The 60,124-nt window shown below is 39.0% G+C and overlaps 4 protein-coding genes across 4 annotated transcripts in view; 1 reads left to right on the forward strand and 3 right to left on the reverse strand.

Annotated features, from left to right (window-relative positions):
• LOC311251553 (tripartite motif-containing protein 2-like) overlaps positions 1-5,306 on the forward strand; it is a 16,838-nt gene extending 11,532 nt beyond the window's left edge. The window contains exons 12-14 of the mRNA XM_084344026.1: positions 353-423; positions 538-678; positions 773-5,306. Of these exons, the coding sequence (XP_084200152.1) occupies positions 353-423; positions 538-678; positions 773-925 (365 nt within the window). The 3' untranslated portion in view covers positions 926-5,306. The remainder of the gene's footprint in view (positions 1-352; positions 424-537; positions 679-772) is intronic.
• A 15,605-nt stretch (positions 5,307-20,911) lies between these two features.
• LOC311251829 (uncharacterized protein) lies at positions 20,912-39,985 on the reverse strand. Its single transcript, XM_084344474.1, has 14 exons — positions 39,902-39,985; positions 39,147-39,216; positions 38,217-38,440; positions 37,908-38,020; positions 37,419-37,620; positions 36,721-36,789; positions 36,492-36,628; positions 35,127-35,881; positions 26,783-27,003; positions 26,429-26,541; positions 25,272-25,473; positions 24,838-24,906; positions 23,966-24,102; positions 20,912-22,110 (listed from the first exon to the last, which is right to left on the reverse strand). Exons 2-14 carry the CDS (start codon positions 39,175-39,177, stop codon positions 21,294-21,296), a joined length of 3,090 nt encoding a protein of 1,029 aa, XP_084200600.1. The 5' UTR covers positions 39,178-39,216; positions 39,902-39,985; the 3' UTR covers positions 20,912-21,293.
• Positions 39,986-42,287: 2,302 nt separating this feature from the next.
• On the reverse strand, positions 42,288-45,763 carry LOC311251830 (L-amino-acid oxidase-like; the record flags this gene model as incomplete). Its single annotated transcript, XM_084344475.1, has 7 exons — positions 42,288-43,124; positions 43,533-43,669; positions 44,059-44,127; positions 44,392-44,593; positions 44,772-44,884; positions 45,059-45,282; positions 45,733-45,763. 7 exons carry the CDS (start codon positions 45,761-45,763, stop codon positions 42,317-42,319), a joined length of 1,584 nt encoding a protein of 527 aa, XP_084200601.1. The 3' UTR covers positions 42,288-42,316.
• Positions 45,764-49,436: 3,673 nt separating this feature from the next.
• Positions 49,437-54,887, reverse strand: LOC311251512 (uncharacterized protein). Its single transcript, XM_084343971.1, has 10 exons — positions 54,792-54,887; positions 54,532-54,576; positions 53,990-54,259; positions 53,665-53,907; positions 53,182-53,322; positions 52,581-52,637; positions 52,075-52,137; positions 51,226-51,288; positions 50,997-51,097; positions 49,437-49,811 (listed from the first exon to the last, which is right to left on the reverse strand). Exons 1-10 carry the CDS (start codon positions 54,820-54,822, stop codon positions 49,803-49,805), a joined length of 1,023 nt encoding a protein of 340 aa, XP_084200097.1. The 5' UTR covers positions 54,823-54,887; the 3' UTR covers positions 49,437-49,802.
• Positions 54,888-60,124: the final 5,237 nt, after the last annotated feature.

Consider the following 60,124-nt stretch of genomic DNA (forward strand, 5'->3'; position numbering starts at 1 on the left):
TAAGACTGAAAAACATTCCAGTCTGAAATGTTTTTAGACTAAATTATAATCGTCCATTTAGTGCAAAGACTGGAAGTAGTTAAAGTGGATGATGAAGTGTCAGTTTAGATATAAACACTGAAAGCAGTTGAGGTGTCCACAATATGTTTTATCTTTTTCAAGCAACAATTATATCTTAGATCAGGCGGGACTCGCCATCCAGAAGCTTATTCTGGCCCAATCTGTCCACTGCCAGTGCTTTTCTTTTAGAAAGAGATGTTATGTGGACACAGGCCCTGAAGTGCTGAAAGCAAATGAAGTTTTGACTGAAGCCCTGATTACACAACCTGTTTTTGTTCTTTCTGTCCTGAAGGGCCACACTTTGCAGCAGTGAACAAAAACAATGAGATCATTGTGACAGACTTCCATAACCACTCTGTCAAGGTGAGGCCTCACTGACTGAACATTACTTGTATACATATTTTTCCATGTTCAAGGTGAACAGCTAGATATTCAATTTCTTGCTCATGGACCTTTTTCTTTCACTGTCATGGTCAGGTTTTCACCCCTGAGGGAGAGCTGGTGTTGAAATTTGGCTCTAACGGTGAGGGGAACGGCCAGTTCAATGCTCCCACTGGCGTAGCTGTGGACATTAATGGGAACATCATCGTAGCTGACTGGGGCAACAGCAGAATACAGGTACTGCAGCATCAACCTGTCAGAAGCCTCTTATTGGGAGTGATTTTGCAGTCATCGTAATACTTACTTACCATAATTGTTCCAACATTTCCAGGTGTTTGACGGCAGTGGATCCTTCCTCTCCTACATCAACACATCAGCGGACCCTCTGTACGGACCCCAAGGTCTGGCTCTGACCTCAGATGGACATGTGGTAGTGGCTGACTCTGGCAACCACTGCTTTAAAGTCTACCGCTACCTACAATGATGGGTGCTTGGACGGAGAAATGAAGCAGAGGCAGGAGAGACGGACAGAGGAAGCAGATGTGGTGGAAAAATGTGATGCACGATGTCAAACTCTAGGAATGATTGCATGAACCGCAGCCTGTAACAATGGAAGGAGGGATGGAGGATTAAGGTGAAGAGGAGGAAGCAAAGAAAAAGGATTTGCTGTCATTACATCATTAAACCACATTGAAAATCTGTTCATCAAGTTTTGACACCTTTGATGGTTTTGATAATGTAATCATCAAAAGTTAACCCACGGATATAAAGAAAGGTAGGACAAACACCGGTCTTGAACAGAAAGATGTTGGATTCAAGACTTTGCTACCCAAATTTGAGAAATATCGCATAATGGAACACCGAGTGATGCAAGGATGGAGTAAAAAAAAGAAGTTATGCAACGACTAATTCATGATGTCAATTTCCAGAAGTCCCTCTTTCTTCGAGTTTGGCATTAGTAGAAGAATGGATTAAATAAGGCTTTAAAAAAAAGGAAAGGAAGAACAAGTTAAGGTTGCAATGGCAAGAAGGTCTTCAGAAACCACTGCTTCCTAAACCCACAATGGAGTGAATGGTGGATCAAGGGATCAAAGAAGTATTAAAGGCATGGATGAATGCATAAAGGATGGATTGAAAGATTAAACGTTTTCTAATGTTCTGCCTTCTCTTATTGTATGTAATTGACAACATAATGGCCAGTGAGCTAAAAGAGGTCTACGTCTTGGTTTGACACCATTTGCTACTCCAGGTCATTATCACAGACTTCCCTTATGGCTTCTGTACCTTAGTTTACATTGGTACACAAAGATCCACTCTAACAATTGGAAGCTAACAGTAGCTACCAACTCTTGGAGCATCTTTGTGTGCCTGTGAGCAAAGCACGTAACTTAAAACTGGTCCAGCGGCAGAGAACTGTGGTTGTAAACGTGTAAATCTGTAAATATAAAGCAAGCTTGAAAAAGGGCAACCTCACCAAGCCCAATTTCCATTGACTGTTCACTCAACGACGGTCATGAATCACATATTGAACTAAGACATGGGCCACTTTTAGCCTGTTGTCCATTGTTTGTACATTAGGATTGTCTGAATATGGAATGTTTCTTATTTTCTTGCCATATGCTAGTATTCTTTACAAGTCTTAGGCAATAGATTCATTAGTAGAAACGGTTGCTTGATTCTTATTCTGATTGAATGATTGATCGATTTGGTTGATTGACACGGTAGCTTTGACGAGCAGCATTGTCTATCTATGCTTGGTTTGAGTGCTCATATATTTTTCCTCAGAAATCTGTTGCAAGGAGAAAAAAAGTCTATAAATCTATCCTATATATTTGTGATAATACCTTTAATAATATCATGTAAAATGCTCAGTCATTAACATATTTGGAATCAATAACATTTTTACCTGGTTGTTTCTGCTCGGCATTATTTTTGCTTCCCCAAGAGTGTTCCACCAAGTCCCAAGGCCTTACTGTGCTGTGATTGGCTGGTAGTACTGTGGTATGACTGGCTTGAACTCCTTGCGTCCTTGTGTTTAGATGCTACCTGTGAGCACAAATGTGACGTTCACCCAGAAGACCAGGATTTGTGTCCTTATTATTTTCAGGGTTTTTAAAAACCAGTCGCAGTTAGGTAAGGCATAAAACTACTTGGCTAGGTTTAGGAAATACAAGTACTTGCTTTGGTTTAGGTAACAAAACTAGTGAATTTTTGGGAAAAATCATGATATGGGTCAATATAGATTATTTAACAATTTTAACCACTTGTTTCGAAGGGCTTCGTGGCATCACAAAAACAAGTTGGGTCTATAAGTACTAGCCATAAGAGGCATCTGTAAAACTCTTGACAGGACACTTTGAACTGAAAACAAGGACAATTATGACTCTTTCTTTTATATATTTTGGTTCATTGAGGTTGTATAGTTTCCTCAAACTGAGAAAAGCAGGAAAGACTGTTACAACATCACAGTGGAAAGTTTGTGGTCCAAATTTGAACTTGCGGGTCTAGTTGGGGGAAGAAAACCCTGAAACCATAACCTTGAAGCTAGAGCACCATAGTTCAGTGTTAAGCTCTTCCTATCCATCTTATTGTTAGCCCCTGTGATGCCTTACATGAATTATATGTGTGACTTTCCTGTCACTGTCACTACCAGCTTTTTTTCATGGTAACAGGATGCTAATCCTCTTTTGTTAGCACGATTGGTATGGTGTATTATTCATTCATACAGAGCTAACTTAGGTGATTGAGTGACTACTACTCGCACTTTTGTTATTTGCTTAGCCCACTTAGCTAACGCTTCTACAGCCTTGAAAGTGCGTCAGTTATTATGACACATTGTCACTTATGCTAGTTCCGCAGAGCACCGGAAACATCACCCACAATCGCTTCCCCAGGAAGCTCTGGGGTAAATCTATGGTACCAGCCAATCACAGCAGTCAGGCAAGACTAGGTCAAACAGTCTTGTGGGAAAAAAAGAAAATGCTTCCGCCATTGTCTCGGTAACAAAAAACAAGGTGCCCGGGGGAGGGGCATGCTAGAATGTTTCAACTCATTCCGTCATAATGCCAAGGATTCTAGGATGCTGTAAGAATTCCAAGAAGTGCTGTCGCCGGCTTGTACAATTCCACATGTTCTGTCATCACCCATCGGACAATACCTCATTGTTCTAGAAGCATGCCTCTGTATTATGTGATTGTTGACATCAAACGTACCACTTCAAAGTTTTACAAACAGTTCACCCACTCCGAAGAAGATTTTCAGCGAGGTTGAGTACTGCAAAGGACATGAGACAAATGAGACGTCGCAAAGCATTTACAAATTACTTTTGGAAAAGCGCTATGTGTAAGTGGTGATAGTGATACAAAGCATTTACATCCATTATTAAACAGAAAAGGATTTAAATGACGTCAGAATTCAGTTGGTCGCTTTAATCTTTAATATTAATAAACAGAAAACATTGTTGTTGACTAACACATGCTTGTGGTAGAGGAAGTGGTGTCCTTTCAATTATTAACATGATGTTGTCTGTCAGTCTATTTATTGAAGCAGGAAGGGAGAAAGTCAATATCATGAATATATTATGTTTCAAAACTGAACTTTAAGTCAGTTATTTTATTTATTTATTTATTTATTTATTTATCTATCTATTTATTTATTTATTTATTTCATCATTTTCAATCTTTCTATATTGCCATTTGATTGTGTTCCACCATGTGCATTGAAATTCTTAAGTGCCCATTATATTTCTTCTTTTTGTACATTTCGCCTGTTATGTTGACTCAAACTATGATTGTTGGTATTTGATACATTTTATATTGACTGTTGTGAGTGGACAAATCAGCATTTAACATTCATTCGATTATTTTTTGTTAGATGAAAGTTTTCATGGGGGAAAAATAATCACGTCAGCCAGTCAGCAAAATTAGCTTGTTAGCATTGCATTTCTAATTGAAACCAATGGACACTTTTAGCACAAAGCTAATATGTTGGCTGTAGCTAAGAATACAGCACAGTGAACAAGTGGTCAGAAGGTATATTTTGAAGTTCTACTACTGTTTTCTTTCTTTTTTGTAACAAATGGTTCAACTAATTTTAAGCTAACTTAAAGGTTTTTTTGTTATTTGTAGCCATTGGTTTCAATGATGAATGCTGACAATGCTTGCAATCTCTGTTACACATAGCAAAGACAAAATAGGTTTTTAAAATCAATGTGATAAGTGCATGTTCAATACAAATAGCAGTTCAAAATGTCTAAGTCCCAAACAGGAGTTCATTTTTTCCCCCTAACTGTGTCTGAATCTCGAATTTTGCTCATTGACTCTGAGCTGGGATAAAAGGTTTGGATTGGTTGGCATTATTGATTGTTTGAACAAAACCAGGTTGTGTTTCTTAAAGTAATCTGGGCCTTGTTTGCTGAACATTCAGCCTTAATGTCAGTAATACATATGAATGTTGTTTCAAAGATGATATGATGGAATTGCCTTCTCAGTAATCTTTGAAATTTATTGCAAATGTAACAAATAGCTATTTGTTAAATTAATGCAATAGGACTTTAAACAAATAGCTCATTTGTAGACTACATATCCATTTGAGGGAATATGATGTATGGAATTTATTTCATCAATTGGTGAAAAAAAGTAGAAATTCCTTAATCAATAATGGGCTTGGGTGTGTACCATTGCTTTTTCCTCAAATGGATATGTAGTGCTTTGAAACACAGCTGATCAGTTTCTTACAGTGTCACTTGCCTGCTCTTTCTCTCTCTCTGTATTTACTATCTGTCATGTCTGTTCACTGGTATGGACTGTCTCTTTAATATTCACACACGCTCAACACTGAAATAAAGCATTGATTCCTAAATGGCAGCCATTGGTTGTGGTTTGGCTTTGTGAGCGGTCTGAAAGATGTTTAGCTGACATTCACATCCTGACATCAGTTGCTTTGGAAATTGCCAAATTTGTTAAACACCATCTCAAGCAAAGTGCCATTTGAAAAACTGGCTGGTCAGCATGTTCACAGTCTTTGGTCTCCATTGCTGTTGTACAGTCTAATGTCAGTGGGCACAAATGTACCACAGCTCATCATGGACAGGGTGATGAGGGTTATCTGACGTAGAACATGCAAATAACATGTTTATTTTCCACAAACATATACATGAGACACACCTATATCAACTATATGTTCTGACAGGACAGCTCTGTATGGCAATCTGTGGGCAGAAACAAAGAGACACGGCTTCATCAATACAGAGGAAACAGAGTTAAGGAAAACTCTATTGACAAGGTTGGTTGGTATTTATACACAAATAGATATAAATTGTAACTATTTCTAAAATTCTGAATATGGTATTATTATAACTTGAGGGTCGACACCAATGAATATTTACTTTTTAACCAAAAGGGTGACAGCAAGTGAGTTCAATTTGGTCGCTTTATTATATGAAAATACTGATTTATTTATTGTGTGGTGCATTTATGTATATCTATACCATGGTTGTGAAATTGGATTCTGACCGCAAGGCGTGCATTATTTTCAGATAACAGCTGACTGATGTATTAAAAACTAACCTTAAAAGCTAAAAAGCTGCTGGTTCCAGTGTTTGGAAGACATGGCTTATCATGCTTGCTAGAGAAGCAAAATATACCATCAATCAACTGTTGCCAGTTAAACAGCACACAATCTGCATACAGATCAATAGCAAATTGAAATAACACAATTCATTACATTAATTGCACCAATCCCTCAGGAGCAGAATCGATAAGTGCGTCTCTCCATTAAGACAGATGATGTGCATATTTAAGCATGAAGCACAGCAGCTTTTCTTAACAGGATCTGTCATGATTTAATTTTAATTACACATCCACCAGGTCACAGAGAGTGCAGTTCTGTACAGTGAAATAATTTGGAGTAAAGCAGCTGTCCTCCTAAATCCTGAGCTCCATCAGAGCTGTCTGAAAAAAAGATAAAAAAGCTAAAATTTTAATTTTGTTTCCTCTGGAGAGCTTCTTCTGTCCTGTCAAGTTTATCTACAGCTTTTAGTTTTGCTGTTTAAATGTGTCATTTAGAGCGGGCTAGAAACATTTGCATGAAAAATTGTATAAACTACATATTATTGGATTTACAATCTGATTGGTGACATGATGCATAAATCATCTGGAGCCTGGGGTGTTAGAGGCTCAGGAGAAAGGAGAAGAAAGAGAGACTAGGTCACTTATCTGCACCATTACTCATTGGCTGCTGTAGGTTCTAGGGCAGGCATAAAAGCTCCTACCTGGCCGAACGAGGTACCATCTCAAGATCTGTAGTGTTTAAGCAGAAAATGCGTTTTCTATATTTAATTTGAGATGATCAAAATTAGATAAATGTGAATTTAAAATGTTGTTTTCTGATTACTTTATAAAGGTTAAATAATGTTAACCTTTTGTAAATTTAAGGAGGTTTGGTAAAGTACAAATCACCCTTTACTTACACCTACACAAATACATGGCAGTAACGTTTTTTTTTAATGCTCCTGAATTATTAGTCTTTTCACAAATAAAAATAGATGATTGAGTTTTCTAGTCAACACCAGCATCTACACACGGTCAAACGGACACAACGCAGGTGTTCTGATTTGACTAAGTAGCAGATGGTTTACAGGTTATTTGAATCCTGTCAAACACAGAGACTAAATGAAGCCTGAGCAACACCGGTCACTCGTGCTTATGGGTCTTATCACTTCTGGGAACATTTCCAAATAATGTATTCTCCATTGGGTCAGTCGAGAGCCTTCATGTTATCACCTTCAGTATCAGTCCATGCATTTGCATACTCATCGTTAAACTGTGCTTTAGCTGCCCAAGCATTGCTGCAGCTCTTTTCGGACAGGTGTGCTTCTTTTTAACTTTTTTTTACCTGTACTTTTTAGAATATTAAGCTTTTTATTACAACGTTTTACCAAAGAGAATGAATTGGCGAGAATGAATCTGGCCAGAACCTTTACAATGACAACAACTACTATTACTACCTTTTATACTACTACTGCCTGTACGAGTAGTGATTAGCAGTAAGTATACAGTATTTTCAAACATTATACATTTACTTGGTTGACTGGATGATTGATTACAATATGTGTAACAAGTAGAACAAAAAAGAATTGAGCACGTAGTGGCTCATGTAAATCTCTGTCTCTGTGGATAGACATGTATATTTAAATGCATTAGCATTATTGACATTATGCTTCAATGAGGCTGGGATGATCCATTAAATGTGCCTTGCTGTTCTGCAGCTGACCCTGAGTCCTGACCTCTCATACATGAGTGATGATTATTGTTTTTCCACTTTGAAGAAAATATGCAGTCCTGCTTCCAACCACACTTTAAATATTCATGAAACACTGAGAGATGCACTGATAGAGTATCGGGACTCCAAGCCCCCACACAACAACGCTGCCACAGGAGAGGGAAGCTCAGGAGCCGACACTTCTAGGTAAGGTGGAAGTTTTTAACCATTTTATCGTTTTTCATTTTATAAGACATTTGTAGAAAAAGCAGCAAAGGTATGAAGTTCAAGAAATGTTATTTTTGTTGGTGATGAAAATGTAAAGTGTTTATTATTTGTTAATAGCATTTTAAAGGCACAGTGATACATTAATGTGTAACTTCAAAGGGAACAAGAAAATGAATAATGTTAGTTCAGACAAGTTTGAAATTGTAAAATCATCTATTAGCAACTTATTAATATTTTGTCGACAGAGAATCAGATAACATCATCTAGTATGCAAGCAGATTAGAGTAGATAAGATTCGATTAGATTAGCTTCATTGTCCGCCTCAATTTCCCTTCTCCCAAAGTGCAACAACAGTACAAAGCCTACACATTTAACAACATACAAATATATGTGAATACATGCGGAAAACCCATGTGATTTTTCTGATGTTTTTGCACAGTTGATTTCATGTGTCTTTTTCTTTCATTCTGTGAATCTTATTTTCCCTCCATCTCTGTGTCACAGCTCTACACACATCTGCCGTTTGACAATGTCAGTCAACTACTCATCTATGACTAATGACTCCCTTCCCTCCAACTTCTCCCTCCATGTCCCTCAATGCCCCTTTGGTGCAGACATATACACTACCTACACCTTAACAAACGTCCTCTTCCTCCTCCCTCTCTCTGTCCTTGTCCTCAATCTGGGATTCCAGCGATGGAAACAACAGCGTACTGTTTCCTCACCAGCGGTCACAAGTTTCTCTGACTTTTTCACCTACAACATGGCTGTGATGGAGCTGATTGGAGTATTTGGGTGTATCGTAAACATTTGCAGCAAATACATCCGTCTCGATTGGTTGCCGGGGATGGGGACCGTCATGTTAGTTTTCCCCTGGAATGGACAGATGTGCTTTCCCATCCTGACCTGTGTGGATCGCTACGTGGCTGTTGTTTACCCGATCACCTACCGGCGACTCAAACAAGTGGCCGGTGTCTGCATCAGAAATATCAGCACTGGTCTCGTTTGGCTGCAGTGCTTTGCAGGGCTGTGTTTTCTGTACTTGACATTAGACCAAAATGATTCTAAACTTATACCAAGTATCTGGTTAATGCCCATTTTTTTAATTGCTGTAACTTTTTGTAGCCTTTCCATTCTCTGCGTTCTGATTCGCCCACGGCCGGGGGAGGCGGGCAGGAATGGGGCACGAGTTGACCAATCAAAGCGAAGAGCTTTCCACATAATCATAATCATAATGGGAGTGCTGTGGTTGAGGTTTGGAGGGACTCTGGTTTGCGATGTTGTGTTTATCTCACCTGGAGTGAGCTCCAGTGTTTTGTGTGTGGTGTGGGCGGCTAAAATGTGGATCAATATGCCCAGCAGTCTGGTGTTACCTCTGCTGTTTCTACACAGAGCAGGAAAACTACCAGGCTGTAAACACAAGACTGAGTCAGGATGAGGATCGGGCCAGGTTAGAGTATGAGAAGTTAATGTAGATTATTTGAGATAAGAGTGAATTACACTACACTAGTGGGCTTATTTGTTACAAGTTAACAAAACAGGGGAGTTGAAGGAAAAGATTGTGTAGCGACACGTGGTGGCTAACAGCCAAAATCATGATGTACACAAAGCATGTGCCTTAAATGTCACTTAACACTAAAGAGACAACATGTGTTCTGTTACTCACATGAAATAAACAATGTTTCTGTGGTTTGTGATCTGCTAATATCAATGATGTAAGGCTGCCTGACTGGGGAATTATCACCACCGACTTTATCTTACTGTGCACAATTCCTAAAATGAGTTTCAACTTTGCTTTTGACAATTTCATGATAATTCAGTAAACATCTGTGTTACATTTGGATGGAAAATTGTTTTTATTGTTAGTTGCCACTAACAGTTTTGCATAAAATGCCTTGATCAAGGAACCATTCAAAGACACTTTAGCGGTGTAGGTTAAAATGTTGGAGAATTACCATCCCCCTTCTTGTCAATGGACAAAGCTCCAAAGTCCATTTATATTAAATGTGTTAATTTTTTTGTCAAGGTAACAGTTTGATGAAATAATTGATGTGAGGGGATTTAATTGTGACCTCCCAAAACATGTAAACCACATCAAGAACTCATTGAGACTGAATTGTCAGGACGCTCTACTCAACTTAATGCTCTTGTTCCCTGAATTTACTTTAATCTGAAATCTGTATATGTACATGTTTTCTGTGACTGTGATTTTGGTATGAACAACTTTTTTTTATATTATTTAACTATGCTGGTAAAAATTCTGGGTGTAATATACTGCCAAATAAAAGACCAACGTCTCTTTGTTAATCTTTATCTAAATGTTAATGTGCCTTTTAAGGAACATTTGTGATTTTCAGACCAGTTCCTTTTATTGAAACTAGAATGGATGCTAAGGATGGATGTTAAGTTGCAGTTTAAACTGATGCTGACATTTTATTATCTTTTCTATGTTTTTTTAAGTTGTACAAATGGTTTATGCTTTGTGTTTTCAAAAAAATGTGTGCATATACCTCATTTTATCAGTTTGATTTAGTGGCTTTCATAATCACATTCTGTTTCCAAAAGCACAGGTTTGCAATATCATGTATTATAATGTTATAATGTTATACTGTTCAGAAATAAAAGCACTTTTAGCATTCATTCCCAGAGACTGAGATGAAGAGTCGTCTTTATCAGTGTTGTAAAACAACATCAGTCGAAACTATGGGTCGACTGATTATAAGAATCAGTTTTCTTTTAATTTGATTGCCATTAAACAATTAATTTAAAAATGCACAACCTCGGCTCTGATGCAGCAGGTAATCTGTAAAAGAACTGGTAACTAAAGTTAAGTACATAAATGTAGTAGAGTAAAACGTAGTTGCTTCCAAAATGTAGTGGAGTGGAAGTATAACGTAGCAGAAGATTGGAAATACTGTTACTGGGTCCCCGAAGAGACGGAAGACAACATAAGTGTCAACAATCCACAAATATTCCAAATAAATCACAGTTTGAGATGTTTTGTTAGGAAGGACATTCATTCAATGTGTTTATTAGGCCTCAAATAAACATATAATGCATCTTGGTGAGACACCTTAATAGAAGTTTTGTGTATTTACAACAAAAGTCCACAGGGTACCTTTAATGTCTGACTTAGTCGTGACAGTGATCTTGTGATTCTTTCAAAATAAAATTGAGAGCAACTATGTCAGTCACCAAGTAGCTAAAGTAGCACACAATTAGCCCACAAAGTCATGAACGAACCATTTAACTCAGGTGTGTTTTGGACACAACTATCTACAGGTACAGTTATGGCTGCAGTGACTCATTTAACTCAGAGAGCGGTGCTCAAACACCCAGTGGTGGACAGTAACGGAGTAAATTTACTTGAGTACTGTACTTAAGTACATATCCAGAGGATTTGTACTTTACTTGAGTATTAGATTTCTTTGGTACTTATTACTCTTACTTGAATACATTTCCAAGACAAATATTTTTACTTTTACTCGAGTTAATTTCTAGGAAGGCTGAAAAGTACTCGCTACTTTCAGGTCTGCTCTTTTTTTATTTATTTATTTTTTTTCTAAAATACTATTGGACACAAGCTGTTTGTCAAAGAAGGGAACCTATAACAGTGCACGTTCTCCACTGGGATCTACGTAAAAGCGGAAATACGTCATCCCTCCCCATAAGGATACCACCAAAGTAGCCACGCTCTCAACTGCGTTTGTCAACACAAAACCGCGAACTGTGATCCCATTCATTAGGGCCCGAGCAGGGAACCTGCAAGGACCCTATTGTTTTTGTAGTGATCATTTTTTGTCCCAAATGATCGCATTTTTCACTGCCTGAACATACCCCAAAACTCTCCAAACTTGGAATATATGTCCCACCTGGCGAAAATTTTTATAATCTGTTGTCGTTGTGAATTTCCATCAATAGGTGGCGCTATAATCAAGGAAAGTGTGTTTTGGCTCATAACAAAAAAAAACATATATCCATGCGTTCCCTGAATTCTGTTGAATCTCGTGATATAGGCCATGCTAATTTGCAAGACTTGTTTTTTACGTTTTATATCTCTAAATATTTTTTTTAAATTTTTATTATTTTCTATTAAATTTTACATGTAAATATTAGCATGTTAGCTCAATAGCTTCCAGGTCATGTGATCAATTGACTCAAAATCATGTTGGGATCATGTAACTACACTGGCTGCATGAGATACGCCTCTTGTTTTTACATTTTACATCTCTAAGTATTTGTTATTAATTTTTATTAATTTTTACATGTAAATATTAGCATGTTAGCTCAATAGCTTCCAGGTCATGTGATCAATTGACTCAAAATCATGTTGGGATCATGTAACTACACTGGCTGCATGAGATACACCTCTTGTTTTTACATTTTACATCCGTTCATAATTTTTATTAATTTTTATTAGCAAATATTAGCATGTTAGCTCAATAGCTTCCAGGTCATGAGATCAATTGACTCAAAATCATGTTGGGATCATGTAACTACACTGGCTGCATGAGATACGCCTCTTGTTTTTACATTTTACATCTGTTCATATTTTTTATTAATTTTTATATGTAAATCTTAGCATGTTAGCTCAATAGCTCCCAGGTCATGCGATCAATTGACTCAAAATCATGTTGGGATCATGTAACTACACTGGCTGCATGAGTCATGGGTCCCCAGATTTGGCCCGTAGCTCGTTACACATGAGTACGATACTACAACTGCCCTACAACTGATAGCTCAGTAGCGCCCCCTAACGCCCCCTTATGGCTTTTCCCATTAAGTTTTTTTTCATTTCTACGCCTCGTACTTTATTTCATTAGTCCTACAGATTTAACGCCACAGACTTCACACTCGCTAAATATCATCTTCAGACCTTGATGATGACACCTTGTCAAAAGCTTTTGCCTCCGATATACATATGTATCATGACCAGATGCACAAAATACCCCTCGGCACCGAAACCCTCAGTCCAACAGGAAGTCGGCCACTTTGGTTCCCAGTGGCCATTTTGTCTTGAAGCCCCGCCTCCTACATGCACATACACTAACACATTTCGGCACGCATAAGTATCGTGACCAAACGCACAAAAAAGCCTCTTGGACCCACAACCTCAGTCCAATGGGAAGTTTGCCATTTTGGTTCAAAGTTGAGATGTTGCCGCCATTTCCACCCATTTCCATGGCTCGTACTTTAATTAACTTGCCCTACAGATTTAACGCCACAGACTTCACAGTCACTAAGACTCATCCTCATACCTTGATGATGAAGAGTTGTAAAAAGCTTTAGCCTACGTTATTCCTGGTGGGCATGACAGTCTGAGCTTTCAATGCTTGGCCACTGTAAGAGCCATGTCAATGTGTTGTGTGTGTTGGACACAAACTGTCCACTAGGTGGCTACGTTGTGTTGTGGGTCAGCCTGATGTCAATCAATCAGACGTCATTTATATCGCACATTTAATACAAATACAATGTAGCACAAAGAGCTTCACACAATAAAAGCAAGCACAACAAAACAGAAGTGAAACCAAAAGACACACACACACACACACACACACACACACACACACACACACACACTTTCTCTCACACATAACACATACATGCATTTCTGACAGAAGCTTACTGAGGCGCTATCTTTCGCTCAGCTATGTGCTGTGACGACAAACATCATCCAGTTTACATGACATTCACAGGCTGTTTTCTCCAAATCACACATTACAACATGACATATAATTGATGGGTGAGCTCTAGGGCCACATAGTGGACAAACTTGCCCTCTGCGTCTGCCCTCCGACGGCGCCCTCGTCCGACGTACGTGGGGGGGCGAGGGCCCGTTCATCGCTGCTTGCAGCTTTATTTTATTTGTTTTTATAGGTGTTTCTGCAGGCTTTATGTCACATTGTGGTTCTTACAGCAAGCACATCAGTGCAGGTGGTTTCAAAGAGTTAATTCTCAGAAACAAAAGTTAAAAGGTCCTTAAATTCATTTAGAAAAAATTATAGTGACTCAAAATAAGAAATTTACTCTTACTCTTACTTTCACTTAAAGTAAATTTAAAAGCAAGTACTTTTTTACTCTTACTCGAGTAACATGTCGACTGAGCTACTTTTACTTGTAACGGAGTAAATTTTGACCAGTAGTATTTGTACTCTTACTCAAGTACTGGGGTCCAGTACTCTGTCCATCTCTGCAAACACCTCGAACAATGACCGTTAAACAGGGTTTTTATAGAACAATTGTTTGTATTCACAGTCATTATGAGTCATCTTTATATGCCAATGAAATAAGCATGATATCAGACTTTTAAACTTACATTTAAGAAGCCAGGATAATCCATTAAACCTGCCTTAGTGCCTTTGAGCTAGGCTCTGGTTCATTGTCAGTGCAGCTGACCCGTGTCCTGACCTCTCTGGAAGATTAATGTGAATGATGTAAATGACCGACGGCTACTATTTTTCCATATCAAATGAAGAAAATGCAGCGCTGCCTCCAACCACACTTTACATATGCGTGTGTGCGCGCGCGCACACACACACACACACACAGGTGCACTTATATTTGGACCATGAGCCGAACACAACAGTCGATGCCTTTGACTCAGGAGAAGGACGATCAGGAACTAACAACTTTGGTGAGGTAATCTTCTTATCATGGATTTACTAATTAATGTTTTATGTGTTTGTGTAGTAAAAGTGACAACAGTAGGTAACACTATGTGAAGGTCTGTTTATGTTTTGAAAAGGGCCACTTTGTAAGAACAGTTGATCTTTCATTCTCCTTCCCAACTCTTTAAACAATGATGCCTTGGGATGGACGAAGACCCGACCTGCAATCCCAGCGCATCAGTATTTGACCCGTTGGGAATGAGACTCAAAAATCAACTTTTCTTACAAAGAGGACAAGCTGATACATGAATACGTGTTACATCACAGCAAAGGAGAGATAAAGTAAACACACTTTAACCAAAGCTGAAACTTGCTAATTTCATGAACTAAATGAAAAACAGGCTCAGTAGGTATCACACAAAGATATAAAACACAGTCCAGCTCCCGTCAGGATGAACTGTACTCAACTATTTACTTTTTAAATATAAACATTTTAATGTGTTCAATACTTTGATCTATGACCTCATACCTAAAAAAGTAATAACAATCTTATAATGTGAATCAGTAAATGTGTGCATGCTAACGTGTTAAAGTAATGGTGGTGAACTTAGTAAACATTATATATGCTTAAGATCACCTTGTTGGCATTGATACTGTGAGCACGTCAGCATGGCTGTAGACTCAAACAACTGACAACAGGAATTTTTATGTTTCTCTCCTCTACAGGCGTCTGCTGTTTGAAAATGTCAGTCAACCACTCATCCTCCACTAATGACTCCCTTCCCTCTCAGTTCTACTCCAACTTCTCCCTCTATGTCCCTCAATGCCCTGACTTCTCTCTTCGTGCAGCCATATACGTTACCTTCACCTTTACAGACGTCCTCTTCCTCCTCCCTCTCTCTGTGCTTGTCCTCAATCTGGGATTCCAGCGATGGAAACAACAGCGTACTGTTTCCTCACCAGCGGTCATGAGTTTCTCTGACTTTTTCACCTACAACATGGCTGTGATGGACCTGATGGGAGTATTTGGGTGTATCATGAACATTTGCAGCAAATACGTCCATCTCTATTGGTTTGTGGAGATGGCATCCATCATAGGAACTTTCCCCTGGAATGGACAGATGTGCTTTCCCATCCTGACCTGTGCAGATCGCTACGTGGCTGTTGTTTACCCGATCACCTACCGGCGACTGAAACAAGTGGCTGGTGTCTGCATCAGAAATATCAGCACTGGTCTCGTTTGGCTGCAGTGCTTTGTAGGGGTTGCATTTTATTTACTGTCCAAAAAAAATCCTGTATTCTTCCTTACAACAGTTGTCTACCTGATGGCCATTTTTTTAATTGCTGTAACTTTCTGTAGCCTTTCCATTCTCTGCGTTCTGATTCGCCCACGGCCGGGGGAGGCAGGCAGGAATGGGGCACGAGTTGGCCAATCAAAGCGAAGAGCTTTCCGCATAATCATAATCATAATGGGAGTGCTGTGGTTGAGGTTCGGAGGGACTCTGGTTTGCGATGTTGTGTTACTCTCACCAGGAGTGAACGCTGGTGTTTGGTGTATGATGGGGGCAGCTCAAATGTTGTTGAGCCTGCCCAGCAGTCTGGTGTTACCTCTGCTGTTTCTGCACAGAGCAGGAAAACTACCAGGCTGCAAACACAAGACTGAATCAGGATGAGGATCGGGTCAGATTATTTGAGATATAAAGTAGATTGTCGTTTTTATTACAAAGGAAGAAAAAAGTGGAGTTTAGGAAACACAGGAAACAGATATAGTAAATGCCTTAAATGTTACTCATAGCTGGAGAAATATGTGATCTGTGTGATTGATGATAAGAATACTGTTTCTCAAAATAATACATGATATAAACATTGTTTTCACTGTTTGAGATACGCTCATTGCAATGGTTTAAGGGCACATCATTGGCATAAAGGTTATCTCTTTGGGCCCAATTCCTAATATTTGTATAATGTAGCACTTGGAAACCTGCATGAAAGTGTAACTGTTGCCAAAATGCAACCTCAACTTATTTTGTGAATGAACATGAGTCAAACCTTCGTGTAAAAGCATAATTACGACGAAAAAGCCACTTTTAAGATTCACCATAGTTTCGTTTCCGGGTCAAACTCATTTTCAATGGCCGTGCACGGGGCAACTTTTCGGTAGCATCAAAATCGCTGTTTTTAAAACACTAAGAAGACTTGACACAACATGAAACTTTGCTCATCACCAGGGTCTCTACACATGAACACGAGCATTGAGAACATTGTTTGTGTGGGTTACATGCTGGCATTCGACATCCCAAAATGCAGACATACCGCCATTCCGACATGTCAGCATTCCGACATGCGAACGTCCCGGCATTCCGACAAATTTTCACCGTAATCCGCAACCTGTAACCCTAACCCTTTTAATAGATGTCGGAATGGCAAGACGTTTAAAAAAGAAATAAATACCACTATTCCAACCTTAGGAGGCAAAAAATGTTGGAATGATGGGACGTTTCATTAAAGGTTTAAGTGTTGCCAAGTGCTGCGTAACATGAAGGAGAAAGCTCCATGTTACATCGGAATCGGGGATCGACGCATCTCGACTGGCACGACGGCTAAAGCTACTGCTAACGTGAGTTGTTCAAAAACCTCCTTTTTAGCAAACTTTGTGTACACAAACGATGTTCTCAATGCTCATGTTCATGTGAAGAGACCCTGGTGATGCTATGAGCAAAGTTTCATGTTGTGTCAAGTCTTCTTAGTGTTTTAAAAATAGTGATTTTGATGCTACCGAAAAGTTGCCCCGTGCACGGCCATTGAAAATGAGTTTGACCCGGAAACGAAACTACGGTGAATCTTAAAAGTGGCTTTTTCATCGTAATTATGCTTTTACACAAAGGTTTGACTCATGTTCATTCACAAAATGTGTGAGACAAAAGTTTGAAAAAAAATAAATACAAAAATGTAACACCTTTAAGATGTTCATGAAGGTTCTCAGTCATCCAGGTCATCGTAAATCTAGGTGCTGTATCGTAGGCAACTGGACGTGTTTCAGTTTCTTGAAGACGTTTCACCTCTCACCCAAGAGGCTTCTTCAGTTCTAACTAACTGGAGGAGAGCTGCAGGCTTTTAAAGTCGGTGTGGGAGGGTCCTTACAGAGTCGTTAAGGACACGCGTGAGCTCTGAGTTTCAGAGTCGTTGGGCCACTTGTGGGTCGTTGATCCGATGGGCCTCTATGTGGGTTTCTGAGACTAGGTGCCTGCGATACAGCACCTAGAATTACCTTTAAGATGTGATCCATTGTCCAAAATCCAAAAACCCTAAAAACTAAAATCCAAAAAGCAAGCTACAAAACTAGACAGGGCCAGATGATGCTTTGATCTAAAGGCTCTCTGTGTCAGTGACCTCTGACCTCCAGGATGGAGGATGTCAGGAAAGACAAGGAAACAATCCAACCTCCATCTCAGTCGTAATTTCACTGCATTCCTCTCTAAGTTAGATCTCTCTGGTTCTCTCCTTTTATTTACATTTAGGGCATTTAGCAGATGCTTTTGTCCAAAGCGATGTACAATGAGTACATTTGTCACAAGAAAAAATACATAAGTGCTATGATTTAAGTACTAAGGGTGTGTGGTCTTACCAGTGTTCGGAGGTAGATGGGTGCAGTTCCGTTGACGGCCATTGTCAGCACCATCGTCTAGAATCGGATGCGGGCCGCAACAGGAAGCAAGTGGAGGTCACATGGGAGACCTTGTGCGCTGTATTTACTGGATACCTCATGCTATCTAATACATGTTGGTAATAACTTCTACCATAATGATATAAGGAAATGCCAGAACCACATGAGTGTATTTGCTATTAACCAGTAAAATAATTTAGTTATGATTTGAGTGATGTTATCGTGTATTGTTTTAGATACTCCACTGATGTATGATTCTTAGCTACAGATGATAAGATGAATTGTTATTCTGTGTTATTTGATTAGTTTATATCACGAGTTCTCTGTATTTCCACTGGTTCTCATGATATGTCCTTTGACGATGGAATGAGTGAGTTTCCAGATTTGGCTCTTCATCCTTTCTTGGGCTCCATGTCTTATGAAGCCTCTCTCGTTGGCTGTGCAGCCTTCAGGAACTTTTTGGGCATGGGCTGTTTTTAACTATAACCCGACGATCTTTGAACACGCTTCGCCATGGACATCACTGTCGGGGAAGTTTGCCTCATCATCAGCACATCCATTACCACCTCTCATGTGTTCTGTCTGAGAGCTGATAAAGAGCTAATTCTAAAATGATGTATGTTTATTGGTCTTAACTGTGAGGTTTTTTTTTTGAGAACATTATCATTTAATTCATTCATTCTGCCGGCAATAGCTTGTTAACTAATTCAACCGTTAATGAAGTCATCCATTCTTATATGTATATACTGTATGTTTAGTGGTCCTTATTCAACCCTGACTCAATAGTTCAATAAATATCTTGATTTAAGTTTTTTATATTTGTGTTTTCCTTTATGACGGAGATTGAGGTCAATGCAATTACAATTTCCAACTATCAGTTATAAGATTTATTCATTTTATGTGATCATTTGCCTCCTAATTAATTCATCAATCGGTTAGTTAATCAATGACGTGTGGTTGATATTTCATATAAGTAGTATGTTCGCTAACATTTTAAAAATAAAATGTATTCTCTGACAGTGTTGTTGCCACAAACTGCCTGCACATAGCCCAGAGAAGATAAAATGTTCCAGACGTTTGTCGCAGAGACTTCCATTCTGCATGACAATATTTCATTTGAATAAACATCAGTCTTCAGGTCATTTGAATCCTGTCAGACGAGACGGGCAGAAATAAATAATAAGTACTGGTGTTGGCACACCTTAACACCACAAGTGACTCAAATGATTAATGAGTGGAGCTTAATTTAAAAGAAATATACATTAACTGTAAATGTATCAGTTTCTCTGTATCATCAATCCACAAAATCCACAAACCACTTTACAATTTCAGATTCTGTTGCTGAAATGTCTCTGAGTATGAGAGTAGATCATCACCTGTGATGTTCTGACCTCGCTGTGGAAGAATCATGTTAAAGAAAATTTGCCTGCCACCACCTACAGAAGATCAATCATCTTTGACAACATGCAAAGAAACCAGCTGTCCTGCTGCTGTCTGACACGCACACAAACGCATTAATGTATATCAGGATCACACGTACATGTGAACAGCAGTCAGTGAGTGTGGTTGTGCAGAGAACGATTAAAAACACAAGAGTTTTCAGTTAATATTTTTAAATGCTTGATTTTCTGTGGATTTTATCCAACACTGTGTCCATGTTTATGAAACTGACCACTTATTACAATTTTTAACTGGTTATTAACTCAAGTTGGGAACACACGAGACCACTATGGTGTTGTTTTCACTAAAACTACATATACTCGACCAACTTCAGTCCATTTTCCCAATTTTCCAGTTGTTTATGTCCACTTTTTGTTGAATTAACTTCACTCATGTCTTCTGAAGGTCAACACACAACATATACATTTCTTCTCTAGTTTTGATAACTTTAATCAGGTAATTACTGGAACTTCTAAATTACATTTATTAAACAGCTGATTGTAAAAAGGAATTTAAATTGCAAAAATGTACCTGATCATTTAAGAGTAGAAGGGACTTGATGCTAGTTGTGATTTGTTTTTCCATAACAGTATTACAATATAATGGTTGCCAATGTTTGGTATGAAAAAAAATAATGATTTATGTGAAATGACACTTGTTATTTGGTACATGATTTGTCAATTTTTGTCAAAGTTACTTGATGTCAAGTAACATTTTGGCTTTGTTTCTAACAATTCAAACACATGAATACACATGAAAACATTGAGAACCAAATATTAAAACACTGAAAACATGGTCCATGATGAGATTAGATTCAAATTTTTTACTCTAAGCACATTTTCAGAGGTCTAATTATTGTACTTTTGATAAAACATTCTGCTTAAACACACCTTAAAAGCATAGATACAGGATGTTGGACATTTATAAACAAAAAAAGTCTTCAAATAATCAATCATCAATGAATCATCACTATCACATTGCAGTTGCATTTTCTACACAAAGCCCAACTTATTTTAAACAAAATAAAATTATTGCAGAAAGCAAACTCTGTGGCGAACACAAGTTTATGATATTTAGACATTTTGTTCAGCGAGACGATCCCCAGATTTCAACATCACCAATGCTAAGCTTCCTACTACACTGTACCATACACTCTTTAAGATAAATTGATTGATCTATAAATTGTAAAGTTTGAGTTAGAAGAGTTGCAACTAAAGTCCTCCTGTTAAGACAGACTATGAGATGAGACTGAGATTATTGTCCCTGACAACCTCTGTATCCTGATTTAATCAAATCTAAACAACAGCACTCCCAATGTGGCCATGATGGGTTTACAATGCCTTCAGCTTTGATTGATTAACCCTCTGTGATACAGAGGAAATTGACCATGACAAAAACATCAAGCTTGGAGGAACGTTATGCCTGCTTTTGATTATTAGCTGTGATGATAACACTGATAGTGATCCCTAAAAACCCCTGCAAGTGAGTGACATCTGATTATACTTTTGCCTTGCAACATCAACGCATCTTTCCCCGCCAAAAATCCACCAGTTTGATTTAGATTACAGCTACATTAAGGGAAAGCCACCCCAATGAGCCTCACTTTAAACATAAGCAATGCAATCACATAGCAAAACTGTCGATTTAAGACCTTATAACTCTTCATGGTGTTTAGCTCCACCTGACTCTGATGTCTTGAGCACCCCATTGTTAATATTTGTAGCAGCCCTGATCGCAGATTTCATAGATGTCTCGATCCAAGCGTGAGGGAAGGCGGTGTGTTCACCAGCAAAGTGCACCCTGCCTTCACTTCTGAAGAGCTCCTTTGAGTACTCTAAATGTTGATAGGGTGTGAGGAGAGCGAAGGCACCCAAGCTGTAAGGATCTAAGCTCCACCTCTTTACCACCACCCCTGTGCAGAGTTCCCTGACATGCTCGCCATGGATCTTCACCAAATCTCTCAGAGCCAGCTCTTTCAAGTCTTCATCGCTCGCACCTGCGAAGAGGAGTGAGTCATCAGACCAGGTGTAGGAAGCCAGGAGGACACCAATTTGATCATTCTCTGGGAAACTGTGGCTGGGGTAGTAGATGAAACGAGAGGGCCCATCAGTGATGCTCTTTCCTCCTCGGATGCCGTCCTTCTTCCAGAACTTCTCACTAAAGGTGAGGATGATTTTGGTGGAGCTGTCGTAGTGGACTCCCCTCAGGGCCTCCATCTTTTTGATTGAGAGAGGTGGATCAAAGTCAATGAAGAGGGCTGCTTTGGCTGTGGTTGTTACCAGGACGACATCAGCATGAAGGTCTGTCAAAGAGGACCGTTGGTCTGTGTGATATGATACAGTTACACCCTTATCTGACTGGCTGATGTGCTTGACCTTAGAGTTGAGAAGAATAGGGACATCAAGGTGTTTGAGGGCGTTCTTAAAAGCTTGGGGGAGAAGGTCTGACCCACCAGTCACTTCCTTGTACCTTAATAAGAAAAAGGAAAGAAGATGCTTTTATTCCTTCTCTTCTGCTGTGGTTTAGTTTAAGTCATTGTCATTTACATATTAAGATGATTATCAACTGTTCAGAAGATGCAGACTGTCAGGGCAACATCATTTTTCTCCTATTGAGATTAGTATTATGCTGTCACAGCAACTGGAAAATAATGTCCATAATACCACAAATCTCAGATATGATCAAGTTAACCCCATCAACCGCAGTATTGTCTTAGTTTTCTGGTTTTCTGTGAAAACTGATTGAGAGATGAAATGCAAAAACATATTCTTAGGACATACAATGTGTACAATTGTGTCATCTGGTCTATAAAAGGCTATGGTCACTGATGAAAAGATGTTCAAACCTTGCTCAAAGTGAAACTTTTTTCGTAGACTATTTGACGCCATTGATTATTCCTTTAGACCAGACTAACATTAAAGGAATGGTTCACTCTAAAATGAAATTCAGTCATTATTGACTCACCCTCATACTGATGAGAAATCCGGTGTAGTTTTTTATTCCTCAAAGTGCAGCTGGAGACCCGCAGGGATACCGTCCTGCAGCAAAAATCCATATAACGGGCCATCATATCCATCATATTGAATTTCATTCTAGAGTGAACTATTCCTTTAAGACCATATTTCACTAGGATTTCCAATGTTGGCTTTCAACTGAGAATTGTGGTGGGCTATATTAGTCAGGCTTCAAAATGACAATAGGATAATATTTGTACATTGTAGAGGATAAAAGATGTCTGGATTGCAAATCCCGCAATAACACGTTTTGAACCTCAGAGATCGAACCACTGTCCTGATTGGTGACTGGGCACTCTACGTTTTGAGCCACAACCATCTCATGTAAGTCTACATCGTGAAGCCTCAGATTTATTTCTTCAGCTTGACATCTTGCTCCAAAAGTCCTGGTTTGGAGTAATCACAGCTGTTAGGCCTAAATACTTGTGCATGTGCTTTACAGCAGCGATTGCAATGTCTTAATTTACAATAATGTATAGAACTGTTACTGTTCCTATTTCGATGTCCTGGAAGCTTCTCGTTGGCAGCTTACAGCTGTTCGTGTTTTGTGACACTTGGATTTTCTAACTGCATTTATCACCCTCTTTTCAAACATAGCTGGTCGTTATAGAGGGCATATCACACCCTGTCCTGACATACAGCGACGCGACAGCGACGCGAGTGAGCGAGCGAGGAAAAGTGATTAGAATGTGTACTTTTCAATCAGCCTGTCCTGACGTGCGGTGTCGCTCAACCCTGAAAAAAAAAATCGCTCGCTCTGTCTCTATCTGGACGACATTTTCGCAGCGGTGTTCCGCCCCTAAACACTTCTTATTTGTTGAAAAGTACATGCTGCTTCCTGTTGACAAGCTAATTAGCAGAGAGAGGAGAACAACCGATTGGCAAGCATGGACGAGGAGAAATTAATTTTAATAGTTCAGCAATATCCTATGATTTATGAACCCAGACACCCACACCACAAGGATTTGAATCGGAAGGAGGCAGCATGGTCGGCAATTGCCCGAGAGCTGGGCGTTTCAAGTAAGTACTGTAAACTTTTTTAAATCCATTTGCTATGCTAGCTATAATTTTCCCCATGGTTCCCTGTCCCGTATCAGTGCACGCTAGTGTGCTGTTCGAGTATTGCCAGCTAAATTTACCAGACCTAACGTCCCTCAATAATTTGATTGCTTTGGATTCTGACCAATAAAATATACTCTCGACAAAATCGTCATGCTGCGGTGTCAGATGTCAAGACTTAATATCACTCAGCGTTCAACTAGAAACCACTGTTATTTCCATTTTGACTAGTGTGTAGTGTAGGGCCTTACTGAACGTCATCACTGATGTCAGTCTGGTCATAGATCATCTCACTCAGCGCTGTGTACATGAGGCTCTGTTCATTAAGCAGATCCCCAATCATTCTGAGCGCTTCTGTGCTGAGACCTCCTTCCTCTATCAGATACTCCTGTTAAAGAGAAAAAGTCATGCTGGCAGGGTGGCTCAGAAAGAAGGCTTTGTTGAAACAAAATCTTTTGATGAATGCTTTCCTGTAGTTAGGTTTTCAACCACGGAGTGATGGAAGGTTTCAGCTACCACCTTGCTCTTCAACCAGTCCTACTTGTTGATTGTTGATGACTGGACACTTACCCCTCGATTCCTCCAGATACATGTCTGCTGCGTTGTCAGACACGAAACAACAATATGACATCCGGTTAATTTTCAAAATAAAACACTCTGTGTTGATACAAGCACAAAAACCTAAAAAAAGAGACAAATAGAAACTCTTCTTCTAATCCTTCGGTCAGGAACACTTTGTGTTGTTGTGATTATTGTGTTCAGCGGTGCTGCGCCGTAGCGAACTCAAAACGTAGCTGGTGGGGGTCGCCGGACGACGGACGATGGAGCAAAACCGTACCGGAGCCGGAACGCAGCGGACATGCATCCAGTGGAATCTTTGGGTCAGTCCATTAGTTGAGACTTCTTAACATTGAGAAACTTTAAAATACTTGCATGAAAACCTTTTCTTCAAAGACAACCTTAAGCTGAACCATTTTTTGTCATTCAAGCTAATCATTAGTTGAATGTTTCAGATGGACTGGTTGAAAATGGCACATCCAATTAATGTTCTTTGCAGTGCACTAAAATATCAGCAATACTAATTTACAGCTTTCTCATTTCATTAGATCAAGTTGTGTTTTACCTTCACAGAATATTTATCAAATTTTTCCAGCGCAGCCTTGCAACCATAAACCTTCACGTAATCTTTCACCTGCCGAAAAGAAAAAGGAAAAGTTACAAAGTCATTGAAAAGTCACAAAGATTATTACATAATCTGAGCGAGGGGGACCATGAAGATTTTGAATAAAAGAGGCCCGAAACAAAACTTTGAGGAACACCACATGTGATTCTCGTTCACTCACATTGATGATTACCAATCGACACAAAGTAGTCTCTATTTTATGTTTTGCACCAAGAAAGCATTAAGCAGCTGTGCTGCTGTAATGTGTGACTGTGCAACTTGTTTTTGTGTTGACCAGGTGCATAATGTGAAGTTTCAGAAGGCTTAATCAGCGGGTTAGTTTTTTTGACTGCATTACTCCTCTTTTGTTACGTCTTTTCCTCTGTTTTACGTACCTTCTGTATAGCTTGCTCAAACAGCTTGTCAGCTGACATCCCTTTCTCATGTCTTGTCACATTGTACTGCAGGATGTCAGGGTCTTCTTTTACAGTTTTTGTCCTCCTCAGTACCCGATTCACCAAGTAGAAGGTGTTATTGTCATCCATGATGAAATTGTTCAGCTTGATATCCAGCTCGTTAATATAATGAAGGACGATGCTGTTGACAAAAGACAATTTTCAATTGTCAATTCTGCTGTTCCAATTGTATGACTTTTACAAAAGCGTAACTGTTTACTTAAGAGTTATACAGTTCTAACAGTTTACTTTTTTTCCTTCCATTTGAGAGATCCAGATGTACTTTTTTTCCACCACCGCACCAAAAAACCATGCTAACTGTCCCAGAAACCAAAATGTTGTTTCTTTACTTTATTATCATCTATAGTCATTAGTTAAAAACTGTTAATAATAATTACTAAAGAATTGGATGTCTCATAATTTCCTTCAACTAAACTCTGAAAAAATTGAGATTCCTATCATCAGTCCCAATAATTCCTCAAATAATATCCTTCAGCATATTGGTCCATTTGCCCCCTCGGACAAACCATACTCCAGAAATCTTAGCGTCATATATGATCCTCTTCTAAAATTCAAAAGACTGGTTCAATCCTGTTTCTTTCAATTAAGAAACATTTCTAAAATCAGATCAATAATATCTACTTTAGACTTAGAACGCATTATTCACACATTCATCTTCCCTCGTCTCAATTAATCAAACTGCCCTAGCTCGACTTCAGTTTGTACAAAATGCAGTAGCAAGGCTGTTAACTAAACTGGTAGACAATCCCATATCACACTGATCTTAGCCTCTCTGCACTGGTTGCCAGTTGAATTTAGAATTAATATCAAGACTCTTTTAATTGCTTACAAGGCACTAAACGGCCTAGCCCCTGCTTATATCTCTGAACTTCTGACCCAATACATCACTGACCAGCATCTCAGGTCATCTAATCATCCAATAATCTATATTATTGTTGATGTAAAGCACTTTGTAACTTCTGTTTAGAAGCTGCTATATAAATAAAGTTTAACTTACTTACTTACTTAAGCTGGTAGTCTGAGAGGTGGCATGCACATGTCTATATGTAAATGCCAAACAAATTGCATAAACTCACCGGTGAAAATGTGGGATCCTCATGGCTCCAAGTTCTGCATACCAGCCCTCTTCTTCATTCCTGTAGGTTTCCACCCGTCCTCCAACACGACCACTAGCCTCTAATATGGTTACCTGGTTACCGAAACAGATTGATACAGCTCAGCTAGCATTAACTTTGTTATCATATGAAGCACATTTTGCTATAGGACGGTAGTCGCTATGTGTGTGTGTATTGCTGCTGTGTACAGATGTACTTGATAGACAAAAATGTATGTGAGAAGAAATGGTGAAACTACAGGAAGTAATTTGTTTGGCAACTTTGTGTAACTTTGATTAGCAGCAGTTAGCTTGCTCACATCAGCGTTACATGTACCTTGTGTCCTGCCTCTCTCAGTAACTTGGCGGCCGTCATACCCGCCATGCCAGCTCCGACAATAGCAACATGATAAGTGTTCTTGTGTGGGAGGCCGTCCTCCACTGTGCGCAGCAGCTCACCGTAGTCTTTGTCGGTCAGACATTCAGCCAGAGTGTCTTTCAGGTTGAACTCATCGGCATGACTGTGGTACAGTGTGAGCACCAGCACACTGACAGCAACTAGAAACACACACACAGAAAAAAAATACACACTTCAACTGGAAACTATCAAAAGATGTGTAACCTTCAGCGGTGCTTCATTGAGTGTATTCAAGCTGAGATTCAGGTAGACAAAATCATTCAGTGATACTGTTGATTTATATTTTACATTTTTTCGATCCGATTTATTTTTGTCAACTGCAATTATTCCATTGTTCAGATCAGTAGGGATTACATTTAAAAATTCTTAATTTTACAGTTTCATAATTTACCAAAGCTCCTTATAAATTAGCTCCCTCAGGCCCAAGAAAAGATTTAATCATGATTCATTCACTATTTATGCCAACTTTGAATCCATCTTATTGTAGTCATTTGAAGACAAATGTCACATTTTGCTCTTGAGCTAGAAATCAATTGAAAAATAATTAATTGGAATCATACCAATTGTACTAGCTCTTCCTTTCCTGTAATTACTACCAAAGTAAATATGGAGAAAAAATCCCTGGTGACATTAGAGGAGGAGGTTAGGGTGGATGGAGGTGTCAGATAATCACAGGACTCTCACAGCTGTTTGCTTCACATACATGTTTACAGCGTGGTAGAAAAATGGTTTGCGTTTCCATAGCTCTAAATTACATTAAGGTATAGGGTTATGTGGCCTCTTTGAGTTACAGCTAACTGCAAGCTGTCTGCTTGACCTCACCTTAGTTTATACAAGTCGATGAACTTGACCTCTCGGCTGTTTGTGGTGTTTGTGCCTTTTGGTTAATTCAACTAACGGACCGTATCAGAGGGGAACTTGTGTTTTGGATTAACGAGTGACCATGTCTGCATTAACCAGCAGCAGACAGCAGCTGGAGCACAGAGTTTGTTTGTTAGACTTTTGAGATTATAACGTGGATTCATCACCACTCTCGTTGGAGTGATGCTGCCAAGATGGTGATAGCTGGCAACACGGTTTTATAACTATTTTTACAGTTAACGGTTTTAACTTAAACCATGATCTTTGCCCAGACCTAACCAAACAGCAACTATTTGACGTTTACCACACATTTATTATAGTTTCCATAACAACAAAAAATTCCCATCATAATTCCCACACCTACACGTCCAAAACTCATAAAATGCGTTAAATGTGTGACATGACACGTCTAAAATGCTGCGTGCTATTTATATACCATCTCATGAGATCACGTTGTGCAGAGGAGCCGTCTGAAAGGTAAGCTTTTATAATCATAAGATCACTGTCTCCAGTGTCTCTAACACAATATTAATGCAAAATACTCACATAAATTCCTTTTCATGACATGTGGATCCATCTCAGTATTTGAAGCCTTTCTTTTTTCCTTCATGGGATGTCGATGAGGAAGAGAAAAAGACAAATTAGGTTTTTGTGCATTGTCACTTAAATTAACAACTCATTTTAGAAGTAGAAGGAAAAAAATGACAATGTATGCTGATAGAGATTGTAATGATAGTTATATTGGATGAAATGACAGATTCCTTTCTGGTTTCATTGTTCACCAGCTGTAGCAATGAAATGATCTGCAATAATGACGCAGGCGATAAAGAATTTTGCAGATTTGTTTCTTTCTTTATTATCACATGGAGGTTTATCTTCAATTGGCATCGCACACTGTGCAGCACATTAAAAACACAATGTCTACCAGACAAATGCTATAAACAACTTCTTCATAGGTTGGTATTCACTGTAAAAATAGAACAACAAAAACTAAGCAAAAAACAGTAATACAGGTTTTTAACAATAATTTCACATGAGATCTTTTTCATTACCATTATTATTAATGATAATAATGTCAAACAAACTGAAATCCATAAATTATTATTTTTATGACAGTGTTGAGTGTCAACACTCACAAGTGTCACAAGTTTTTAAAAGACCCCAGACACTCCATTCAAGCAGCTTGCTCCACCAAAGGTTATAATAAGCAGTTTGTTTAAAAGATAATTTTCCCACAAATTGATTAAACCAAAGATGCTCTTTAAAAAAATCTTCATTAAAGTCTCTGATGCAAAAGTTTCAGTCTACCTGTTCCCATCAAAGTCTTCAGCCTGGTTTCCAAAGCTGCCAGTTTTTTTCTCTTGGTCAATCGCTGGTGTTTCACTGGCAGACTGATTTTCACAGAACTTCCCTGTAGCTGGTTTTATGTTGTTCGATTGAGGACGATGTCTGGCTCTTATCCAATTACACAGAACCTAATGTGGTGGGAAAATGTCACCCTTGCTTTTTAGATGTAAACAGAAATTCTCAGGGAAATGCGGGTTTATACCCATATCAACTTGTTTCCTTGTTGGCATCAGCTTCAGCTGGCAACACTGAAAGTTTGGATGGTAGCCAAACGCACACCTCAACAAAAGCCAGAAACCTGACACCATGAACAACAATGTCAGGAACACGTGTTTGCTGTGTGTTGTTGACATTGTTGTTCAAGGTGTCAGGCGTATAGCAGTAACATTAATCCAGTAAACTACTGATGATACTTGCTTTCACTTAAGTTATTTATCCAATGCAGGACTGGTGGAGTATTTTCATCAGTGTTGGGGTAGTTACTTAAAAAAATAATATACATTACACAATTAAACAATTTAAATGAATGTGTTTTCTCACTTTTTTACTCCCTGTAAAAAGTAATAATTACACTAGTTGTTAAACTACTTTTTTCGTGATTCCATGAAAGCCAGTTTAAACAGCACTTCAAAGGTTAATGGTGATTGAGCTGTTATTATACAACACAGGGTCTCATAACAAAATTCATGCTATGCAAACATTGAACATACAGGGTCAAGGTGAATGTAAACAGCAGCAATCAGGTGGTGATGATAATATGGTTTTCAGATTCATTTTAAAAGTTCAACATCAGGTAAACACTATCCATCCACTTACTGTAAACTGCGTCAGAGCACCAGGCATCAATAATATAAACACAGTCCAACTCTCCTCGTCCCGCTGTAGCCCTGGGCTTAGTCCGTTTGTCAAGTGCAGCAAGCTTGATCCGGGGTGTTGTGGTGGAGACAGGTCTTTGTAAATATGTAGACATGTGCCATTGTTAAATGGAACATGAACTGCCACTAATTTTCATTGTGTGGTTTTAACTATGAAGGATCTGAAAACTTCCTCTACTACTGAAACGCATACTTCTTGAAACATTGCTACCACTTCTGATGTTTTTTTTAATGTTTTTTTTCGATGGTTTAACCATATACACAGATATGATCATGTACATACATAGCTCTATATAATTTCTCATACATATCTATGATCCTTACCGTTAACCTGGTCATACTTGGCATTATGTATAGTTTTGAAAAGCACCTTATTGGTATTTTCTTCCTACTTTGACCAACTTGTTTCCTTGTTTGAAGTGGTTAGGCCAGACATTGAGCAAGGTCTTGAGCAATTTCTTAAGAAAACTTTGGATGCCAACCAAACCAAACAAACGTTGAACAAAATGCTATGTCGTGCTATGAGGGGTCAAGGTGATGACAATGATTGGCAGACTGCCTTTTTTCTCAGGAAAATATAGGCGTGGACCATCTTGTTGACTGGCATGCAGAAGTTTCACCTGGCATTGAGCAATGTTGAGCAACATTTCTTACGAAACAGGATGAAACCAAACCAAACATCTGACCTAAAGGTTCAATCACTGGTGGATCGTAGATAAGTAAATTTACTCAAGTACTGTATTTAAGTAGAAATTCACTTGCACTTTTTTTTCAGTATTTCCATTTCATGCAACTTTATACTTCTACTACATCTCAGAGGAAAATAGAATGATGTATAAAGTAGCATGCTACAATTTGAAAATCATTAAAACAAATGAAAATTGTACAAAGACAAAATATTTAATGTTAAACTCACACACTTTGACACTTTGAAGATGAGAGCGCGTGCATGGTGAGTCTAATTAACATAGGATTAGCATAGGTAACCGCCCATTAATGCCCATAAAAGAAACTGCAGGGCCGTGTAGACACTGATGTCGTACTACAGAGCAAACAGCAACAAAATGCCAAAAGCAAAAAAATAATCAGTTGGAGCGCAGCAGGTGAAGCGAAAAAAAAACTTTAAACATGTGAAAGATGTGCACTGAAACCGGTCTGTCTTTTTTGTTTGTTTATTTTTTAAAGTGAATTAGACTGTTAGACTGAAATTGTGATATTAATGCATTTTCTTCACAAGCGGGCAATTAATTGCGATTGAACAGCCTGCAGTCTGGTCCCATCATTGCGTCAGGATGCACATCCTCACGGTGTTGTGGCTTAGGGGGAAGTGGCACACCACGCTTCATAGCGATGTTGTGCAGGACACAGATTATCCTACAGACCTGTAATGGTGTGGGAGAGTCAAGTTGAGATGCAAGGTGTTTGAATAAACGTGACCTTAGTCTAAGCAGATTTTATAATAAAATTAGTTATTATAAAACATCAATCACTAATTGATGGCATGATTTCCAATTTACTTGATTAATGTTAAATCATTGGCACATTTAATTTATTTTAAAATTTAAAATTCTCTGTAAATTACCAAAAATATTAAATGAATAAATAAATAAATATGACAGAATTATCACTGTAATATTGAATTTTATTGAAATGCACAAGAGAAGAAAACACAACCATGTCAACATGTCGGCAAAAAATTCATGAATGCCACAATCTTCGTAAAATCTTCGTAAGTGGGTCTTAAGAACAAATTTGTTCGTAAGAACGGTTCATGAATGAGGCCCATAGTTCTCAATGCACAATCAATAATATGATCGAATTCTTCAGAGAATCAGGCAAAAGATCGTTCTAGACTGAAAACCAAGCAGCACTTTCAACAGTGACAATTGTGCAACCTCGACTCCAAAGAAGTTGGGAGGCTGTGCCCCCCAAAAAATGGATACATATGTACAATGATTGGAAAATAATTTGGGACCTTTATTAAACTGAAAACAGCACAAAGAAAAGATGTTTAATTTAAAAACTACTTAACTTTATTGTGTTTTGTACATATAGGGCCGAATCTACTAAGTTCCCAAATTGCTTGTACTAATCTGCGTGGACAATCTGGAAATTTGCGTGTGGGGTTGAACCGCGGTTTGCGGGCGATTTACTAAGAGTAATTGGAGACACGCCTATTAGGGTTTAGCGTGTTTTATCGTTTTCAGCATGGCGAGTTTGAGAGAGCGAAAGTGCAAAGTGAAATTCGACCCTTTGGAAAAGAAGTGTTGGTGGAGGAAGCGAATAAACATTTCAATGAGCTGCAGCAAAGGAATCTGACGGTCACGCAAAGGAACGCTGTGTGGGAGAAAATCTGTGAAAAAGTTAATGCTGTTTTGAAAAAACAGGCGAACAGTGGATGAAGTGAGAAGGAGATACTAAGACATCAGAAGAAAGAACAAAAGAAAAATTGGCGTATAATAATATAAATATAATAATAGTAAACTTGAAGGAGTTTTGTTATTGCAGGTACTGCGTGACTCCTTCTCGTAGCTGGCTCCAAATCCGCTCTGAGCTCCTCCAACAGCTCCAAAATGGCAAGGCTGGATAGGCGATATGTTCTAATGATAGCTTCCTCATTCATCCCAAAAATGTTCACACGAGGGTGAAAAATGCATCTCGGCATCCCCTTCCATTGTTTCGGTGTCTCCTTCTTGCAACAACAACGGCAGACGTGTGCGCAATTACGCATACAAACTGTTTGCACCTCCCTTTGAGACGTGTTAAATATAGACGCAGTTTCTATGAGCAAAATTGCTTTCCGGTTTGATAAATCACTTTGCGTGTGCTAAATTAATATATTTACATTTTCTCCACTCACAACACGCACAATTGTGTGTAAATGCCCCATGTTGCATATTCATTGCTGCAAACGTACTAGCTGAATGCAGACGCGCTATTTTGCACCTTTGACAGATGCAACCCTTTTTGCGCACTGTTAGTAAATCAGTTTGTACATTTTTTTGCGTGTGCAAGGAGTTTGCACACGTTTTAATACACGCAAACCTTTAGTAGATACGGCCCATAGACTCATTCTGAGTTTGGTGCGTACAACAATTTCCCTAGATGAATCATTTATGACAATAGTCCGTTTGTCAAGTGCAGCAAGCTTGATCCAGGATGTTGTGGTGGAGACAGGTCTTTGTAAACATGTGGGCGCATTCCATTGTTAAATGGAACATGAACTGCCTTTAGTGGACGAAACACACTGAAACACACTGTAACGAATTATAATGTGTCACTAATTTTCATTGTGTGGTTTTAACTATGAAGGATCTGAAAACTTCCTCTACTACTGAAACACATACTTCATGAAGCATTGCTACCACTTCTGATGTTTTTTTTAATCGATGGTTTAACCATATACACAGATATGATCATGTACATGCATAGCTCTATACAATTTCTCATACATTTCTATGATCCTTACCGTTAACCTGGCCATTATGTATACTTTAGATAAGCACCTTATTGGTATTTTCTTCCTACTTTGACCAACTTGTTTCCTTGTTTGAAGTGGTTAGGCAGGCATTGAGCAAGGTCTTGAGCAATTTCTTAAGAAAACATTGGATGCCAACCAAACCAAACAAACGCTGAAACAAAAGCTGTGACTTTTAACATAATCAGAAATAAAATGCAGCATGTACATTATTGCAGCAGTAATATTAATCCAAAAACATCATACATTGACACTCAACATTTTACTGCACTATGAGCACTTTTACTTTACATACTTGTGAATTTTCTGGTAATACTTACTTAGTAGGAACCTGCATTTGAGACACCAATGTTTTGAATGCAGGATTTTTAATTGAGTATCTTTACAGTGTGGTATTAGTATTATTACTTTTATTCAAGTGAAAGATCTTGATCTTGAGGCATTGCTTCCAATTTTGGTGTTTTTATAACATATAGGCGACTGCATGTGTACTTGTTGGTGTTGTTAATGACAATGATTGGCAGACTGCCTTTTTTCTCAGGAAAATATAGGCGTGGAGAAGTTTCAACTGGCATTGAGCAATGTTGAGCAACATTTCTTTTGAAACAGGATGATAGCCAAACCAAACATCTGACCTAAAGGTTCAATCACTGGTGTATCGTAGATAAGTAAATTTACTCAAGTACTGTATTTAAGTAGAAAGTCAAGGTACAATTTTTTCCCAGTATTTCCATTTTATGCAAATTTATACTTCTACTACATCTAAGAGGAAAATAGAATGATGTATAAAATAGCATGCTACAATTTGAAAATCGTTCAAACATATGAAAATAGTACAAAGACAACATCTTTAATGTTAAACTTACGCACTTTAGTGTCTTTTGTAAATACACACTCATTCTGAATTTGATGCCATCAACAAGTTTCAACCTGTTTGGATCATACCACAGGTAAACAGGTGCAGGTGATGGGGATAGTATCATGATTGGGTATGAAAGGGGGCATCCTAAAAAGACTCAAGATTTCCCCCCCCAAAAAAATACAATGATTTAAAAATAATGTGGGACCTTTATTAAACCAAATACAGCACAAAGAAAAGATGTTTAATTTAAAAACTACTTAACTTCATTGTGTTTTGTACATATAGACTCATTCTGAGTTTGGTGCATACAACAATGTCCCTAGACAAATAATTTTAATAAAAAATTACTGTAACGCCTACAAGTCATCACTTGAGGTCGACAAAGATCCCAGAGTGCTTCTTGCTCTTTAATAGTGTGAAGTACAACCCCTATAGGCTGGGGGGAGTCATGCTGAACATGCTTTTAAACAGCAGAGGCAAGCATTTTGTGCATTTTCTTGTGAGGTCTCACCACAAATTGAAAAAATGTTCATAGTACAGGGAAGAGTTAATAGTTGTTATTTTTACTGAGCACCTATTTGATCACAAAGACTGAAATGAGCAAGGCTTCATCAGGCTTGAAGAAACACTACTGGTGGTATTGATTATTATCACTGACAGTTTTCCCTAAAAAAAGGAGAAAAACATGTTGAAAATCACTGATTTAGATTAGAGCTCCGTGGTGGAGGAAGCATCACGTTGAGCCTCCTTTTTAAGATAAGAAATGTCACCAAGCAAATGTGCCAATATGAAAACCCTACAACTCATGATGTTTTTTCGTTCCATCTGACTCGAGCACACCATTGTTAATATTCGTAGCAGCCCTGATCGCAGATTTCATAGATGTCTCGATCCAAGCGTGAGGGAAGGCGGTGTGTTCACCAGCAAAGTGGACCCTGCCTTCACTTCTGAAGAGCTCCTTTGAGTACTCTAAATGTTGGTAAGGTGTGAAGAGAGCGAAGGCACCCAAACTGTAAGGATCTAAGCTCCACCTCTTTACCACCACCCCTGTGCAGAGTTCCCTGACATGCTTGCCGTGGATCTTCACCAAATCTCTCAGAGCCAGCTCTTTCAAGTCTTCATCGCTCGCACCTGCGAAGAGGAGGGAGTCATCAGACCAGGTGTAGGAAGCCAGGAGGACACCAATTTGATCATTCTCTGGGAAACTGTGGCTGGGGTAGTAGATGTAACGAGAGGGCCCATCAGTGATGCTCTTTCCCCCTCGGATGCCGTCCTCCTCCCAGAACTTGTTTTTGAAGGTGAGGATGATTTTCGTGGAGCTTTCGTAGTGGACTCCCCTCAGGGCCTCCATCTTTTTGCTGGAGAGAGGTGGATCAAAGTCAATGAAGAGGGCTGCTTTGGCTGTGGTTGTTACCAGGACGACATCAGCATGAAGGTCTGTCAGAGAGGACCGTTGGTCTATCTGATATGATACAGTTACACCCTTATCTGACCGGCTGATGCGCTTGACCTTAGAGTTGAGGAAGATGGGTGTATCAAGGACAGTGAGGAAGGCTGTTGTAAGGAGATCCGTCCCACCAGTCACTTCATCGTACCTTCAAAACAAAACACATTTTCAAGTGTCATTGAATCGAGTGTGACCAAATGGTTTGCCTTGTCTGCTTCATTACCTTCATTACTAGCAGTGCTTTACTGGCTATAGCAACGCATGCTCCTAAACTGCAAGTCTGCACTATTATTAAAGGAGCAGTACCAAGTGCAGCAACTTCACTGCTAGATCTCAACAAGTTTTCATAACCCTTGATTTCTACTGTGCTTCAGAAAAACCTCCCCCTGTAGCTTGAACACTTCACACTACCCCCAAGGCATGACCATGCAAAAAACAAAGGGTAAGCGCTGAGTTTATGTAACTATTAAAGACAGGATATCCAGCAACAAGCTAATAAATCACAGCTCTCTTCTTTTGTGATCGTTCACATAACTTCCATCATGTCATGTGTACAAAGTGTTCCCTGAAATGCCTTTCAAGGAAAAACAAAGTGTGCATCGCTAACCATTTCAGATTTGATCGACTGATTGCATCTTGGCCCTCTCTATGATAACTGTCATTTCACCTCACATTGGAGTATCGACAACAAAAGCATAGCACCTTTCTAACAATGAGAAAGACAAGAAACATAAATGTGTTAAATCAACCAATCTTACGTGGTGCTGTCGCTAACATCACTCTGGATGTAGATCATCTCAGTTAGCGCAAGGTGCATGAGGCTTTGTTCATTGAGCAAGTCTCCGATCATCGCGACTGCTTCAGGACTCAAACCACCTTCTTGTTTCAGGTACTCCTGTCAGACAAACAAGTGTTGTCAACATTTGGTGTTCAATCCCTTAAATTTAGTCTTGTGTTTTTGACTCATGTGATTACATTTTGATTTACCTTCACAGAGTAGTGGTCGTACTTCTGTAGTGCAGCGAGGCAGCCATGTGCCTCCACCTCATCTTTCACCTGCAGAAAAGATCGTTTACATCCAGGTCTTAATTACAGCGGTGCCTCTGCGAACACACAATCATCCACCACCTATTGCATACCTTGTATAAACCATCATTTTAAATTTAGCCAAGTTTTAATCTATACAACTTACTGGGAACTACACTTGATTAAATTAACATCTAATGGAATATTAATTCAATCAGAAGTACAAATAAGTAAATAAATGTATGTTTAGAACATTATCTTTCACCTTATTCCAGGGCTGGGCAATATAAACAATATATATAACTTTATTGTGATATCAGACTCTCATTTTAAAGACTGCATTACAGTAAAGCGATGTCATTTTGTGACCTTAACAGACTGGTCTACTTACTTGTCTTTACCCACCTTCATTATTGATCAAAAAATGAATTTTGTCAAAGTACCAATAGTCATCCCTATGACATTGTTGCAATATAAGTATTGAGGTTTTTGGTCAGAAATACTGTAATATTGTGCCCAGTCCAAGCATTTATTCAAAATACCAATATGCATCATGTATCTCATTATTGCTCAAAATATTGAAATACTATTTCAGAGCCATACCACCCAACCCAACCTCACCATGCCCTGTATCAGTCCTTCCTCCCCACATACTGTACCTTCTTCAAAGCTTGCTGTAGCAGCTGGTCGGGTGATTTCCCTCTCTCGCTTTTCCGCAGCTTATACTTCAGGATGTCAGGGTTTGCCTTCACTGTGTACGTCCTCTTCCGCAGTCCATGGACCAGGTAAAAGGTGTTCATGTCTTCCATCTTGAATTTATTCAGCTTGACCCCGAGTTCTTTAGCAAACCAGCGGACAATCCTGTAAAAAGATGGGGTGATAATTTTGGGACTCGAAAAATTGAAGCGAAGTAAGAGAACATTCTGTTTGTGCAACAACTACTGGAATGACCTTGAGAAAGCAGCTTATAATGTAAATGAAGATGTTCTGTGTTGATGTTGAGACTTTAGTTAAGTAATGTAAATGATTCAGTAGCACAAGACTGTTTGTAATGGGCCTATCGAGACAACACAACATATTTAGGCATTGCTGTGACAGACATTCCTTTAAGGAGAAAACTTCCAAATTTATGACATATTTTTACTCACGCGTGATAACTTGGGATCCTCATGGCTCCCATTTCAGCATACCAGCCCTCTGTTTCATTCCTGTAGGTCTCCACCCGTCCTCCAACACGACCACTAGCCTCTAATATGGTCACCTTTTAAAACAGATGAAGTGCTTCACCATACGGTATGTGTTTGCTTCATGATGAGTAAAAACCTTGTAATTTTATGCACTCGTTTATAAATAAATTTGTCCATGCAGTCCATGTTAAAGCTTTGAATCTTTCAGCCTGATTACTAGTTTTTCTGCCCCCTGGTGGCCAACAAAACAATTGAAGTAGCTGTTTGTACCTTATGTCCTGCGTCTTGCAGTAACTTGGCAGCAGTCAGTCCAGCCACGCCTGCACCAACAATAACAACATGATGAGATGTATTCACATGTGGAAGGCCAGTCTGCACCGTGTGCAGCAGCTTTTTGTAGTCTTTGTCCTCCAGACAGTCCTCCAGATGTTCCTTCAGGCTAACAGCTGTCGTGTTGCTGTAGTACAGTGTGAGCAGCAGCACAGTAACACCAACTGGAAACAAACACAGAGGTTACTTCAACAGGCAACTCAACCTGCAAAGCCAAAGCCAGGCTGAACACTGAGAAGAAAAACTGCTTATTATATTAAAAGGTCGCATCACATGACATCATGTCCAGCCGAACCTCTTCTCCACTAGCTTCTCTAATTCAATGCTATCTCTAATTCACCATTTCTTTCTCAGTCTTTCTGGACAAAATAAACAAACATTTTCCACCAACACTCAGACATATGTGATGACTCACAAATCAGACTTCTTCTACTCAGTATGTGGTATTTATTCCTGTAAAGTCCATTAAATACTTCCCTCTTCTAATTTCATCATGCAGTGAGTGAAGTGAAACTGCACCCATGTAAACCCTGTACTCAAAAGCAGAATGACGTACAGCTTCTGTGACTTAAAACCTCAGATGAGGATTAAGGAAGTGACAGCAGGAAAGTATGCTTGTGCAGCACATATTTGAAAGGACAGAATAATTGCATAAACAAAATAAATAAATAAAAAAATCAACCCATATTCAACCTTTAAGCCTCCACAAGTCAGTAAGTGGAATATCAACATAGCTATAGGCAAGCCTGATAGCTAAGACAGATCATTTTTCACAGTTTTTTGCATAGTTTTGGAATTGTAAAATATTGCTGTTCTCACTGCTTTGTCTATATATAAAACAATAACACAATATTGCTTTAAAATACTCACATAATTTCCACCTCATAGCACGTAAATCCATCCTGGTAAATGGTAAGTAAGCGTCTTCGTGGTGTGAGGTCTAGGAACAGAGACAGAATGTTTAAATCCTGGAAAGTCCTGACAGGAGTTTCATCTTCGACAGCAAAAGTATGTGTGTGTGTTACACAACAGGTTGTTGCATTTAGCTTATGATTTATTTAAAGTGTTACAGTAAAATAAAATAAAAATTGCAACATTAACCAGAATCACACTACAAAGCTCATTCTGGAGTAGTATGTTTTGTAGGGTCCAGTACAATACAATACACAATTTTATCATTTTTTTTGTGTCATTCTTGTTATTTTTGTGTCTTTTAACATATTTGTTGCATATTTCAATTCAAACAGTACTATTTTTTTTCCCCCAAGGACATTACTGTGTTGAATAATAGGAACATTGGGGAATTTTTGTAAAAGGTATCTTGTTGGCAAATTTTAACTAATGGTACTTCTAAAAAGTGATGGGGACAACATTGGTCATTTCAAAGAGTGGTGGGGACGTGTCCCCAGCATCCCCAGTGTAAATGACACCTCTGATTCTTTCTCTTCTGTTAGGTTGCACTGATGGAACAGTCTGGTCTAATTCAATCTTATATAGCTATATATTTGTTTTTCAAACTTGCAAATGTCTTTTGTAAGAAGTAGAAGAACATATTAACAAATAATTTGTTATGCTGTTCTATTCATATAGAAAATGTAATATAGTATGATATTAAGAACTCTTACCTGTCAAGGTCCTGAACCGACAGCATCTGATGTACACTGAACAGACCTGTTGTGAAATCACAGCTTTTATACACCGTACTTTACCCAAATTATTGGATTTTTTTACTGGCAAGCCTGATCTCAAATGGCCATGACTTCCTATATGTTTGTTTTTCAGTTTCAGTTTTAACCAGCTCTTGCAATCAGGCGATCTGCAATAACCTGCTCAGGTCTCATGATCACTATAAAAATTTTATATTACTCAACATCACACTTAAAAATGCAACTACAATGAGGAAATGCAGGGTTTTTTTGTTTTTTTAACCAGCCATTCATTTTGGATGGAATTGGTCAGCCACACCTGTCATCTGACAGTCAGATGTTTTCAGCGTGACTCATAGTGGTAACTGGGTGAGCTTTTGAAGAAGTCAGGAAAATACGTGAAATCTTAAAAAGTGTATTTTGGTGGTCATATGACACATTTATCTACATGTTGTGATTATTGGTCAACTCTTGGGAGGATTATACTCTCCCAAGAGTATGGGAGGAACTGTCCGTTCCTGGGACTCAACGTCACAGAGATCATCATGGTCTTCACACTTCCACACCCTGGTAATTACAGTACAGAAAAGGCTCTTTCTCTTAACAAAACTTAAGAAAGTTAAATCCCATCCCAATTTCTGTCATCTTTTACAGAGGAGCAATGGAAAGCATCTTGACTGGAAAAATCACAAACTGGCATGGTTCATGCACGGCCCCGGACAGGAAGTTCCTGCATTGGGTGCTTTAAACAGCCGAGAAAATCATCTAATGAGCATCAGTGACATTGGTGAAGTGATGTGTCTGCACTGAGCCCAGAGGATGCTTAAAGACAACTCCCAACCCAGTGACAGTCTGTTCAGCCTGCTGCCACATGGCAGGAGATCCGGACCACCAGACACCAGAGCAGCTTCTCTCCTCAGGCTGTGAGGCTCCTGAACTCATCCTCAACACCAATATGACAAGATTATTTTTCTGACTTCATGATGATGATGATGATTATTATTAGTATTATTAGTATTGTTATTATTTATCAATTAGTCTGTGTTGTTTTTGTTTTTTTGTGTTTAGGTAGTTTAGGGAATTTCAAACGGAAATTTCATTATACAATTTTGTATCGCATAATGACAATTTATTTAATCTTAAATCCTGTATTCTACACATAGATCCAAAAATCACATATAAATCCATTATTGTTATAATTAGTTCTGCATGCTGCTCATTATCTGCAACATCACACTGAATAACAGCACGATGTTCCACCCATGTGTGTGTGATTTCCTCTGGGTACTCCAGTTTTCCCCCACCATTAAAAACAAGTATGTTACATGAGTTAATTATCCTGTCAGTGCCCTTGAAAAAGGGCTTAGAATTTGAGTTGCTCCTAATGCTTAGGATGGGTTACATGAAGTGACCTATTCTCCCAATGCAAATTAATGAAGGATAACTTACTGGTAACTTATACATCCAGAGATACTAAAGTAAGGTATGATATGGCAAAATGTGGACAGAATTAAATTGGATTCATTTCAGCCACATGTTGTCATTGAAAGTGCATGAAAACTAGGTGGTACACTAGCAGAAAATTTGAGGTAGTTACTCAATAATAACAACGGATAAATGGTTTAAATGGTCAACTCAGATAATATGCACTGACATAAGCAGTCAAAAGTAAAGGATTAATTGAAATGATTACCTAAAATTATGAATAACAAGGTAAAATCAAAACACTACTCATTTTTTGTAGTTCTACTCAACATGTAGCATAACATAAAATAAAATACTGCATTTATCACTGTCTGTTGTCAACTCCCCAAAAATAAAGCATTCATTTGTCAATGACGGACATTTGTTTTTAGTTTTTGAATCAAAAGGTCGCAGCCATAAGTTTGAGAGATGTGTCAAACATACCTGTGTCCTTATTATTATTATTATGTATGATACAGAAGTTTTGGTGTAGAAATAAAAGCGAGGCAAGAAGAAAAGGATTTTATAAATGAGGTGTTGCAGCAGGAGGTCCTGGGTTCAAACACAGTGGCTGGTTGGGCTCTTCATGCTAAAAATGCACAGGTTAGCTTAGATGCCAACTCTTAAATCTTTGTGGAATACCTTTTTGTGTACACTTAAATCACAATGAAAACAAAAGTCATAGTGTTTTATTAAAGTTTATTCATTCATTTTTAAGGGACAAGCACAGAGAAACATTGACAGTTACATAAGCAGTGTTCGATATACTGTACATATGTAGCCCAAGCTAATTTCTGAAACCAATGCCATACAGGTTTTATTTGTATTATATTATATTTTCTGACAGGTGCATTTAAATATATATTTCTGTATATTCTGTAATCGCCTGTATTCTCTTCATTAATACCACGATATGTGATTCTCTAGACGCTAGAGCTCATCTCGTGCTGGACCTTTAGCTGGCTCTGAATGCAAGAGCACCACATTGTTAATATTCGTAGCAGCCCTGATCGCAGATTTCATTGATGTCTCGATCCAAGCGTGAGGGAAGGCGGTGTGTTCACCAGCAAAGTGCACCCTGCCTTCACTATTGAAGAGCTCCTTGGAGTACTCTAAATGTTGATAGGGTGTGAAAAGAGCGAAGGCACCCAAGCTGTAAGGATCTAAACTCCACCTCTTTACCACCACCCCTGTGCAGAGTTCCCTGACACCCTCGCCATGGATCTTCACCAAATCTCTCAGAGCCAGCTCTTTCAAGTCTTCATCGCTCGCACCTGCGAAGAGGAGGGAGTCATCAGACCAGGTGTAGGAAGCCAGGAGGACACCAATGGTCTCATTCTCTGAAAAACTGTGGCTGGGGTAGTAGATGAAACGAGAGGGCCCATCAGTGATGCTCTTTCCTCCTTGGATGAAGTCCCTCTCCCAGAACTTCTCACTGAAGGTGAGGATGATTTTGGTGGAGCTGTCGTAGTGGACTCCCCTCAGGGCCACCATCTTGTTGATGGAGAGAGGTGGATCAAAGTCAATGAAGAGGGCTGCTTTGGCTGTGGTTGTTACCAGGACGAAATCGGCATGAAGGTCTGTCAAAGAGGACCGTTGGTCTGTCTGATATGATACAGTTACACCCTTATCTGACCGGCTGATGCGCTTGACCTTAGAGTTGAGAAGAATAGGGACATCAAGGACATCGAGAAAAGCCGTCGGGAAAAGGTCCGACCCACCAACCACCTCATGATACCTTTAAAACAGAAAGACAAATAAATGCTTTTATTACATGCCTTCTTGTGAGAAGAGAGAGAGTACATTTTAAACAATGTCCGTATGCTCTGGTTTAAAGATATTTAGATGATTATATGCCGTTTAGAAGATCCAGACTGGGAGACCAACCAACAAGTCATTCATATCTATTTAGATTAGGTTTGTGCTGCCATTGCTGTTGGATTTGTATCAGGTCATATACAGATAATGTGCAAATCAAAACTGTGTAAACACAAACGTATAGAGTTGTATCATCTGCAAATAAGTGAAGAACTTCATTTCCCAGACATTTCATGGTGACTTTTTCTGGCAAGGGGTTTTATAATTTGTAACTCTACTGTGTAAAAGAAATCTGTAATAGCGGACAGAGAGTAATGTAGGGCCTTACGTAACAGTGTCATTGATGACAGCCTCGTCATAGATCATCTCGGTCAGCGCTGTGTACATGAGGCTCTGTTCGTTAAGGAGGTCTCCAATCATTCTCAGTGCTTCTGAGCTCAAACCTCCTACTTCTTGTAGATACTCCTGTTCAACAGACAAAGTCATGCTGTTATCCAGGCTCAGAAAGAAGGCTTAAAATCCATTAAAACAAAACATTTTCTCTAGGCAGGTTTTCAAGCATCATGTATCACATATTGGGAGTTATGTAGTCAGGTAGTTATGAGTTATCAGTAACCACTTGTCAGCCTTGCATTCTCGGTTCTCACCCAGTTCTAATTTCTTGACAATCTTTGAAATATTTAACTTCATAAAATTATATTGCAAAATATAAAAACTGCTGGGGAGAATGAGTCTCTTAAATTGGCATTTTAAGAGACAATACATTGGACACAATTCTGTCTACTCCAAATTGAAGATCATTTTATTTGACCCACTGACTTTTATCTACTTTTATTGATCACATTGTGTTTTACCTGCACAGAATAATGGTCGTATTTCTTCAGCGCAGCCTTGCAACCATGAGTCTCCACTTCATCTCTCACCTACAAAAAGAAGAGTAAAAAGTCACCTCTATGGATGAAGGTAGTTGGATCATCTGTTGAGTTGATGCAGTTATCATGAGTACTTACTGAGTCAAATACATTTGCTTGATTTGTGTTAAATTATTATCTGGTAATGAGTGACAGCTCAAGTGTGCTGCGTTAATTTGTGCAACTTTCCTGTGATTACCAGGCATTCGGTTTCAGAATGTCCTAAGCAGCAAGTTAATTGTTATTTGGTCATGGGCCTTTCCTGTGTTTGCATACCTTTTGCAAAGCTAGCTGTATCAGCTCGTCGGCTGACTTTCCTTTCTCCCTTGTCGACACGTTGTACTTCAGGATGTCTGGGTTTGCTTGCACTGCGTATGTCCTCTTCTTAATCCCGTTAACCCAGTAAAAGGTGTTCGGGTCATACATTCTGAACTCTTTAAGCTTGACCCCAAGCTCGTTGGCAAACCAGTGCACGATGCTGTTTACAGAGGAGGTGATGGTGGAAGTGTTAGCTTGCGACTGCAATTACTTAGGCTAAGCTAACTATAGTGCTGGGCTAAGAATATGCAGTGTTCAAAAGTCCTTTAGAGGGGAAAGGGATTCATACACGGGTTTATATGTTAAATGCTAAATTTTAAAATATTACATAAACTCACCGGTGAAAACTTGGGATCCTCATGGCTCCCAGTTCTGCATACCAGCCCTCTTTCTCATTCCTGTAGGTCTCCACCCGTCCTCCAACACGACCGCTCGCCTCCAATATGGTTACCTGGTTACAAAAACAGATCTTTTAACGTTCGACCAAGATGTTTATTTAAAGTCTTTGGACATGTTTTGCTCAGTGGCTTACAAACTAGGCTTAGGAGGAGCTGAACAGGGGCTGTGCAATTATGTTTTTTTCCTTTATAATACCATGCATAGCACATCAACCTGTTGCTTGTACCTTGTGTCCTGCTTCGTGCAGTAACTTGGCAGCTGTCAGTCCAGCCATGCCAGCTCCGACAATAACAACATGATGAGATGTATTCACGTGTGGGAGGCCGTCCTTCACCGTGTGCAGCAGCTTTTCGTAGTCTTTGTCCTTCAGACAGTCCTCCAGATGTTCCTTCGTGCTGAGAGAGGCAGCATGGCCGGGGTACAGTGTGAGCAGCAGCACACTGACGGCAACTGGGAACGCACATGGAGAGAAAAACACTCTAAACAGGGAACTTCAATTTAAATATTTTACTCCTCATTACAGCATCAGTTTACTGTCTGTAAATGTAGTGGATGTCCCAGACAGAGATTAGATCTGAAAGCTAAGAAAGTTCTGCTTTTCAGCACCAGTGTCAACCTTGCGCTGAAAAGCAGAACTTTCTTCAAAGGGTCTGAGTTGCTGACAAGGAATAAATCAAGCAACTGATTAGAGGAAATGAGCACTTTCAGCGGATTACTCTCTCAGACAGCAGCTTCATTCATACAAATGCCCAAACTCACCGTGGGAGTTGATTTGTTAAACTACCTTTGGAACTTAATAACTCAGCCTTTTTTTTTATCACAAATAAGGTTCAATTGACAATTACAGTAAAAGTATTCACATGATCACAAAAAGAGAGTCAAGGCTCAGAAAATACTCACATAACTTCCATTTTGTCTCAGGCAGATCCATCTCGGTAACGAAGTGTGTCTTCGTTTGCTCTTTGGTCAGGAAGGAATCAAGGGAAAGAAACAAAAGTCAGTACACATACTTTTATATTTAAGTGGCGGCACAACATGCACAAACATGATCTTTTCATGCACTTTCCAAATTTATGATACAGGATTGGGCTATATTGCTTCCATGGCATGTTTTCTTTGAAATTAGTGTGAAGAAAATGCTCAAAATACACACTAAAGTTTTAAATTAGGCAAAATAGCACATATATAATTATATAGCCTTACTTGCATCTGTAAACATAAAATATCAGAGAACTTGCAATACAGATAATTATTATGTCAATCTAAGTTATCAGCTGGGGGCGTTTCATGGTGATATCTGTTAGTAACATTTTTCAAGTGTTTGGAATATGAAACTGTTTTTTTCTCAGACCCTGACCCAGAAATCTCCACTCCAGTAGTACTCACATACACCACACTTTCCAGTTTAAGTCTATATTCTGAAGTTTTTATGGAGGGGTTTGTTCATATATCATTCACAGCCTGATTCATGAAACATTTTATTCCTAAAAAATGACAAAGATATTTTTTTATATGGCTGTTGACAGTATTTTCTGATGGAGTGATACAAAGAGATATACAAATGTTCTCTGTAAAAACAATCGACTCTAACATGTCAATAAAAAGAAACAAGATTTTGAATCTAATGTTCAGTTTTCTGTTCTGGGAATTTAAGCAAATTCATCTGCTTATTTAAACATAAAACTTCAGAAAACTTGCAATACTTGCAACATCATGGTGATATCTATCATTTAAACTTCTAACCCCATTCACCTGTAGTGTCCCCCCTTTATTTAGTGCAATATGCTGGTATTTAAACAAATACAAAATGAGTTCAACAACAGAAAACCTGACGTACAGAATCACTTGATTCTGATTGTTAGTCACCACATTTTAATTACATTTACAGGATTTTAAACTTTCTGTAAATTCCTAATATTTACATATTTTATGTTCAAATATATGCTGTTAAAAACATTTTTTAAAAATCTTCTTAATCATGCTCTATTTGAATTTGTTCATCTTGTATGTTAAATATATAACATTTCACTTCTGAATATTAAGATAAAAAAAAAATCAAATGACGTATTCTTACCCTTTGAGAAGTCTAAATGTTGGCATCTGCTGTTAGAGCAACCTGAGGTGAGATCTTGGCCGCTTAAATACTTTGACTTGGTGCTGGGGTTTGGTCCTGGAGACCTCACAATCAGCTGACCCAGAACTATCAGTTACTGAAAAAAAGTCAACACAATCTTCAAAAAGAGGGAAAGAACTGAAAGGAGGAAATAAACAAAGCATGATTTCAGTCATTGATTAATCTCGGACTCATTTTTCTTACCACATGCTTGTCATGGTAATATTCCCAAAGGAAGGTGTGTCACCAACATTTCTGCTTTCCAGAGGAACACTTTCAGTTTCACCACCATGTGGAGATTTAACACGGAATCTTGAGGCCAGATAAGTTCATTTCAAAACCAAATCACAGTTACTCCACAGCAGAAAACCCCGGCATCACGCGCTAACTTACATACAGTGTGATGTTATTTCAAAGTGTATACATCTCAGTCATTAATAACACTGTTGGGCCACAGACTTAATAAAGATGCTAGCAAAGCAATATAGTAAATGAAATAAAGACAGCAGAAACGTCAGATTAGTCAGCCCAACATGTTTGACTATATATCTTCAAGTGTACAGTTACGGCTGAAAATAATAATAGAAATGAACAAGTTTACCGATGTCATTTATCGCCACAACACAAATCAGCGGCCAGTTTTTTACCTAAAGGTTGTTGCGACAGCATGACGTCTCAGTGGTCCATGATCATTGGTTTTGCTTGTGGGGGCAAATTAAACATGAACTAAAGAGGGCTGGATTACAAATGGCTATGAGATGGGAACCAGTGGTGCTAACCAGCAGGCTAATTGATGGTTAAAGAGTTCTCCAAGAGCTTTAGTACGACAACCCAATCACCAAAATATATATTGCTACGTTACCACAGATACTAAAAACTGAATGTTTCCTGATGTTGTTTGTTTAAGTTGAATTTTTCTATTTCCCTCTTGTCACAACACTGTGCTTATGCCTGGTTAGGGTTGGGAGCACATCATGGTTTGCCTTAAAATATCTGTTTTGGTCGCCGCACAAACGGCTGGTCACCCGTTTGGCACTGCAGCACCTTCCCCTCCACCTCCTGATATGAACGTCAACTGTAAAAATGCATATAATGTGTACGTGATATGACATGTTTGGTACAAATGTCAGTCTTAGACGTATCTGTGGTTTGTGGAAACGGCTAACATTACAGTATATCCTGGTGACTGGGCTGAGTACATTGTAGTGTTTAGACTAGTCTGCCATCACACACTGACGGACAAAACAAAGAAACAATGTTAAAATCATTGAAAATGTTGATCATAACATAAACCTATATGTGATTTTAAGTTAATGTGCATCTCCTGGTATAAGTTAAACCCCTGAAACTCATCTCCGTTCCTCACAGTTTTTCCATGAAAAAATCCCTATGTGGCTTCAAAATGGCTTGGTTGTAACTCCACAACTTTTGCCTCATTAAGATTATAGCCCGCCCCCGTTCCACAGCAGCTGAAATGTACCTGCATTTCAGTTCAGAAACTCAGAGTTCAAAATACAGAAAATGATCTACATCTGCACTCCTGACGTCTTCTTCAGCTCATTTCCCAGCAAAGTTATGTTCATGAGATGGAACTTCCCACTGTGCAAGCTGACAGGATTGGTTCCTTAGGTGTGTGACATCAGAAACCACGACTGTTATTGGTACACTATAGTTACTCAGCAAAAATGCTCAGTTGTGGCATTAATGTGTCTTGTGTAATGTATTGGACAGGCTAACAAGGTTAAAAACTTGATTTCAACCATCTGGTTTGGCCTTTTTTAGGAAGGCACCAACATTAGTTTCACTGTGCCACTTTCTGGTTTATTAGGTTTTAAGACAGCAATAAAAAGTTTTGCTGCAATTTGTATACAGTTTCTTTGTACTTTGCTTATTAACGTTAATGTAGATGTTTATTAAATCATATCTGAATCATGACTCACACTCCTAAAACACATTCTTTGATGCAAAATCAGCCTGCTCGAACTATCAACGACCCAGGGGAGAGGAACAGAGAACAAACAAATGCACTCTGACGCGTGGAACATGACCTTTATACACTTTAATAGCAGTTCTATTTCTTCTCATCAGTAACCTTCACATTTTCATTAGACGTTGACTATATCAGGGTGATTACTTTGACCGCAGACTCAGTGTGTCTGCATCTGATAAAAATAATGCAGCACCAATAGCTGGCAGGTGACCACAGCGAGTGTACAACAAGCTGCAGCGGCTTTACTCCTGTCAGCTGTCGTCTCAAAGGTGCAAACAGGAAGAGCAGATGGAACAAGTTGGTTTAACTGTGAAACTGTAGCAGTGATGTGAAACTACTTCTAATAAGTAGATAAAGGTTCACGTTGCCATACATAATAAAAGCAGCGAATTAAAAAGGTTAAAAAGTCTTGTTTATTTACATAAATTATATTCATTCACCTTTGCTTCACTCCATTATCTTACCCTGGTCAGCCCCCAACCCCAGTGTAGCTCTATGGGCCCTCCCCCTCACAGAGAACTGCTTTAGCTAACTGCTAGCTGCTAAGATGGAGGCCTTAGTCCATTTTGAAAAGCTTTAAACTTACAATCATTTCAGTCCAGCTCATTGAGATACAATAAGAGATATGACAAAAATTAAAATACACCATTTTAACTGTTCTCATACATGTACAGTTCACACACAATACCATTGTTATCAACATGCTCATTAACGTAATGACATAACACCAATCACCTGAAATAAATGTGTTTGTCCACATTATTTGTACAGAAATGACCGCACAGCATAGCTGTATAGCTTGTTTAATTACAATACCAACACTTCACTGAGTTTCAGCGTGAAGCCGTCTCCTGCAGTCAGCTGTCACTAATCACCCTGTAACACACAGGACACAGAACAAATCTAAATAATATGCAAAGAAATACAAAGTGTTCAAAACCTGCTTCAACACTTTTTTTGTTAAACAACAACCATTGTGGATGAAAATCTGCTTGACTCAGGCAGACATGTTAACAGATGGAGTAAAGTTTTAGTCACGTTAAGTTTAGTCTTCTTTCCCAGAAGTTTGAACATCAACATCTGACTCATGACTACGTCTCTTAAACTCTAAAAGCTCAGATATTTCAGTTGTCCAATGATGTAAATGCTCCAAAGTTGTAAATATGACAGAGAAACCACACAAATGTTTTCATGTGAAAACATGTTCAAATCCCGTGAAATATGTGGTACACATGCTTTGAAATGTTTTCATGCCATAATATGTGAATCCCATGTAAATACAAAAAAAGCAATACTTGTTGCTACAGTAACTGCTTACAGCGACCTCCTGTGCTGAGCCGTGTCGGGACCAAACACAAACTCCAAGACCAGCCGCAGCCATTTTCACAAAAGGGAATCCAGTAAGAGGTTTACAGAGTTCGGCAAATAATATACATGTGGAGAACTGGACTGTGCATGAGGTCCAGCATAGTGACGGAGAGCGAACCAGAGCATGCTCTGCAGCCTGCTTAAATGCAGGTGAGCCAGGTGGTACAGGTGAGCCACATCTCCCTTGACGAGCCTGACAAGTCCCTCCCTACCTGACCTTTTTTAAAGGAAAAATGCAAAAAGAACTCCGCCTTCCATTTAATGTGGACTTAACACCCATGTAAAACCCACGTAAACCTATTTACTGTAAGTGAAGATCATGCAATACACTTTGGCTGTGGGTGTGAACAAAAAAGTCTTAGGAGTTACATTTCCTGTAAATCATTTTAACCAATTAAACACAAATCTAAGCTAGGACTACAAGCAGGTATTTTAGATGGTTAGATGTTTTACATTTCACATGTAATCCTATAGGCTCCATGTGGGTAAATACATGGGTTTCATGTGGTACCACATTTGAAACGCGTTGTGGCATGTGGTACCATAATTTCCACATGTTCACTCACGTTGCATCATGTGGCAACATGTGGAAACCATGAAAATTTCACGTGGTTTTTCTGTGAGGGTCCAATCTCTATCATTTACCCCATATGACATGAATGTGGCAAAATGTGGTTTTGTCTCCATGCTTACCAACTGGATTGTAGAGTAGAAGGCGTCCTCTGGTAAAGGTGGGTTATGTATTGTGTATTTGACTTTGCTGCTGGATGCTCCTGTTGGCTCTGCTTCTGCTTCTGAAAACAGATGTCATTTTGTCAGCGTGTTGCCAAAACATTCACGTACTGAACACTTAATTCAGTTTATGACAAAATCTGTGATATTCCCAGCAGCAGTTTTCGATCAAATGGCGTTTGAGTCTCACCGAGTTGTTCGTCTTCATCCACGCCCAAGGTGTAGTAAACAGGTTTAGACATTTCATCCTCATCTGACAGAGAGAGACAGCGTTAGTCATTTATGTTGACTGTTTTTCTGGCATCGACCTCTAGAGATCATAAAAAATACAATAAAAAAACACTTGTATACTAACAAAATTGCAATAATGGCCTATTTGTGGACTTCCTGGAGCTTCATGATGACAATTTGAGGGGTGTCACTGTCGACCACTGGTTGCCAAAAAATAGCTTTATGTGCTTCCCCTTAAAAATAATGTAAAACCCCTTTTTACATTATTTTGCACTGGATTAGCTTCATGCTAACAACTCCCACCATTCAGTGGTAAAAATAGGAATTAAACCCACCTGAGCTCAATAATCTCATGTTTTGGTGATATTTATTCTGTATTTGTATCAGTTGTGTGTGTGTTACGTATTTTAATTCAAAGATGGTGTGATCAGTGTGCAAAGATGATATATTTCTTTTAAAGTTCAAGTTCAAAACATGCAGAATGATACAAAGATTATATCTCTAGTTTGCGAGGAAAGTCAACTCATGACCTCCACTCTACACTGCTGAGGGGCCCTTCAACGTTTTTTCTCTGTGGTTTTTTTCTGTGGTTCGAGTTCAGGAAGCTCAAATTATTACGAGCACCTACACATTTATCACGTGACGTCTACAGTGACTGAGACAAAACCAAGCAGAACGACTGTATACACGCATTATAACATTTAACACCGCATTGATATGCTTTTGAGTTACATACTTGCTGTGTTTTGTGTATGAGGTTGAACATAAAGTCAAATGAAAGCAACAATAGCAGTGCTGTGTGAAATACCTTTCTTCTTCTTTTTTCTGACAACAGCATACGCCGCTCTGTCTGCATCAGCAGGGCTGTCCTCTACGGAGAAAGAAAACTACATTACAGCTCACATAGCAGATGCTGTCTACAGATTAAAGCACAGAAAGGCATTTTGTCAAAGTGTTAATTTTCATGTTAAGCCGTTTCGTCTAACAACCCTTTATGGCTTCATTTGTCTTCATACAAACAGAGAATACCTCTCACTTCTCAAATCTGTGAATAAACATCTGTGAAATTAACAAACAGGGAATTCTTGTCTGCTGGCTAGTTCGTTGTAGTTGTTCCTGTTTCACGACACAAATGACTCAGCGAGCGGCAGCGATTACATCAGACAGGGAGATGTTGCTTTAGCCTTTCCAAATCAGTTTGTAGCTCAAAAGGTCATTGTGAGGTAATTTTGATCTGCTCCTTGTCAGAAGCAAAGATCTTAATAAACATCACATTCCTGCAACTTCATAGTGATGCATAGTTATTGCTCTCACCTATTTGATCCTCAGTTGAGCCTGACCCAGGTGATAGTGTGGACAGGTAGAGCAATACTGCAGAAACAAAGGGAAAAGCATTAGCAAATCAGGATTAGAAGATAGTAGTAGAAGCATCAGACATGATACAGCAAATATAGCAACTCCCCGGTGTAAACAGTTTGGGTTTGCTTTTGTGATGGCAAATATTACATTTAATTTATTAATTTATTGACGTAGTATCACTATAGAGCTACGAGGGGCCAGTCGGTCCCTGTTTAGTCTGCTGGTACTTTGCTGGTTGAGATCTGTCTGTTTTTTCCCATTATCATCTTATTAGTGAAGCGTTCATTGTCATTGCCTTGAGACCACATAACTCCTTCAATCCTTGATAGGTTGATATCTGAAAATAACCAGTTTTTGCATGTAGAACAAAATCACATCCGCTGCAGAGATGCCATTAAGGGGAAGTGCACTAAAACTAAAGCAGAACTGGGTTGTGAAGATGTGCAATTCATGGTATATAAAAGAGCTCCATCTACAGACACAACGCAGCGACACCTTCATAGTGTGCAAGGCTTTTGCCAATGTGTTTGTAGTGTTTAGTGAAATGCATCTGTACCTCTGCGCCAGGGACCTGGGCCAAGGTGACGTAGACCCACCACCATCAGCAGAACCAGCAGTAGAACAGTGACAATGATCCATGGGGTGGAGCTGGAGGAGGGCTCTCCGTTATGCTCTTCTTTAGATTCTTTTGCTGTAACTTTGTGAGACGTGAAAAGGTTAAAAGTTTATTTTTTAAGTCTATTGTTTGAAACTGAAAAGTAAAAACAAAAAGAAGATGATTAAACCACAGATTTTAATGTCCATTCTTACTTCTTGATACTCGTGTCATGTGTGCGACGCTACGACATTTCCAATAAGAGCTTCTAAAAATAACTTGCAAGTTTAATGCACCTGTTCTGATAATTGAATCGGCCATTTAAGCTTTGCATGCTGGGAATCTGACAAGGGTTTTTCAGGAGAATTAATGAAAAGATTCAACGACTTCGCTTCAAGTCTGTGGAGCTGCAGAAGTCATTAGTATATTACATTTATATCTCACCTACGACAGCCAACCAGCTCTCTGGTGACTCTCCAGCTCCAGAGATGTTGCACTTGTAGAGTCCTTCATCAGACTTGGAGACACTGCGGATGATCATCTCTCCTGTCGAACTCCTGATGAGGCGGCCATCTTTATAGAAACCAGCTGTGAGGTTGGAAGAAGTCGTCTTGTTTCTGCAGCGCAGAGTCACAGCATCTCCTTCCACCACAGGAAGAGCAGGACTGTCCAGGATCACAGAACCATCTGAACAACATATATGTGATATTAATTTAATCTTTCATTTATGAGTTCATGACAAATTGTTGTTGTCTTAATACAAACGTACCAGTGACAGTGATGGTGATGTTGTTGCTTCTCTTCCCCTCTCCATCTTCACACCAGTACTCTCCATCATCTTCTGGATAAACATTTTTAATGACGCAGGACGAGCCTGTTGATGTCTCCCCATCAGTTATTTTACATGTGGGTTTCTTTACTCTGGATTTATGTGCAAATTTCCATTCAACTGAGCTAAATGATGCGTCACAGTGTAGAGTTACATTTTCATAGTGAACAAACTGCTCTCTGTTTGGGTCGACACGAAGAGACAATGAATCTAAAACAAAGAAACAAAAGAGGTTTGTTCACGTATAATATGTTGAAATATGATTTTTTTCAATATATGTTAAAACATTTTTAAAGAATGAATAACGGTACATAAAAATATAAACACAAACCCATCATAAAGGATCAGTCCATCAAACTCACAACCAAAGACATTTCCTACTTCCTTCTTTTCTGTAACACTCGATTACAAACACCGCCCAGCAACAAACGTTTCCTTCAAACTAACTGATCGATATAAATGAGCAGCTAACTGGAACTCACCAACTTTCTGATCAAGTGCACTCAGCAGGAACAAAACCTTCATCACTGGAGACACAAAAGAGAAGAAAGTTCTGACAGCGACTCTTGAAGGTCAACGCATTTTTAAAACTCGTCACTGATGCATAAAAATACAATAGTTCAGTTAAAAGCCTTGATAACACAGTTCTGCACCATGAAACATGACTGTGAGAATGTGTCTCGAAGTTCAAACCAGCTCTTTATCTTTTAGTTTATATCAAACAGAGACGGTCAGTACTCACACAGTCGGATGCAGAGAGCTGTGACCTCCATGTTGTCTCACTGCTGACTGACTGTCTGAGCATCAGGCTGAAGTGTACTGTTGGTGTGGACAGGTCTCTTCCTGTGTGGCTTTTCTCAGAGACAGAGCTGCTGTCAAGGTAGAAATAACCTCAGTGGTTAGGTTAAATATCAGAGGGTGGAGACTCACAGACCTGAAACCAGGACCAGGAACTGAGAGCACTTGACCTTCTTTTTGTAGGTGGCAGCGAGGCTCAAACAAATCTAAAGCTCACATGCATTTCCAGTTGGCCCCCTTTCACCCCAGAACAGAGTCGCAGTGGCGTAAATCTCCCACTATTGGTACAACCCTTCAAAAACCTCATACGTGACGGTGATAAAGACACAACATCTTAGTTTAGCACATTAGCATGCTAACCTTTGATAATTAGCACTAGATCCAAAACAGGCCTACAGCTGAGGCTGATGGGGGTTTCATTGTTTGTTGAGATATTTCAATTGCAAACAAAAACATCAACCTCATGGTGCCAACAGAGGAAAAGTAAGTGTTCATCAAGTCAGTGGGATTCATCCTCTGGAATAACCCAACCCAGTCAAACATGCACACACTTGATTTACAAGTCCAACTCTGCCCCCTGCAGGTCATCATTCAAACTACACCATATGAAAAACAGATTTTCCCAGATATGAATTTTATTACACATATATCAATAAAAATGTTAAGTATAGTTACATATTGTTACACATACATGTGGCTTTATATACAACATGTTATACAATGTTATAAAATGTTCATTTTCTATTCTAATATTACAACAGTATGGTCAAGACTATATTTTAATTGTTAAAAATGTGTTTTATAATTGTAGGAAGAAAACACAAGTGGAAAGTGAACTTTAATGAACATTACTGCACGACACATTTCACACTCAGGTCCACGCACACCCACAGAGTGTGTTCATAGAGGTGCAGAGATGCTGTGGTCACTCTGCGGATGGTTTGTCAGAGTTGTGGTCAATCGACTTGTGAGAAACTCATCTTGAAACCGTCGCAGCATGTAACACATCAGCTTCTAGTCCCTCAAGAGTTAGTCAACGAATAGCATGTCTCAGAGCAGCTGAAGATTTAATTAGCATCATTATATCAAGCATATTTACAGTTTTTTTTTCTTTTTTAAATTATGTTGTTGCAATATGATCACATGTTTGCACAACAGGCACTCAATAATAATGACACGTCAGATAAAAATTTACAAGTAAAACATTCATAGTGCTGTATGGTAGGCAGCTGGACCTGTTTCAGTTTGTTGAAGACGTTTCACCTCTCATCCAAGAGGCTTCTTCAGCTCTAACTAACCAGAGGGGAGTTGCAGGCTTTTAAACCATGTGTGGGAGTGTCCTTACAGAGTCGTTTGGGCCACTTGTGGGTTGTTGACCCAACCGGCCTTCATGGTGGTTGCTAGGGATAGGTGAGCCCGGGTGTGAATGGTTGAAGGAGAAAAATCATTCCTTTGAGGACAACAATGTAAACATCTTGGCCAGAGAAGACAGATGGTTTGAAAGAGGAGGAAACACTCCATCTATGTCAACCTGGAACGGCCATCTTTGAACAGTGTAGGTGGCCTACAACATTACTTAAAACCCATCTCCAGTGGAGTACTGAGTTCCCTCCCAAGACAGCTTAACAACCATTCACACCTGGGCTCACCTATCCCTAACAACCACCATGAAGGCCGGTTGGATCAACGGCCACAAGTGGCCCTAACGACTCTGAAACTCAGAGCTCACACGTTTCATTAAAGACTCTGTGAGGACACTCCCACACAGGGTTTAAAAGCCTGCAGCTCCCCTCCAGTTAGTCAGAACTGAAGAAGCCTCTTGGATAAGAGGTGAAACGTCTTCAAGAAACTGAAACACGTCCAGTTGCCTACCATACAGCACTTAGAATTACCATGACCTGGATGACTGACAAACTTCATCAACACAAGTAACACAGATGAAGAAGAAGGATATTAGAACATGATGGGATGTCAACTGCTACGCTATCTAAACAGAAAACTATCGATAAGCATACTTGTAATTTCTTTGTCGTCGACCCCGTTTTATTCTTTATTGCTGTAGTTGCATTTCCATCTGAGTGGACACAAGTTTGTGATGTTGAACTCTAAGTTTCCCACAGTGAAGCACTCCCAGCAGCACCAGCAGCATGGCCATCAGCACAATGGGGATAATGGCTCTTAAGATGAGGAAGACATGATCAGAGGAGTGATGAGTCTCTGGCTGAAGCGCTGCAAAGACAACAAAGAGTATCTGCTGTAATGACATCAGACAGAGCGGTGAGTCACTGTGTTACATGGTTTCTATAACTGAATTTAAAAATAGTATAGTATATATCATATAGTAACATGAAACAAAATGATGTTAAAATGTTTCAGACGCAGATTGACTGAACTCACAGCAATCTACTTTTACGATCCGATTACATGTTTTATTGTGTTTTTTTAGGCAACTCAATGTACGTGGTTGACGGCCTCAATATGTGACCAAAACACCATTTTCCCCAACCTAGCAGCTATTATTATAAGCAAAAAGATAAAAATCTGTTACAAAAAGTACGTAAAATTAACAGATGCAGTGCTGAAGCCGTTCAGTGTCTCACCTCTGACAGCCAACCAGCTCTCTGGTGACTCTCCAGCTCCAGAGATGTCACACTTGTAGAGTCCTTCATCAGACTTGGAGACACTGCGGCTGATCATCTCTCCTGTAGGGCTGCTCCTGATGAAGCGGCCATCTTTATAGAAACCAGCTGTGAGGTTGGAGGAAGTCGTCTTGTTTGTGCAGCGCAGAGTCACAGCATCTCCTTCCACCACAGGAAGAGCAGGACTGTCCAGGATCACAGAACCACCTGAACAACATATATTTGATATTTATTTCATCTTAAATTTATGATGAGTTTATGACAAATTGTTGCTGTCTTAATACATACCAGTGACAGTGATGGTGATGTTGTTGCTTCTCTTCCCCTCTCCATCTTCACACCAGTACTCTCCATCTTCTTCTGGATAAACATTTTTATAGTTGCAGGACGAGCCTGTTGATGTCTCCCCATCAGTTATTTTACATTTGGGTTTCTCTACTTTGGACTTCTGTGCAAATTTCCATTGAACTGAGTCATATGATGCGTCACAGTGTAGAGTTACATTTTCGTATTGAAAGAACTGCACTCTGTTTGGGTCGACACGAAGAGACAATGAATCTAAAACAAAGAAACAAAAGAGGTTTGTTCACGTATAATATGTTGAAATATGATTTTCTTTAAATATATATTAACATTTTCTTAAAGAATGAATAACAGTACATAAAAATATAAACACAAGGCCATCATAAAGGATCAGTCCATCAAACTCACAACCAAAGACATTTCCTACTTCCTTCTTTTCTGTAACACTCGACTACAAACACCGCCCAGCAAAAAACGCATCCTTCAAACTAACTGATCGATATAAATGAGCAGCTAACTGGAACTCACCAACTTTCTGATCAAGTGCACTCAGCAGGAACAAAACCTTCATCACTGGAGACACAAAAGAGAAGAAAGTTCTTACAGCGACTCTTGAAGGTCAACGCATTGTTTTTAAAACTCGTCACTGATGCACAAAAATACAACAGTTCAGTTAAAAGCCTTGATAACACAGTTCTGCACCATGAAACGTGACAGAATGTGTCTCGAAGTTCAAACCAGCTCTTTATCTTTCAGTTTATATCAAACAGAGACGGTCGGTACTCACACAGTTGGATGCAGAGAGCTGTGACCTCCATGTTGTCTCACTGCTGACTGACTGAGCATCAGACTGAAGTGTACTGTTGGTGAGGACAGGTCTCTTCCTGTGTGGCTTTTCTCAGAGACAGAGCTGCTGTCAAGGTAGAAATAACCTCAGTGGTTAGGTTAAATATCAGAGGGTGGGCCAAAGAACAGGCTTACAAAGGTTAAGAATACGGGTGGAAATAAAATTTGCCATTGAAAGCAAATGATTTCATTTTATTTTGATATTATTTACATTTTGATGTGTTTTTCAGTGACAGTCTTCTGGTTGGTTCTTCATAATTGTTCCAGTTTGAACTTGCTGCCACCATTTTGAAGTTGAGAGAAACTAAGTCACCAAGGGGAGGGGCAACGGTCGTAGGATTCACTGCTCTGGACTCAAGGATCAGAGATCATTTGTGTCTGTGTGAATCTGAAAGTCTCAGGACATGCTTATTATATTATTTTGTTAATTATTTTGTTTGTTTGATGATTAATTGTGCAATTTCAATTGTGATTGCAATTACTGTTGTTGTTTTAACATGATCTGAATGTTACTAACTTATGACAGGGATCATGAAGTCCTTTCACTGTCTTTGTTTCTCTTTTCAATTACTTTCTTTCTTTTTTTCCTGGGCCTCTTGTAGTCTGCCATCTGAGTTACTAATTAATTAAAGTTTATACTCACATAACATTTCATTAGGCAAAGCACCTAGTGAAATGTTATGTGAGTTTAAAGTTACTCTCCTACACAGTGTGTCATATAATCACGTGACTAAACACCAAGGAAACCTGAGTCCCAAAGACGGTTGAGTACAATTTAAAGTTTCCTTGTTATCTGTACTACTACTTTTCCATCACACTGTTGTCTTCCTTTTCTTGACACATAGTTGCGGAGGTAAATATGTCAGAATTAAAAAAATGTTAAGTCTCAGAACTGCTCAAACTACAACACATTTTGCCTCCACACCAAAAACCCTGTGCCTCACCCTAACCCAGTACGTCACAAATGCAATTATCACAAAAACTTGTTAAGAAAAGCTAAACAGGGTCGACCCTTGTTGTAGGCATTAAGGGGGACCACATGAGGATATAATGAGGATGAGAGACTGGAATCATTAACCCTGCAATAACCCTCCCTCCGGTCTCCTTTAGTGGTCCTGGCCCTTGTCAGACGTATCTCCAACTACAAGTACATGATGGCTTTAGCTTTACAGGAGCATGTGAGATATAACATGCTATTGTTTGAACTGAATTTTGTTTTACAGCTGACCATTAGACTACATTGCATCCTCTCCATACGTTTCCACAAGGAAAACCGATCCACTGGGGGGCAGCGTTGAGATAAGAGCATTCACTGTGATTTTATGGATGTATGAGGTCATTTCCAAGGAATAAAAAAACACTAATCAACATGTGCTATGAAGGTATTTAAATGTAAAAGGCCTTGTGCAGCATGACTTGTGAGTAAGTTGTGTATCATTCATCAAAGGTGTTTTGTATTTTAGCTGTGGACTAGTTATGGTGATAGTGG

Source organism: Pagrus pagrus (assembly GCF_965226575.1).
Source record: "Pagrus pagrus genome assembly, chromosome: 22".
Classification (NCBI taxonomy): Eukaryota; Metazoa; Chordata; class Actinopteri; order Spariformes; family Sparidae; genus Pagrus; species Pagrus pagrus.

Bases quoted from the DNA above. Each gene is read 5' to 3' on its own strand.
- LOC311251829 (XM_084344474.1), bottom strand. From the start codon at position 39,177: ATGGATTTACGTGCTATGAGGTGGAAATTAT. The intron at 27,004-35,126 runs GTGTGCTCGAGT...GTGTGTTTCTAG, and splicing joins TGCTACGAATATTAACAATG to TTGCTGTCAGTGTGCTGGTG. The intron at 25,474-26,428 runs GTGAGTTTATGC...TTTTGTCAACAG, and splicing joins AGGATCCCACATTTTCACCG to CATCGTCCTTCATTATATTA.
- LOC311251512 (XM_084343971.1), bottom strand. From the start codon at position 54,822: ATGGAGGTCACAGCTCTCTGCATCCGACTGT. The intron at 54,577-54,791 runs GTGAGTACTGAC...TTGTGTCTCCAG, and splicing joins AGCTCTCTGCATCCGACTGT to TGATGAAGGTTTTGTTCCTG. The intron at 54,260-54,531 runs GTGAGTTCCAGT...TCTTTGTTTTAG, and splicing joins TGCACTTGATCAGAAAGTTG to ATTCATTGTCTCTTCGTGTC.